Here is a 70,488-nt window from a genome sequence, read left to right on the forward strand (position 1 = left end):
TTTCTTTCAAGGCCATTCACAGAAACTCTTCTGCTGTGTTTTGAGGTGTATACTGTAGACCATGGCAGGATAAATCTTACACTTTTGGGTATGTAAGCCACTACATAGCTCAAGGCCTCTCACTCTAGAAGGGGCCTTGTGTCTGCTTCAATAGCAACCAATCACACCAAGTCCTGCTGGAGCTGTGCACTCTTCTGGTTTGTGTTCCCAGCATCTGATGTCTTCTTATCGCAATCCTGGTTTTACTAATGAAAATCCTAACAAGTAGGTTGTTGCCTTTGTTCTGGTCTATACTGCACACTACTATACTTCCATCTTCAGTGCAATATGCACACAGTTAGTATGATATGGAGTATCATGGCTCTTGACAATCAAAAGACCAATGTATAACCCTGACTTATCATTAACTGGATATTTGAAGACATTAAATGGCTATTGAATCTTAAATGTCTCTAAAGGGCTGGAGAGATGGCAGAGCAGTTGAGAGCACTGACTGCTCTTTCAGAAGCCCTGAATTCAATTCCCAGCAACCAGATGGTAGCTCACATCTAAGGAATGGACTGTACTGGTTCTTTACAGCTGAGTGATTTAACAGAAAATGTTTTCTTAAGGTACTGGAGACTGGTAATCAAAGACGGGGTGTCAGGAGTTGGTTTCTTCTGAGACCAGGGATGGATAACTGTGCTTCTACCTGTTCTGTGTCCTAATTTCCTACACTTTTAAGGACATCAGTAGTGTTAACTTTAAGGAAGAGCAAATCCAACGGCTTCATTTAAGCTTAATTACCTCCTTAAAGCCTGACTCTCCAGCTGAGCAGTGGTGATGCATGCCTTTAGTCCCAGCACTCAGGAGGCAATGGCAAGTGGATCTATGTAGCAGGATACTTACTCTGCTACATTGTATTTGTGGTGATTAGGCAGAAGAGGATGTGGAGCTGGGAGAAGAGAGGAAGGGGAGGGGGAGAAAAAGAGGAAGGGGAGGAGAGGAGGCTATCAGGCATGGAGAACCATGGATAGTTCGAAAGACGTCTTGGGGCAGCAACTTCTATCAAAAGGTTAGATATTGGGTAACAACTCTAATTGTGTGGACATCTTGTTAATTGAGCATTTCTAAGTATATAAATCCTTTAGATAATCATTAGGCTTTAAGAGTCTCATTTCTACCAGCTACTGTGAGGATGGCAGATACTGTCTGGGGTTCAGCCGAGCTTTGTGGATGCATTGAGGTAGATTGGCAGAGCTATCCCTGACGCTGGAGTCTTGTGGGTGCCAGGGTCTGTGCATCTAGCTAGCCAGAACCCCCGGTCAGAGCAGAGGAGGAACAGCAGGAACATGGTGGCTGCCCAGGAACAAGGGGGACCCAGCACAGTTTTCTACATATCACCCCTACAAATCTCAGTTCAAGGCCAGCCTGGTCCTCATGCCAAGTTCCAGGACAGCAAGGATTATAGAGAAACCCTGTAGGAGATGGGGGTGGGGAACCTTACATTCCACATTCAGACACATTCTTAAGTGACTGATCAAGGACTTGAATATATAAATTGTAAATGACATGATTTGGCCTATAAAAAGTACAGGTGTTCTTTCATGGTGACATAAGTACTTACATTAGGCGTCATGTAAGTACTGAGAAGTTAAAAACCAAAAGATAAGTCTTTATCGCTTGCATATAAACTTAACCTGTTTGGGAAGAATGGTTTCTAGCAAGGCTTATTTGTAGCATCTTTGTCTTCACTGGAAAGGTTCAAGTTGAAAAGGTGATAGCCAAACCCAGGTATCAGGGAAGTTTAATTCAGAAACAAAGCCAACACTCATTACTTAACAACAACTGTCTTTCTTTTCTTTTCTTGGAGACAGGGTGTTATTAGGTAGCCTGGCTGGCCCCAAACACTCTTTTAGACCAGACTGGCCTCAAACTTGAAGCACCTGCCTCTGCCTCCTGAGTGCTGGGACTAATAGTGCGTAGACCACACCCAGCTGGACAACATTCCCTGGAATAGCTGCTGACACCTCTAAGAGATGGTTATGCTCGTTACTTCTCCATGGAACAGATGATCCAGGTGTGGACTCCGGTCATGGGATAACAGTCACCTGCCCCCTGGAAACTCATGTCTCTGCATTCCATTCTTACTCAAGAGAGGCCAGTTTCTGGCCTGTGAGTCTGCATTTTAACAAGCACTTATCTCTCCACCCACTGCAGTCTGTGGCCTCTGCCCCTACAGTGGTGTGCTAGGCACTCATTCTTCACAGAAGCAAAGCCATGCTTGTCCAAGTTGTTAGACTGACCACATCTTTTATTTCATACATTGTGTAATCTGGTACATAAAAATACCAGATCATAGTCATGATAAATATTCTCATTTCCATTTGGTCTACCACTGAAAACCAGCCAAATCACTTAGCTATTAAAAAAATAAAAAGGTGGGGACTGAACCAACAGTTTTCTTCTTCAGCCATCAAAGTAGCACCTGCTGTAGGAATGAGATGCAGACCTGACGGTAACTTTCCTTTTCAAAGAAACTGAGCTTCTACTCTCAAGTATAAAGATGACTTGAACGCCTATGCTGGGTACACAAGCTAAAACAACAAGAGCATTACGGGAGTGACACTCTTTCCTGTAGAATTTGGCCCCAGATGCCTGAGTAAGCAGACACTGTCGAGGCAGCAACACTACTCCAAGAGTGCCATTCCTACAGATGTGCATTTGTGTGCCTCTCTGATGGTTCTGGATGCCTGTTCTCCACTGGCTCTGCCTACTCTGGCCCTTTAGACTCATTGTAGCTTTGTGGCAGGCTGGGTTGGCTGAGCCCCAGGGTAACTTCTCATGAAGAATGATGTCCTCAGGGTACGAAGTCCACGATGTACTAGAGGTTCCTCTGGGAGCTTCCTCTTCAGCAAGCCAATCCTGCATCTAGTGATGCACTCTGGCTACCTCTTCTTCATGTGTGATCTCATGTGTGCAGCAATTGAGCCAGCTATTTCTGCCTTCTTCTTGTTTTGTCCAAAATAATCAAGAAATTCTCCATCTGGTCCAATCAAGTACATTATTATTGTATGATCCACCTGTAAAGCAGAGGGGGAGAGGAATGTGTGAACAAAGATTACAATCTTATTTTACTGAGTAGAAAAATGTTGCAGGATAAGAGAAGTTAGCATCAGTATGTAAGTAACCACAGCAGTACCCAGGCACCAATGCATGGTCTACCAACTGGGCCTGTACCAACTCCAGTGCAGACACAGCCGTGTTCTAGAAATGGCTGCTGCTGTGGTTCAGCTTGGGATTCTTTAGGGTCCATTCCTCACATACCCACAGTACAGTCTCTGAGAGAATTCACCTTCTAAGTAGCCTATGCTATAGAACAGCAATACTATTCTGAAACACTTTCCACTTCTGACTGGGAGTCTCTCATCTGACCCCTTCTCCACTCATACAGAGTTGTCACACAGGAGTCGAAGCAATGGTCAGTCAGTGCCTAGGTACCCACCCTCATGTTTAAGAAGCTGCCTAAACTCTGCTTGCCACACTTTATGAGAAGCCAGAAAACCAACCACTAGCTGACAAATATGATACAAACCCTAATAGTGATTTAATCAGACATTTGTGACTCCAACAAAAACTGTAAGATGTTTTTCTGCCCCAGTAATTTGCATTTGCTATTCTGAGCTTATGCTCTGAAGCAAACTGCTTGGACACTCCCCATCAGCCACAAATGCTATTCTCTAGGAGTCTCTTCAACCCATCACCAATTTTTCCCATTAACTTCCTCTTAACATGTTTCAGTTCCAATGTAAGTTCAGACTAGTCACCACTTTTTGGATATTCATTTCTATAATTTTTTTTTTTCCCCCAGACAGGGTTTCTCTGTGCAGCCCTGGCTGTCCTGTAACTCAGTGTAGACCAGGCTGGCCTCAAACTAAGAAATCCGCCTGCCTCTGCCTCCCAAGTGCTGGGAGTGTGTGCCACCACTGCCTGGCCATTTCTGTAATATTTTAAGAGTAGATCTGCCATCCTAAGTCGTTGGAATTTGTTGGAGGCTTGTTTGGCAAGACAGAAAGATAGGTATGCCATCACACATACCAAAGAGGAAACACCCCTGAGTATACCCCAACCCACATTATATGGCTATGAGACTGTTACCTTTTATACACACATTCATAAGGAGAGAGCAAATGGAAAGAGCCACCCCCTGACATCAGGAAAGAATGCCCAAGAGCTTGACAGCTGGTGACTTCATGTGGAGAATTTACTGCAGGAGCCAGGCAGGGCCTGGAATTCCTCCTCATGCTTAACAGAATCAGAATTAAAACTCTGGCTTTCTCCTCAAGCCTTTCTCTGTAGTGTACACCTTCTTTCCTTCACTGCTTCCTTTCTTAGAGAATTTTTTGATGATTTCATACACACACAATATAGGTCCCCTTTCCCTTTTGTCACTTTTCTCTTTCAAGAATAGAACTGGAGTATGGTGGACTTACTTCTGAGGGATCTTAATATAAATTACCAACTAGTATACAGTAAAAGACATTCTCTGCCTTTGTCAAACTTCTGTGTTCACTTTTCAATATTCACATGGCTATCATTGGGACAATCAACACTGTTCTAATAGAGAATTCTACAAATTCTAGTAGTTTGTAGTATAGAAAAACAAACCAGCAATCACACATCCTTTTCCCTTAGTGTGTGGTATGTGCACATGCACACATAGAGGACAGAAGGTGATGTTGGGTGTCCGCTTTTGTCAGTCTCTTCCTGTTTTCCTTGAGACAAGTTCTCTCAGTAAAGCTGGAGCTAGACTGGTAGCCTCAGCAACCCTCCTCCAGCAGTACCAATAATTGGAGTTTCAGGAGCACATGACTCTACCTGGCTTTTCATGTGGCTGTTGGGAATTTGAACTCCGTGCAACAGGCACTGTTACCCACTGAGCCGTCTCTAAGCCCCTCACTTGTCATTTCATCCTGAGACAGGAGTCCTCTATAAAGTACAAACAGGCTGGATAGGGGAAGTTATATACACTGCTAAATGCCTGATCTAGCATTTAGATTGATCATCTGTCTAATTTCAAAGTACTCATCCTTTTCTTGTCACCATGTTACCACTATTTCCAGTTCAACTACAGGGTGGCAATTCATGTTTCTTAAATAAACCTTTTAGCTGCCTAAAAAGGTATTGCATGCATACTAATCTTCTGGACTCCCAGAATCCCTTGGTCACTGTCACTGGTCCCTGTTGGGCCAAGGACATGAGGTCTGATCTTCATTCAACCTGCACCCTTCAGGTGGGCGTGATAAACAGGCCCCAGGCCCTAGAGAGATTTACATACTAATAAGGTACCTGAAGGCCAGAAGGTGGAGCCAATTAAGCATTCCTCCCCAGCCCCTCCCCCCTCTTCTCCTATTTAACTCAGGTCCGCCCTGGGTTTTATGGGGGTGCATCCAGATCCATCCACCATCCGCCATGTCAATAAACCCGTTTTGGAAACGGTTCCCCAGCCAGTTTTTACCTACAGGTCCCTACTGTATTCTCAGAGAAATTCTTTGTATTTACTATGTATTATACCCAGCATTAGCTACTACTGTCACACAGCTGACACTTTATGACAGTTCCTTGTCAGGCACACAAAACAACTCTGTTCTACATCAGGACAGATAAAGTAACTCTTCAAAAAGGGCTGCTTGGGTTTCAGTCCTTAGTTTTTTACCAGCACTGCTGTAAGATTCACCTGCAAGCTAATTTCCATGTAAAAACAGTGCCAGCCAAAGTGGTTAATTTCACAAACACTGTCTTCCAAAGAGGACTTATCAGATTCATTCTCATTAACAATGTACAGAGACAAGACACCTGTTGTTTCAAGTTCATTCCAACCACACACTTCCCATTTTTCCTAGACTGACAACAGTATTTTTAAACTTGCCAATCACAGTTAAACTTAACAGGTTTAAAAAGGGATATATCATTAAATAACCCACACTTTTGTTATGTATTTGATGGTCTTCATTTAGATGTAAAATCTATTTCTACTCTCCCAAACTATTTTCTAGCTAACATTTATTTGCTCTTATGCGCATAATAACTATGTGTATAACAACATGCAAATTTAGCTTTACATGTTAACTTTAGATGCTCAATTTTATATAATGTCTAAAGATGCTACTTTTATCACTTTTGTCTAAGATTATAGTAATATCATCCCACTATACCTCAAAGTTAATCTTTAAGCTCTGCCCTCTTACTAGTCCTTAAATCCTAACAAATATTTCCATCTATCCATGGCCTCAAGACATAAGGAGTCACTAAAGAAAAACTCTAAGAAGTCGTAGAGTATCTCCCCGTTGGCTGATTTAGCAAATGTACAGCAATGAAGTCAGAGCAGTCTTAGGGCAGCAGAACACTATGTCAGAGAATGGGGTCTAGGATGCCTCCTAGGTCAAGGAAGCCTCCATAAGATTTGTATATCTGTACTTTAATCTTTAAGACAAAAACATCAACTATATTTCAGATTAACTGCATCACAAGTACAAATTTCAAGGCCTAGCATGTGCTTGGTCTGCTAATGTACTCACTGGCTCCAGCCTGTGCACCATGGTGACTTACTGATAACAAGGAAATGGCAACTGTTCCTATACCAAGGGCAACCGATTGTGGCAGACTATGCAATAAAGGGTTAAACTAGGAAATTGTGAACGGTACTGTGGGATCACATGGGCTAGCAGCCTTGCCCCATTCCTGTAGTAAGAGGAGCTTTGTTTCAGTAAAATACTTGTGATTTGAATGGAATGTTTTACTTTTATTTTTAAGACAAGGGTCTCAGCTATGTGGCATTAGCTGGTCTGAAACTTGCTATGTATACCAGGGTGACCTCAAAATCACAGTGTGCACCATGCCTGACTAAACTAAAATGTTACAGATAAAACCAGCCATTTGGTTATCTGCAAAATTTCTTTTTTACTTCAGAACAGGACTGTTAGAGAATTTAACAAAAACGTGTTATGGTAGGATGATTAGACCCTCCTGCTCCCTCTGGCACTCCTGAAAGGCCCACGTCCCTGCAGGTCTCCTCTTTTGGCACTTTGTACACTTTTCTACTTCTCACACTTGGAGATGCAGGAAGACAAAGCTACAGGAGAGCTTCACCACTTCTCTCAAACAGGGCTTCAGGAGAAAGTTTTCATTCTTCCATGAATCCCAGGTTTTCCCAACGCTATGAGGCATCAGGTCTGGAAAATATTATACTGTGTTGTACCTGAGACATTGTGGTTGGGAGCCAGTTTTTATTTTGGCCAGAGGGTACACAAGGGTACACAAGAGGCTACAAAGCCCAAAGGGCTAGAGAGTGACTGAAGCCTAGTGTCCCAGTGCTTGCATTGTAAAAGTACAAGCATGCGAATGACCTGAATCCAGGTAAAAGGCAAGTATGGGCACACATGCCTGTATGTACAGTACAGGGAAGCAGAGACAACAGGCAGATGCTGGGAGCTCCTTTATTAGCCATGCTAGCCAACACATACACACATGCAGGAGAAAGAAAAACGTACAAACTACAGCAGGCAGTGGAGAAAACAAACACTCCGCATACTGCTCTAGGGACAGGCCACAGGGAGCTGGCAAATCAATGTCTTAACGCCCTTCTCATCTCCCCCATACCAACCTGCTTTATAGCTACAAGAAAGTCTTTTATGATTAATCATTTCACTTAACTAACATTACAGAAAACCCATAAAACAAAAAAATGACAACAACAACAACAAAACTACAATGATACTATTGTACAGTGGTTTTCAACCTTCCTAATGTTGAGACCCTCTAATACAGTTCCTCATGTTGTACTGACCACAACCATAAAACTAACTTTACTTTTATGAATCATAATGTAAATATTTGCAGTTTTCAATCATCTTAGGTGACCACTGTGAAAGGGTTAGTCAACCTTCAAAGGGGTAGCAACCCACAGGCTAAGAATTGCTCCTGTAAGCACCCTGTCAACTCTGAATGTGCTAAGAAACAAACACTTGGGTTGACAAGAGTCAGCCCTGTGCACACCACGAAACCACCAATCAGAAACGGGCCCAGTTCTCAGGACCTCCCAGACAACGACGACTAACAAGTAAATAGATCCTTAATGAAAGAATCACAAGGGTAAACTGGGCAGGCAGTCCATCTCTCACTGTTGAACCCCATATTGAACCGAACTGAGTCCAAAGCCAGTAAAGCTTGCAGACAGTCTGTTGTTTCCTCTCTTGCTTTTCAATGAAATAAATATGATTCCCTATGGCTTACAACTTACAAGTGTGAAAAGAAGCACTTTTTCCCCTTTCATCAAAGACACAGGGAGAAACAACAGGATGCTCATAAACTAAACTGAAGTAGAGTGGACACCGTGGAACTGTATGTATAACTAGGGGAAAAAGTCAGATAGAGTCTAAGAATAAATATAAATTAAACAATAAGCAGTCATCTATATGTGCCCACTAGATTTTCAAATTATCCAAAAATTTCAAGGAATTTACAATAGCCTCAGTTTTCTTTTTTCTTTTTTAAAAGAGATTTCTGTCTCATGTGTTTGAGTCCTTGCCTACGTGTCTGTACGTGTAACACATTTGTGCCTGGTGCCTGTAGAGTCCAGAAGAGGACACTGGATTCCCTGGAACTAGAGTTACAGTTGACTGGGAGCCACAAGGTGGGTGCTGGGAATGGAACCCGAATTCTCTGGAAGAGCAGCAAGTGCCCTTAATCATGGAGCCATCTCTTTGGCCTTTCAGGTCCTCCTTTATGTCAGAGGCCAGACAGGCATGTAAAATGTGCGAGAACTGGGATCCTGGGCCAGGCTGGGCGTTCAAAGCTGAGCATTTACTTACTATGTAGTCCTCATCCTCATCCTTAGGGCCAGGGCTGTAGTACACCCTGTATGCTCTGGCCACTCCATCAATCTCTTCTTTTGTGCCAGTCAAACCAACCAATTTGGGAGAAAATTCTAAATACAAAAAAAAAAAAAAAAAAAAAAAAAAGACAGTGAGACTAAGACAAGAGATATAACAGACTTTACTCAAAACCAAAACAACAACAAAAAAGCATGCACAAATGAAAAGTCCTAATGTCACTCACTATAAAGTAGCTTTGAGGCCACTTTGTTTCTGAGTCTCCAAACACTTTTCTGCATGCCCATGACATATGACAGATCTTCTTGTGACTATTATAAGGATCTGAAGAAAATGTAGTCTAGTTATTTAAATTATGTTTTAAGCTGATTTAGTTACAGGTTTTTCACTTTTTCTTTCATGTGGAAAGAAAGTTAATCCAAGAGGTTGTACAATGACTTAGTGGAGTGAGAGGTTTAGGAACACTCAGCCTGAAATGGGGTATCTCCATGTTCCCCTCCCCTCAAGGCACAGGGATCTACATAGAAGAGGACATGGAAAGACTACAGGAGACAGGGAGGGTATGGGTGACTCCTGAAGACAGCAGAACTGATGTACACATGAACTCAGACTGTGACAGCATGCACAGGGCCTGTTGGAATCTGAGCATTGAGAAGGCGGAAGTGCACACAGCATCCCACCTAGCCAAGAAGCTGTCTGCAGTTGATATAGGCTGGGAAAGGGAAGAGCAGCTCTCTCCTGTGACGTGTTCATAAGAATAGCAGCCACACTCCAGAGTGGGCCACATGCCTAGGAATTGGTAGCCAACACAAAATGTACTCCACTCTCTTTTTGAGCTTTTGTTTCATTGTTTTAGTATTTTCTGTTTTCTTAGTATTTTGTTTGACCTTCTGTTGTTTTTAAAATGCATTCTGTTTTGTTCTGGAGGTGGAAGAACACGAAGCTGGATAAGTAGGGAACACTTAGGAGGAGTTGGTGGGGGAAACATGATTAAAACATACTGTATGAAAAAACATATTTTTTCCCTCTGAGATTTTTGAGACAGGGTCTATGTAGCCCTGGCTATCTTAAAACTGTATAGACCAGGCTGGCCTAGAACTCATAGCTTCCCAGTGCTGAGATTAAAGGTGTGTACATCATACATGGTTAAAAAAATTAACAACAACAAAAACAACAACCAAACAACAAAAACAACAAAAGATGGCTCAAAGGATGCCTGTAAGAAAATTCATGCTATGATTTAAAAAAAAAAAAAAAAAAAAAAAAAAAAAAAAAAAAAAAAAAAAAGCTTCGTGACTATGGGTCTATCAGTCATAGAATGTTATGTTTTTTAGACTTTTGACATAATCTTGGAAGTCTCTTAAAATGACTGAATTATGAAGAGAATGCTTCACACTTTTAATCCCAACAGCCTGGAGGCAGAGGCAGGTATGTGTCTATGAGTTCAAGGTAGCCTAGTCTACAGTGAGTTCCAGGACAGCCAATAGTACAGTTAAACCCAGCTTTAATAAATAAGTAAATAAACAAACAAAAACAACATAAAGTGTGAGGTCAAAATTTGGTAAAATCCATCTTTAATCTCCCACTGCATACACTCTTGAAGTATGTTACTCCATTCTAACAAAAAGGAGAGTAAGACACAGAGTGAGAAGCAACACACCCTTACTCCCCACTTATCTTAGGTAATACACGAAACTCAAGTTCTAATCATTCCTGTTATAAAAGTAAAGACTGGAGCACCAAGAATGGGGAAACCTGCTTCTTGTTCATCAACAAATCAAAGCTATAACTGAGCTTCACTGTTTGCTCTGCCTGCCAACAACTGACAATACCCCCCATCTCTCTTAGGCAGCACTGTTAAGTCTCAAATGGTTTGCTACTGCAAACTGTTAAGAGGTGAGCATGTTTAAATTATCAGTAAAACACACCTTTCACATACGTCGCGATGGCTTCTTTTGTGTCCCTTTCTGGGTCAATGGTGATGAAAAGTGGAGTTAAATTTGGCAGGGATGGAATACTATCTGAAAGAAAGGTCCAATTAGTCACTAGACACCATACGGGAAAAGACAGAGATCCAGCAATACCTGGAGAAGTGGTTCTACAGCAAAGTGTCAGGGTGACACAGAGGACAGATTAGATTATCTGGAATGGAGGAGGAGGGGTTTCTGTGTGAAGGAGCCAGACAGATGCCCTATCACATGCTTTGATAGGTAGATGCTGTTACTCCAGATCACCTCTCATAGTCATCTTACTTGTAATGCAATCCAGTCTCTGTAGTTCTCCCTACCATACTGAGGGCAAGGTACAGTATCAGTAAAGACTGGATATAGCAAAACAACTTACAGAGGTATGCTTCCTTCAGATTCCTTTTAATTGATACTAATTAAATATCACTGACCACTCCAGATTTCCTAATCTAACCAGTGTCACTGGGAAAACACAATGAGAACGCTTCAGTAAAAGGAGACAGAAGCACCTAACACTTGGCATCCTAGGAAGGGCCCTAGAATCAAAACAAGCTGAATATGGAAACTTTACACCCTTATAGTGCAAAAAATCACAACACACTGCAGAATGTGAAGCCAGGACTAGTGAATTGATAGTGCAGATCGTGATTGGTCTCTTACCTATTTCTTCCACGACCTCAATCATTTTTTCTAGTTCTTCTGGACAGATATCAGGGCAATGAGTGAAGCCAAAATAAATCAATACCCATTGACCCAGGTAGTCCTTGTTGGTTTTGTGCTCTCCGTTGTGAGTTGTGAGGGAAAATGGTCCCCCTAGTAAAGGTTTCCCAATGCTTCGATGCCGTTGTTTCTCCAGCTCTAAGAGATGCACCAACAAAACAAGTCATTGTAACCAGTCACTGAAATATTTGACACAGTTATCATAATATGTATGGTATGTATGTATGGGGGTGGGGTGGGAATAAAATACACAAGAAATTTCAGAAAAATAAGCATAAAATAAGAAATTTGAAAGCTATCACAGTAACAAAGTAGTAAAAAGTGTTCACCCAGAACAATCCAGTCCTAAGCTGTTTAGTGTGGGGGTGAGAGAGCCTTGAGGCTAAGTGTGCCAGAGGCAGCTTCATGAGGAAAGGCAGTAGTGATGAGACCTTAGTTTTATAAATATTAAACAAACAAACAAACAATCACACACAGAAAGAGTGTTACTAACAGAAAGGAAGCCAGAATTGTGGACAGGAGAGAAAAACAGGAATGCTCTCTGTAGTGCTAAGACAATCGAAAAAGGCTACTGAAACCAACATCAAAATCTTCTGGTTTCACTTCTGATGCTGTGATAAAATATTCAACTTAGATGAGAAAGGGTTTATTTTATCGTACAGTTCCGGGTAACAGCCTATCTGTGAGGAAGTCACAGTGGGAGGAGCCTGCAGCACCAGTCCCATCACACTTGCAGTGTAGAGGAGAAATAACCTATGCATGCATAGTCTTAGCAAGCTTTCTCTGCTCTTTTAAAGTACAGGACCCAAACCAGGAAGTAGGGCTGCCTGCCACTTTCAAGCTAGGTCTTCCCACATCAATTAGGGCAATCAAGAGAATCCCAAGGGCTGGAGAGATGGCTCAGTGGTTAAGAGCACTGACTCCTCTTCCAGAGGTCCTGAGTTCAATTCCCAGCAACCACATGGAGGCTCACAATCATCTGTAATGGGTTCTGATGCCCTCTTCTGGTGTGTCTGAAGAGAGCAATGGTGTACTCAACATACATTAAATAAATAAATAAATCTTAAAAAAAAAAAAAAAAAGAGAGAGAGAGAGAATCCCCAAGGTCATGTATATCCATAGGCCAGCCTGATTAGACTCCTCTCACTGAGACTCTTCCCAGACGACTCTAGGTTGTGTCAAGTTAACAATCAAAACAAAGCAACAAACAAAACGACTATCATAAGCTCCTGAGAGATACTTTGAGTATTAAAAGAAAGAGAACAGATCACAATCCCTGAACACATAGCAAGTGAATAAATCCAGAGTGATGAGAACGGAACACACAAGCACACATGATAAAATATAAAATTCATATGAAAAGGCTGAGATGTCTTACATGACCCAACATCACCGATAATGGAACAAGAAAAATCATGATACACCCAACTATGTGCAGTATCATTTCTGTGACAACCCTGTCAAAGGCTGCACGGCCTCTCAACAAAATCCTGAGAGATCAGAATGATACAGGCTGAGAAACTATTTACTAAATAACTGGCTTGTGGTTTTCAAAGATGTCAAGGTCAGCCAAATCAGCTGAAGCTTGAGAAACTTACAATCTGCAGAAGCTGAAGAGACAACCAGGAATCAGGAATGGGTCTGAACTGATGCTTTTATTATAAAGCAATATAGTATCAACCTCAACTGAACCTGAGACTGCCTTAGAACAATGGTTCCAATAAGGGTTAATTTTCTAAATGTTGATGGTTCTGATTATGTTGAAGGAACTACACAATGCATTGGGCACCATGTCAGCAAATAATCAAATAATTTTGGAACACTTTAGGTTGGTCTCAGAAAATTTTTAACTAAAACAAATTTATTATATGTGAACTTCAAAGCAAAAGCAGCTTACATTTATAATAATTTGTCATGACCTTCTTAACTTTTCAACATTTAAAAACTCATTTCCCTGGGTACAGTTTGGGAATAAACTGAACGCCTGTTAAAATATGAAAATCAGAAGCTGGAGAGATGACTTGGCAGTTAAGAACACTTTGTTCTTGCATAGTGCCTGGGTATTCCTGATACCAATGGCAGCTCACAAACACTTATAACTCCAATTTCAGAAAATCTAAATGCTCTCTTTTGACCTCCACATAATTACGACCTACACAGGCACTCAGATAATTCACATACATGCACACAGACAACACACACACATAAAATAAATAACTCTAAACAAACATGAAAATTGTGTCAATTAAAATCTCTGCTCTGCTAAAAGGTGATCTCTATCAATAGAGAATTTATATTACTAAATAGAGAATTTTTATTACTAAAGTAATAAATAAATAATAAAGTAAATAAAGCAATAAGGCCTGTGTATTCTCATTCCCATATTTTAACATTTCTCTTTATTTAATGGCATCAAGAGACTCTGAATAACTGATTCAAACAATATTTACCATAATCTTTTGAAACAAGTCTTAAAGTCCTTAGAATATCCACTAAAATATAAAATTTTTAAAGTGCCTTCAACATTTCGAGATGGTATTTCACAGCAGTTCCCAGCTTCCCCCATCACAGGCAGCCTGGTCTTGTCCAATGCTGCCACCCCAACTTGTCTGCAGTACCTAACCACACTACTCTACATGCCTAGCTCGTAGAAAGTCTTCTCAGATCTCATGATCAAGACTTCTTCAGGCCTTCACAGACCCCTGCACTGCCCTCTGGCCTGGAAAAACAGCATCTAGTGAAATCCTTGAATTATTTTAAAACTAAAAGTTTAAGAACAGGGTTGGCCAATAGCCCAAGTAGATAGACGTGCTTGATACCCAAGAAGAAGCCTGATTACCCAAGCTCAATCCCAGGAACCCACCATGGAAGCATACACTAGCACTTTCTCTGGCCTCTGCCATGGCATGCACACATCTGCACAAAGCGCACACTAATTAAAAAAAAAAAAAAAAAAAGCCAAAGGATAACCACTTACTTTCTATCTTTTCTTTCTTGAAGTACTTCATTCCAGCCAATAAAGATCCTCCAATGGCAAAAGTGAGTGCTAAAGACTTCCAAGAAACAGGCTACTGGGGCAGAGATTAAAACAATAAAACAAGTAAGACGCCAACACTTAACCAGGCTGTATTTATTACCTTCGTTTTCATAGCAAGTACATGCACACAAACCACGGTTACATACACTGAATGCTTCAGGTGACTCTGGGATAAATCATGTAAGTTTTGGTGAATACAGTTATATCTACTACAAAAGCACTCGGTTCCAAGAAAAAGTTACCCAAGTTAATTTACAGAAGCAATTAAGGGCTGGAGATGAGGCTCACCTAGTTGGTAGAGTGCTTGATTGGCATGTACCAAGCCCATAAAAGTGGGTGTGGTGGTACACACCTGTATTCTCAGCAACTTGGATCGGGGATCAAGCTCAGTCATTCTTGGCTACATATCGAGTTCTAGGCCAACCTAAGATATAAGACACCCGGTCTCAACAAACCAAAAGAGTAATTGATGACCGGCTTATGCCAACACTGAGGATAAAAATAAAATAAATCTGGAAAGGTTACCTAACTGGCTTCCAAAATGACAGCAAATCAAAAGAAACCTAAAAGTGGGGCTTCCTAAAAACTAACATTGAGTTATTTCTCCGTACTCTTTAAAGTCCAGAACTTTTTTTTTTTTTTTCTGGAACAAAAGCCCGAGAGGTGTAACCGCGCGGAGGGGGAGTAGGTTCTCAAGTTCTGTAAAGGCTGGAACCAGGAAACAGTTCTGTCAAGGTTGGAACTATCGCTGACCAGGAAGCAAGGGATTCCATGGCCCTTTCATGCCAGAGAGTTTCCGAGGCGTGACTCTGCAGGATGCAGAGATGGAAGGCTGCAGAGAGCGCCGAGCCTCGAAGGCTCCATGCGGACACTCACCCCAGGCTTCGGGCGGTGAGACCCGGCTTGACCGCCCCTGGGCTCCGGTCCCGCCCCCGGCGGTGGCGGCCCAGCGCTGAAGGCTCGGCTCCCCAGGCAGCAGCACCTCTCCTCTGGTCTCAGCGTCTCCGCCACATCCCTGAGCCCTCGGCCGCGAGGGAGCAGACGCCAGAGCTGGCGATACTGCGACCGCAAAACCGCTGCTCGTACAAGAGCCGCCATGAGTTTAGGAGACCGCGCCTCCTTTGGGCCGCCTCTCCATTTCCGCTCGAGCTTCCGCTTCCGTCGGAAGCCGAGCGCGGCCGCTCTTTCCTCTAGGCTCGGTGGTGACGCTGTTTGCCCTCAGGTTGTGGAGGAGTCCTGGGTCTTGCCGCTGCTCGGTAGGTGGTTCTTAGGGATAGAGAAAGGTGGGGCCGGTTGTGGGCGGCGAGCCTTGGCAGATGGTTCCTTGGGATCCTGGGCTGTGCCTGGCGGCGACTGGAAAACACAAACATCGCAGGACCAGAACGGTGGCACTAGTGGCCCTGAGTCTTCTAGCCGGCTTCGCTTGTGCCAGCTGCCAGAGACTGGGGATCCCCCTCCTACTGCCCAGTCTAAAAACCGGCCAGGTGGAGCTGCGAGGTCTCGGACCCCAAAGTAGAAGTCATCCCGTAACTTTTGAAATAATCACAATAATCTATGACTTAGAAAAAATAATAAGACTTTTGAGTGTCTAGGGTAGTAAGATGACTTAAGACCCAAGTGCTGGCGCTTCTAACTGCAGTATAAACCGCCTGGTAGCAAGGCACTGCAAAGGTGTGTGCTGCGTCATACCTACCCATCCTTCATTTAGTCTCCAGTGGCTCATTTCTTTATAAGGTCTCCCTCCCACCCACCGGTCACAGATTTTAAAGTTTGTTGAAGGTTTCCTCATCTGGGACTGGTTAGTTGGCTACGGCCACACTTCATTTTTTGATCCTTGAGAAACTTTAACTCGTAATTGTTTTGTTTGCTTATTATTATTTGCTGTGCATGAGCTGGGCAAAAGATCACCGGCTCCTTGGTTTCTCACCTTTGCCCCTCTCTCCCCACGCCACCCTGTGGTGGTGTGTAAGACAACTTCTGCCCTTTAATTAAATCACTTAAAAAACAGAAACTCCAGGGGAATCCCAGCATTGCTTCAGTGATTGTTGCATTAGAGAATGAGACTGTCTTTCTCTGTGCTTGGCTTTTCTGACCTATTGTGCTGCTCTCTAACACCATAAGTAGTGTATTTTAATGGCACTTGTTTCTTCTCGGGTTAATCAGGAATCTTATGAAATTTATACTCAAAGCTTTATTGTTAACCAAATAAAGCATTGTTGAAGTTTATGAAAAGATTTTAACACAAATTTAAAAAGATGGACTAATAGGGAGATGCTTAGGAGGAGAGCACATACCCAAAAGCATGGGCCTTTATAAAAAGCACTGTTTTTATAACAGTGTGTGTGTGTGTGTGTACAATATGTATGTATATAATTTGGATGGCTTCTGAAGGCACTTCTCAAAAGAATGTCAAACAACTTTTCCTTTTAATCTCCTTTTTCTGGGTAATAGATTATAGGCTGGCTCCTGGTGTATGCTGGATAGGATTACACAAGGGCCTTGGGACATATTTAGTGCAAATAAAGTTTATAGTCTTATTTGTAAAATTTCAAGAAAACTGTAGTTTTACATCTGGGAAAGGAACAGGACCATACTCCAAGGTGACATGTACTTAGGCCTTAAGTATAGTTCATTGCTATTTTAACATTCTTATTTGAAATCTACATAAAGGGAATTATTGTTTCTTTGTAGGCAACCTTCACAGCAAACATTATTAATATCGGGGAAAATCTTGATTCTCAGGTAGCAAGAGATACCAACCAAACTCTGGGGTTTCCTTTTCCTTCCCATGTCTCCTACCTTCCTACCTCATTTCCCCTCTAAGACTGATTCCTTCCTTTATCTTAAGAGTTGATGGTGGTGGAAGATCTGTTTTCTATAACTATTTGCTGAACACGAATGTATACCCTGCCTATCCAGCCATCAACTGTCTCAAACTGTCTCATCTAAATAGGATGTGTTGCAGAATATTTGATCACATCATGAACCCCAAGATTGTGTTATTTACTGAAAAATGCTGTTTCTAGTTGTGGCTCAGTCCTTAGCACACACCTTTAATCCCAAACTGTAAAGGTAAACTTAGCTTGTAGAAGGAAGCATCCATGTTTGAAAGTGATGTCTAATTGAGTGGCAGACAAAGTGATGAATGAGAGAAAGATTTGACAGAGTAGGATATGTACAACTCTCAAGAGGAGAGGAAAGGAAGAGGATGCTACTTAAGGGAGCAGCACAGAGAAAGAAAGAGGAAGAAGGCAGTTTTACCAGGACAGTCGTACAGAGACGGGTTGCAGAAAGAGAGACCAAGCCAGAGAATGAGAAGGAACCAGAAGATTAGAATAGATTGCTAGAGTTGGTTTGAGACCAAGCAGAGCAATTCAGGTGAGTCTGGGAGAAAGAGAGAGAAGCCAGACTGGATCATTTAGCTCAGAGAGGAGTTTGAGCCAGAATCAGCCAGCCAGAGAAGAGAAAGAACTAGGAAGGGGTGAGCTTATTTAGGATTAAGTCTCAGAGGCTGAAAACTTTCTAGGCCTAGATTGTATGGAGGCTAGAAGCTTCCAGGATTAGGCCTGGGTTAGCAGTAAGCCTCCAAGACAACAATTACTACAGGAGAGTAAAAGTTACTTTTACAGAAGTGAGAGAATCTGAGTTTGGAGATGGCAGGATCATCATTCTATAGGAATGTAGAAGGAGAGGGTGTAGTCACTTACCACATCAAACCACATAAACAGTGAAGCATACAGCAGGTTGTTAATGCTTGCTCTTAAGATTAGCACCAAAGTAACCAGGCCTCTTTATTATGTAGAAACTAAGGCCTCTGAAGTTAGTGAATGTTAAGGCCTCTGATGTTAGTGAAAGTTGTGGTGTGTACTTAGAGAATTGAGGACACATATCCCAGTTGTCAGATGTATATTCTCAGCACTTTATTGGTGGCACAGGTTCTTTTTGTGCTGTTGAACAGACTATCAGGAGCCTTTAGCCTTTGTAAGTAGGACTGTCCTCATCTTAACTTTTGGATATAGGATTTAAAGAAGTAGATACCTAATTGTATACTGAGAGTGTGGGAAAATACAAAGAACAACTCTAAGAAGAATTATATGTTTTTTTTTTTTTTAAAAAAAAAAAAAAAAAAAACATAAAGTGCTTTAAATTGTCTGTGTACACAAGAGTGCAGGTACCCAAGGAGGCCAGAGGTGATGGATCCCCTGGAGTTGTGAGCCACCTGGGATGGGTGATGGGAACTGAACTCAGATCCTTTGCAAGAACACTCTTAAGTTTTGAGTCATTGGTCCAGCCTATGGATCCTTTTTTTTTTTTTAAGATTTATTTTGTGTGTGTGTGTGTGTGTGTGTGTGTGTGTGTGTGTGTGTGTTGCCCTCAGATGCCAGAAGAGGGCTTTGGGTCCCTTGAAGGTGGAATTACAGGTAGTTGTGGGCCACCCACTATGTGTGCTGGGGTGAAACTCCATGTTTCATTAGAGAGCAGCAAACACACTTAACTGCTAAGCCATCTCCCCAGCCCCAAAGAAAGATTTTAATAGTTGAGTAGATTAAAAAAAAAAAGTCAATAGTGTAAAGCTTTAACCATTGAGTATGTATTCTACCAACAGCACTTAAAAGAAAAAACAGTGAAACCAAGCAGAACAGAAAGTCAGGCTCAAGCCACTGATAGGTCTTTAAGTGAGGCTTTGCTTTGCTTTTAAGAAGGTAAGGAATTTTCTCTCTTGTCTGCATAGAGCTTTCAGGTCTTCTCATGCTTTGTAGGTACAAGAGATCTTATCATGGGGTGCTCTTGAAGCAGTGCTATATCAGGGGCTGTCCTCTCATAGCTGCCAGGTAAGATGGCAGCCCCAGTGGTGCCTCGTCCAGCAGGGCGGTGAACTGGGACCGGGGGACCACCTGAAAGAGAGAATGTGGGATAGGGGTATGCAAAGAACGACAGCTTGTCTAGAGTCTGATCAAGCTGTAATTTTATTTTATTTTTCACATGGGGGTTATATACACATAGAAGCAGGATATGGGGAAGGGGATGATGTAGGGTCTTCTTTGTTTCTGGGGAGCGCAGGTGTTCTCAGGGGGAGTACAGATGTCTTCCAGAACAGGATATTGGCTGGGTAAAAAGTTCACAGAAGAAGCAGGGCAGAACAGGTCACTATGATCCTGTCCATAAGATCTATTGGTCATTTATTCTTACCTAAGTTAGTACTTTCCCACCAAAGCTACCTGTCCATAAGACCAATGATTATTTGTTCTTATTTTAGGCTTGTACTTTCCCACCCAAGCTACCTATCTACAAGATCTATAGCTATCTGTTCTAAGGTTAGCACTTTGCCACAGAGACCAAGACTCTGTGTCAGTAGGCATGTATGGCTGACTTAGGCCTGTGGCTGACTTAGGCCTTTAATGTATAAGTAAGGTTGCTCCCAACACAGTAGGGCAGGAGCGGGAGCATAGCCTCAAGCTGCTGCACACAGCAGTCACAGGCACACATTGCAGAGTCCTCTGCTTGGGTGCTGAAAGGAGTTTTAGGATGAATCAGAATGACACATTTGGAGTTTATGACGAGAGTTAATCAGAAAGAGATGCTTAGGGGAAAGAGAGCCATGAGGGCATGGGTGTGGCTTCTTGAGAGAGTAGGTAGAAGAGGTCTTAGATTTCTATTCAGCCATTTGAATTGACGTCTATCAATACTCAGTTCCCCTCTTGAAGAAGACCCAGCAAAAGTTTTTGTCCCCGCTTCTGTCTCCACAAGTCTCTGGCTTGGGCAAAATCTCTGTTCTGTACTCAACTGTAGGGTACATGGTCAAACCCACATGACAGATTAAAGTTGGGGCTGATGTTGTACTCAACCCATCTATTAGATTTCCATTAACCTGAGATTTTACTATTAGCTCTACTCTCATTTTCTTTGTCTACTAAATTGTCTTACAACTTTTTCATATTTTTTAAAAAAGATTTATTTATTTTTATGTATATGAGTACACTGTCACTGTCTTCAGACACACCAGAGAAGGGCATCAGATCTCATTACAGATGGTTGTGAGCCACCATGTGGTTGCTGGGAATCGAACTCAGGACCTCTGGAAGAGCAGTCAGTGCTCTTAACCGCTGAGCCATCTCACCAGCCCACTTTTTCATATTTTTAAAACAAAATCTCAATTATTTAATTTTACCAATGAAGACTCAAGAGTCAGGTGCTGAGGTGAAAACCTGCTAGCTCAGAGAGGCAGAGAAAGCACCTAGGCAACCTTCATCCTCAGCCAGTTGTCCCACCAGGAATGCCCACTCTTCAGCTTCCTTGAAACTGAATGTCTCTCCCTTCTACTTCCAATGTATCTCTGTATCCGTCCTCCTGACTCCGTCTTACTCTCTATGTTTTTTTCCTTGATAATCCTATGTTCACTTCCTGTCAACTGGTTGCTGGCTCTGCCTCTTGACCTATGGTTGACGTAATTTAGTACTGATTATGGTATTCACATAGAAAGCTCTTGAATGGTAAGGCTGAGTCACACCACAACTAAAAGCAATTTTTTTCCAGTAAATAACACAATCTTGGGGTTTACAGTATGTTCAAATATCTTACAACACTTTATCTATTGGATCAAATACTAAATTTTAATTGTAATCAAATATTGAGTGAATTGCTAGTAATACCTTTAAGCCTGATTTTGTAGAGCCCTTGCAAAGGTAGCATGATGCACAGTATAAGTCTGGAACTTTTATTATTAACAGAAGCCACCAAGGTATCAGGTCATTTTCTTCAGGCTCTTCTCTTAAGAGAGATAGGGCACACATAGTACTGTTTGATGCTTATTCTATCATTAGTTGATAGGCTAACTGAATTCTGTGCTGGATGTGAGTTTAGGCTAGCTTAAGTGGGACAGGCTAAACTGGAAGTTTTGTGAGCTTCCTGGCACATGCTTGCTTCATCGTAGGACCAGACTCCTGTGCCCAATCATGAGCGTGCCTCACAGTCCTCTTATTAACACTAACATTGTGAAATACTTTCTCTGGGGGGTGGGGGAAAGGGAGAGAGAATGTGTATAGTATTTTATGGAGATGGGTATTTTAGAAAAGTCTCTGTCAATTGGTTGCTTGTTCTTCCTTTCCCCACCAGAGATTGATTTGAGTTCCTGTCCTCAGTCTATTAGGGCTGTCTTCTCCAAGCTCCTTTGTATCTAATTCTCTGAACTATAAAGTTCAGTTCAGCCTGGAACTAACCTGGAGTAATTTCTCTGCAAATTTAGTTGTCTTTGCCCAGCCTTACCCATTGTGATCCTAACCATCTGTCCCTGAATGTACCCTAGTCTGTCCTTCTAGACTAACTTTCCCATAACAGACCAGAGTGAGGTGGAGCAGAGACCCTCCTAAGGCTAAGAGAGAGATTCTCAGACCTTCACACATTCCTTGTTACCTAGTAAAAGTGTTCTTGATCTTGTTAGTGCTGTGTGGACTATACCTGTCCCTTATCCCCCATTCCCTTCTTCTCATTCTGTCACACCTGCAGGTGCAGGGTGATACTATGATGTCTCTAGAGATGAACTGGGCATCCATCTGTGTCTTATACAGGAGAAATCTGTGAAGACATAAGAGATTTTTGCAAATGCCTTCATCCTTGTCACTGGAGTCTGAGCTTTCTGTTGGTTTCAGATCTACTGGTAAAACCAGGAAGCAGACATTGGTAGGCAGAACTGGATCTATATGAGGGGTGAGGGGATGTGAGTTAGGCGTTGGGGTGTTATGCCTGATTCTATAGAGCCCCTGCAAAGGCAGCATGGATGCAGGGAGTTCCACTGAGAGAATGTATAGTTCCCCCGTGCTGGCAGTCTTGTCTTCCAAAGTTAGATAACCCAAGACTTGTTGAGAATTGAGCACCTTCAGAGACTCTGCTGTTCTGCTGTCGGCTCATGTTAGTGGGAGAGGCTGCTCTTAGCAATGGCTAACTTTTAGTACTCAGAGTAGCTGATGAGAGAAGGTGCGTCTGTAGAAGATAGAGGAGGGATTCAGAAAGTAAGATCCCTGCTCTGCCTACATTATACGTTAAGGCTTTCATTGTTTAAAGCCCCACACTACTTACAGTTCGCTCTCTGCATCATGCTGCTGTTGAACATGTTCTCCCTCAGCTTCCTGTTGTGCCACCATGCCTGCCTGATACAGCAAACTCTCAGAGTGGGGGAGGGGCTGGGGGAGTGGGTTACAGTGAATGACTAAGGTAGCTGTAGCAGGGACCAGTGGGCGCGGGCATTCGGTAGTTTCTAGGACTCTTTCAGCATTCACATTTGCTTCCTTCTATGTTAGAGTCATCTCTGCTAATTTACCCAGAAACTCGGGTTGTGTTATAGGATTGATGAAAAAGTTATAGCCCACCATGCAAATTAGAGTCTGTGACTAATAGTGGGCTAGCGCCTCAGGAAATGTCTTAAACAAAAGCTGGGGAGTACAGCATAGTTAAAGGTAAAAGACCACACAGACTACAGTTACATCCATCTTGGATGAGGGTCAGGGTAACCTGGCAACCTCTGTTTCAGCAAAACATAGTAATTTTAGTAACATTACAGCATGACAGTTTATTTTGATTTATAGTTTTATTGGTTATTTAAGTTTATCTTTAGTTTTTACAAACATTAATTATTTTGGTTAGTACATTTGGACCATGGTCAGGGTCACAGAAAGTCCCAGTTGTGTTGCCAAGAAAGAAGTGCCTGTTGAGGGGGACTGGACTGAGGAATGCCTAACCAGAAAATGGAGTCGGGACAAGACAGTTTTACCGTAGTCACTTCCCTTGTAGCTTTCAGCAGTAGCTTCAACAGCCATGCTCAAGCTCCTGGCAAGTGTTGCTAAGCTGAAGTTTATTGGCCCAGCTTGGGCTGTATACCTACCCCTAGGTGGTCGGCCAGAAAAGGGATGTCACAAACCATGAACTCACAAGGGAAATCGGCCTGAAAGAAAATGGGGTGTGGTTACACAGTCAGCGGGAAATGACCATGTAGAGAGCAATAACATTTGCTTTCTGGAGCAAAGATCACTGGGACTAAACCTTCTCTAAGACATCACCAAAGGATCCGAGTTTATCTAAACAGGCTCATGTGTCACAGCCTGGAGGGTATTCTTGGGACATTTTGTCTTGAGCTTTGGGGAGGATGCTCACTAGAGATCTTGCTGTCTAGCCTTTTGCTTTAATCCCATTCGATGGACTTGGAATCTCAAATATCGGAAACTAATTAGATCAAGTATTTTCAGCTGACTTTGATGAAGTCTGTTTTTCTTGTAATTTTATCTTGAGTTCTCCACCTTCCCAGTAAGAGTATCTTTTGCTCACAGGAAGGTTAGGAAAATGCTGTCCCGTCACACATATTTAGACACGGTGTCTGGTAGGGTTTTCAAGTGGAGACTGTGGAAGAAGAGAACAAATTTAAACACTCTTTAAAAACATTAAGGAAAATCATTATGTACAAGATACATGTGTGCCACAGTGCATATGTAGCAGTCAGAGGACAGCTTGCAGGGCTGGAGTTCACTGTGTCCACCATGTGGGTCTTAGAAATTTGAACTCGGGTCATCAGGTTCGGCAGGCAGCAACCTTTACTCACTGAGCCATCCAGTGACAACAGTGTCAGAGTGGAGAGCCCCCATTCTCATGTCTAGCTGGAGTCTGGCCCCGTGCTGAATATGGAGTTGGAGCCTCTCTGTTAGGAGTATGTTTAGACTGGGATTGCACATTTCTTTAGAGATTTAAATAGGAACTTGGCTAGACAGAGCAGGTGGTTGGTGACCAGGAGTTGGAAGGATTTTAGATCAATTCAGATAGAACTACAGAGGTTTATTTTTCATAATAAGAATAGTTGATAATTTAACACCTTGGCCTTTTATGTTTGTCATAATCCTTAGTATTCTTGGTTCTGTTAGTGTTACAAATTCTGTTTATAAATAACCTAATGAGATACTTTCTAGAGTTTAAATGGAGATTATGTGTGGGATGAAAAGATTTTGTTTTCTGTTCTGGCTCACAATCTGGGGACCGGTTCTAAGATCAGGAGAACTGGTTCAAATTAGAATTCAGCTGCTCGTAGAAAGGACAGTGGGTACAATGATATCATAGCATTTGTATTTTTCATTTATATATGTCTGTGTGAGTACATACCCATCTGAGAGCTGTAGGAAGCCAAAAGAGGCTATCAGGTCTCTGTGTTTGTAGATGGAATTACAGGTGGTGTGAGCTTTCTGACATGGGTGCTGGGAATTCAGGTGTCCTGGAGGAAGTTCTTTCAACTGCTGGGTGTCTCTCCAGCCCCTACACTGGGCTTTTTTAAATTTAAAATTTGTTCTTCTTTATATTAGTTATTTTTATTTTTCTATTGTGATTTAAAAAAAAACAAAAACAAAATGACCAAAAAATAACTTAAGGTAGAGTTTATTTTACCTTATAGTTCAGATAGGAATCTTTTATATCCAGATGAGGTAGCACATACCTTTGAGAAGCAGAAGCAGGTAAATTTCTGTGAGTTCTAGGCCAACCTGATCTACACAGGGAGTACTAGGATAGCCAGGGCTACATAGAGAGAGGCCCTGTCTCCAACAATAGGCCCCCATCCCCGTTCTGTAAGTCTGCTGTATCAGGAAGGCTTGATAGCACGACAGGAAGCCGAGGAAGAACATGTTCAACAGTAGTATGAAGCAGAGAGTGAACTGAAAGTAGCTCAGGCCTTTAAACTACAAAAGCCCTCCCTCAGTGTCTTACTTAAGCCAACAAGGCTGTGCCTACCCATAAGTGCCGCTGACAGGGAGCGGGACACCAAATTCCTGAACCTCTGGGGACATTAGTCATTAAACTACCTTCATATTATAGCTGTCTTCCCTCAGACACTAAAAGGGAAAGACTTCTTTCCGCAGGCTGCTCATCAACAAAGAGAAAAGCCTTGGCCTGCCTAAGCATCCTAGAGCAGGGTCTGCTGTGGGAAGTGGAGTGGCCCAGTGAGTGTGACGGTGCCGTGGGATGGGTGTGGTTTTGTGTAAATGAAATAGTTATTCTAGCTAGCTCATATAAAAGACAGAAAAACCTGGTGATTATTTACCAGCTGTGCACCTAGACTGGGCAGGCTCTAAGCTATTCTAACCTATATCCAAACTATAGGCTCTGTGTTACTTGCAGTTCCAGTCTCACTGGGCTGGCTCTATTCCGTGTCTGTCCTCAGGGAGAATTTCTTTTGGCCACATGTGCTGGTCCCTCCTGCCTCATGGCAACCTTCTTCCTCCATCTTCCTTCTTTCCCTCATGGTCTCTCCTGAGATCCCTCACTCAATTCTCTGGTCCTGCATTTCTCTCTCTACTGCCCAGTCACAGGCTCTATCCTTTTATTAATTAATAGCTTTAAAGTGGGGAGCAAGGTTTACACAGTAAAGGCTGGTGCATGTAAGGATGCACTTGTCTGGACGGCAGCCAGCTCTTGGGGTTTGTAATTTGGCATTTGTATACATAGCAACAGACAAATCCCCATCAGTTTTGACTTGGGAGAGGATTTATATCACTCATGTTTAAAACAGGTGTTAAGTAAGAAATGTTTCCGGATTTGAATTTGGCCATTGTGGTTGGAATTTCTGATGGTCAGTATGTTAGCGCCTTTTTATAAATGGTTAGTCTTCTGAGTGAGAGAGTTTTTTTTTTTTTTTTTTTTTTTTTTTTTTTTGAGTTGAAACATTTCAGAGCTAAGACATTAAACTACAGAGCCTACACACTTGTCTGTCTGTCTTGCTGTCTAGTGGATTAACCTGTTCTGTCATTTTCTTCTGTCCATTGGAAGGCTGCAGTATTTTAACGTGGGTGTCTTTTCCCTCTCCCTAGCTTACTTAGAAGCCTGTGTGGAGGCTATGGCTGATGAGCTGGATCCCAGTGCCCCGGCTGATGCTTCAGAGCCACTGTTTTCCTTTGGAGTTATAGCAGACATTCAATACGCTGATTTAGAAGATGGATACAATTATCAAAGAAGCAGGCGGAGGTACTACCGACACAGTCTTATTCACTTACAGGGTGCCATTGAAGACTGGAATAAAGAAAGCAGCATACCCTGTTGTGTCCTGCAGCTCGGAGACATCATTGATGGCTTCAATGCACAGTATAAAGTATCAGAAAAATCTCTAGAACTTGTCATGAACACATTCCAAATGCTTAAAGCTCCAGTTCACCACACATGGGGAAACCATGAATTCTATAACTTCAGCAGAGACTACTTAGCAAACTCTAAACTTAACAGCAAGTTTCTAGAAGACCAGATTGTACAGCATCCCGAGACCACACCATCAGAGAACTATTATGCTTATCACTTTGTACCATTCCCTAAATTCCGCTTCATTTTACTTGATTCTTATGACCTGAGTGTCTTGGGCATAGACCAATCTTCTCCCAAATATGAGCAGTGTATGAAGATGCTGAGGGAGCACAACCCGAATGTGGAGTTGAATAGTCCCCAAGGTGAATTATTGCTTTGAGCTGAGAATCTAATACTTTGTCTTTAAATTCTTCAGCTACCTTTTATTCAGCAGGAAGATGGATGATTAAGGTAAAAGTTTATTGTCATTGTTCAGGGTCAGGATTCTTATACCTTGAAGTCACATAAATTGGTTACAAGTAATTCAAACTTCAGACATTTAGCAGATATTGAGTGTCCATTCTGGAATGAGCATTTAGTAATTCTTTTTTTTTTTTTTAATGGAAAGAACCATAGCAGTAGGTGCGTATGGCGGTTAAGAATAAATATATTTCTTAGCTTTCCACCACTGGTCACTACCTAAAATAATCAACTTACATGGAGTAAAGGTCTGTCTTGGCTTATGGTTTGTAGGCATTTAGTTCATAGTCCCTTGGCCTGGTTGCATTGGGGACTGTGGTAAAGCAGCATGAGGTGACAGGGAATACTTACTAGAGCAAGCTGCCTACACATTAGAGCCTGGAAGCAAAGGGGGAGAAGAGGGGTTGAGCTTTTAGTCTCCCCATCGAGGGCATCCTTCCATGGCTTGACTTCCCTCACTGTTCTCACCTCTAAAAGATGCTGTCACCTCCTAGTAACTCCACAGCTGGTGACCAGGTCTTCAACACATGAGCCTTAGTGACATTTCATACCCATACTATAGCAGTAAATGAAACAAAAGCCAGATTCTCTCCTCGGTGATAGCTGCACTGAGAAAATGGAGTGTGGCGTTACAGCAAAGAGCTAGGGGTGCTGTTTTAGATCAGGTGAGCAGACCAAAGTGCTCCAAGGACCCAAGAATTCAAGCCGTTGTCCAGATGACAGGAGCTACACTTAGAAAGAGTTGGGTAGGGAGCTGGCAGGCACAGGAAACAGATGCAAAGGCTCCAAGTGTCACAGCACAGGATTGACTGGGGTGAAGGTAACAGGGACAAGAATATGTAGTAGGGCTCGGAGGACAGAAAGGAGGTTGTGTTTGGAGCATAGTGGAAAGTGAGTGAAACACGCAGGAAGCCAAGACTAGAATTGACATTGCTATATCTGTACACTGCTCTACATTCTTAAGATGCAGATCCCTAAAGAAAGTGTCTCCTTGCATTAGCTAAACTTGAGTGCCCAAATGAGGGGGAGGACGACGTGCTACAGGTCTAACTTGATGAATTCATTCAGGACTCTCTGAGCCCCAGTATGTCCAGTTTAATGGAGGATTCAGCCAAGAACAGCTGAACTGGTTGAACGAAGTTCTTACATTCTCTGACACAAACCAGGAGAAGGTGGTGATTGTGAGTAAGTATATAAATTGTCCTTTGGTTACACGGGCATTTTAACAATTGGGAAGTTAATCCATGAAAGAATAATAATATTTGTGTTTTGATACCTTCTTTCTGTAAAACAGATACTTATACTTTTTATGAGATTATAAAATAACTGTTAGTGTATGAATGTTGGCCTGAATATATTTTTGTGTACTGTGTGCTTGCAGTACCCCGAGGTGGCCAGAAGAGGGTATCAGATGTCCTCTGTAATTCCAGACAATTGTGAGTTAACATGTAGGTGCTGGGAATTGAATCCAGAACCTCTGGAAGAGCAGCCAGTGCTCTTAACTGCTGAGCCATCTCTCCAGCCCTACTTACTAGTTTTCATTGAAACCTAAATGTCAACATTTAAAAATGAGTAAGGAAAGAATTATAAAATAACAAAAACATCTTGCTGTCTCCTAGTGTCTCTAAGTTTCCCTTTTAGGTTTCAAAGTGGACTTTTCCCAACTGGAATCAAATTATGTACAAATTATGGCTCCACTAAGTCTTAGCCTTAGCAGCTCTGGCTGGCAGTGAAATTACCACGGTTGGGTCACTGCTGCCCGTCTGAAGCAGAGCTGGTATGAAATGTGACAGTCACACTTGCAGTTCTCTGCCAGTCCCACAGTACCACAGGAACTAGTTTTCATTCAGAATCGGTTTTGAGACACACTGCCATTAGAGATAGCAGGCAGTTTGAAGGTGTGCCTGCTCCCTCATGATGTTGGGATCCCATCTGCCTCTGGGTTTTAGGAACATTGTGAACACTGGCAAACAAAACCTGTGAACTGCACTTTTCTCACACACATGAAATTATGAATGAAAATCCTTGATTGAACAGAGGTGTGTCTGCTGCCATTTGACTGCCCATTTAGCTGCTCTTGGCCTTGTAACAGCTCATGCCAGAGAAGGGGAAGGAGGGAAAGATACGCACAAGTGCTTGGGCGCATGTCCTGCTTTAGGGGTCTTTTCCCAGTCCCTTTCTCACTTGCTTATAAAGGAGTGGGAATTAAGTGGAACGTGTTTAGATGTAAGGGTGCAGACGAACTGGAGCAGAGCAGAGCTAAATGATTGGAAAGGAGCAAGATGTGCGAGCTGTGATACTCGCCTTGGCCTGATGCGCAGTCTTAGGCTGGCAAATGTGTTGGCACTGCAAATCAAAGTCCTGTTTCTGTGCCTAGTATCTTCTCGGGCCCAAGGTCAACCTTCCCTGCTTTAATCAATTTTCTCAGCTACAAGTTGGATCTGTCAGCTTTGATCTCTAGAAGTTCTTTCAAGTCTCCTGAGCTGTGTTTGTTCAGTGATATTTTTCTATAACTACCCCTGGGCAGCTTCTAAGCTGTTCTTTAGCTACATCTTTCTTTATATATAACATTCCTATTTACACAAATCAGTGAGACTGGATCCTGGTGTAGAATCTGGCTGACTCCTGGACCTTTACAGAGTCCCTGCACAGGATGTCTTTAGGATTGTATAGGCCTTAGAGATCATTTTCCTATACAAATATATCTTCCACCTTATATTTAAACCATCTACCCATTTGTCTTTCTGTGTATCAAAGATATGGCTGTAGGTTGCCTGCTCTATAGCTCAGGCTGGTCTTGAACTCATGACCCTCCTCCTGCAGCTTCCTAAGTGCTGAGGTTACAGAGCACGTTGTCACCTCGGTCTTCATGTGCTTAGGTTTGGTTTTCCTGAATACTCGCTTTTGGTCTTTTTTCTTGATGGAAAGAGATTTAATTGGCTCCTAATTTTTTCCTTAACAGGCCATCTTCCCATTTACCCAGCGGCCTCTGACAGCGTGTGCCTGGCTTGGAACTACACAGATGCTCTGTCAATCATATGGTCTCACAAGTGTGTGGTGTGTTTCCTTGCCGGTCACACACATGATGGTGGCTACTCTGAGGATCCTTTTGGTGTGCACCACGTCAACCTTGAAGGAGTTATTGAAACAGCTCCGGACAGCCAGGCCTTTGGCACAGTTCATGTCTACCCAGACAAAATGCTGCTGAAAGGGAGAGGCAGAGTTCCAGACAGAATTATGCATTACAAAAGGGAACAAGCATCGTGTTTTTAGTTCAGTATCCTGTCTGCTTTGTAGAAAGAGAATGAATGACATGGTTTTACGTTTTACTACATTCCATAAAAAGTTAAATTCTCAGTCGTACTGAGAATTATTCTGAGAGTATTCTGTTTGTGTATAAGATGTGTCTGTGCCCTGAGTATGCGTGAGGGAAGGTAAAACTCAGCAATGTTATTTTTGGATAATATATCCAGGTACTGAAAGCTAGTACTAAATGTATTAAAATAAACCAGGAAGGAGACTCATGTGGGCATATAGTCCTGAGAAGGGACTGTGTTTGACCTCATTTGAATTCCCTTCCCTTCCCTTCCCTTCCCTTCCCTTCCCTTCCCTTCCCTTCCCTTCCCTTCCCCCCTCCTTTCCTTCCTTCCCTCTCTCCTTCCCTCCCTCCCTTCCTTCCTTTTCTCCCTTCCTTTCTTCTTCCTTTCTGTTTTCTTTTTCCTTTTGTAGAAGGAGAATTACTCTTGTGTTAACTCTACAGCTTAGCATATGAAAGCCAAAAGCCAAGGCAAGTAGTATGTCCGGCTTACCTGCTGTATGAGTGGACTTAGTTACTTGTTTCAGAGCACTTATACTTAGATATAGGTGACATTCCCATTCTGTGAAAAACATCTAAGAAGTCATTTCAGGTGCTGAAATCATTCAGTCTTGACTCCAAGAACCTCAAGACCCCCATGGGAAGAGCAGCATAGCTGGCCAGTAAGATCACCAAGCCAGGCTGCCAGCAAAGAAAATGAACTGACAGTGTACATGCACATCTTATTTGTACTGAAATAAAGCTTGAAACACTGAAGGGAAAGAAAGTTTAGCCTGGCATGTTGGCCACCCTGAACTATGTAGACCCTGCCTTCAAAAAATAAAAATAAAAGTTATTTTATTCCATTGGTAAGGATCCAAGGCAAACATACACTGAAAGTTAGTGTCTTCCATGCTTCTGAGAGGGTGCAAAGGGTACTGTGAATATTTACAGCCATACTAGTCTTGATCCAGGGAATTAACATACTGAATATATGTTCTGAATATATATAATATAAATATTATATATATATGTATATATATATATACATATATATATATATACATATATATGTATATATATATATGACTCATTTACACACAGAAATCAAGCATGATTCAGAGGATAGGGAGGTCCCATGTCAAATTAGCAAATGGATTGGATTCATTATGACTTAGTTCTAAAGACATAGAAGCTGTAAAGATCATGTAGGCTAAAGGGACACTGGAAAACTCAAATCTTGACATGTATTTTATTGACCCAAACTGCATTGTAATTGCTTTAATATCAATTTCATTTTGTCCTTGATAATCTGACTTCAGTAGCCACTGTTTTCAAAAATAAGTGTCCCTTTAGTATTTACACAGTACTGTTGTCTTTTATGATATAAAACAATATCTGACTCATTTTCATTCTTGTGGTTGGATGAATTCTGTTCAAAAGAAGCATTTCTTAAATCTCCTGAAATGACATCTTGCCTTAGTTACTTTTCTATTGCTATAACAAAACACCATGACCAAGGCAACTTAGAAAAGAAAATATTTAATTTGGGATTTATGGTTCTGGAATGGTAGTTCTCAACTTTTCTAATGCCTCTACCCTTTAATAGAGTTCCTCATGTTGTGGTGACACCCAACTATAAAATTGTTTCTGTTACTACTTCCTAACTGTCATTTTGCTACTGTTATAAATCTTAATGTAAATATCTGATATGCAGATGGCCTTAGGTGGCCCCTGAGGAAGGGTCATTTGACCCCCAAAGGGTTGTGACCCACAGGTGGAGAACCTGCTGTTCCAGAAGATTAGAGTCCATGATGGCAGAACAAAGGTACGGTCTGTCGCAGGAATAGCTTAGCGTTCACACTGTGCATGATCCGAAGTGAGAGGCAGAAAGAGACACTGGGAATGGCCTGAATCTTGCAACCTCAAATCTCATTCCCAGTGACTACTTCCTCCAGCAAAGCCACACATTCTAACCTAACCAAACAGCACTGGCAAGTGGGGACCAAGTATTCAGACATGGGCCTGTTGGGGGGCATTCTCATGCAAACCACCACTCATCTGGTTACAGAGTTTGATTCCAGCCTAGATAAGCTCCCCTTGTAGATATCTGACACATAATGTGAGCTACTTAAATAATACTCAAGCAATCTCACCTTCAAAAGTAAAATCAATATATTTTATCTAGCTCAATTTATCTCAAAATATTTTTTCAACATACAGTATAAAACATGTTCTATGATTGTGTCTCTTAAGGTTTATTGTGTTTTGCACATCCATCTGAACACTATAAACTCTTGCAAATACTTCACCTGTTGACTGTTGTGAGATATTTAAAAACTATTCTTATTGTGGTCCTGTCAGCCACCTAATAATCAAGATAGAGAGATAGAGTCCAAACAATTTATTTAATCAGCTTCAGCATAATTACTGGGTGATTACTCCTAAACTATTTTTCAATGCTAGACTGGCTATTTCCCAGCTGTGCTCCCCAAGTTACTTGTCAATAGTCCTATGCTCCTGGTTTATCACATCAAATAGAGACCTGCTCTCTCTTCTCTTTATCTCTCCTTCAGCCCTATGACAAGCCCTGCCTACCTCTATTCTCCCCAGTAATTGGCTGTCAGCCACTTTTATTTAACCAGTCACAAAAGATTGGCAAGCAAAGTTTATATAACATCATTTGGTGTGCACAAAAAGAGACGTGCAACCAGATCTCGGGAGCCAGTATTTGGCAATTGAATACATAGCAGAACCAGACCAACCCCAACAGTCCATACCAAAATTTGCAGCTGAAAATTCATATATAAACATATACACAACACACCATTCCATGCACACTTAACTTTTCCTGGCAGTTGACTCCCTACTTCTAAAAGTAGAAAAGTCAAAAATTTACTTCTTTGGTCACCCTGCCCACAAGTCAAGTGCTCAATAACAACCTGTGTCTGCCCTGTTGGACTGTGTCAGCCTACAGAGCTCTCCTCCCCTGTGGTCACTTAAACATTCATTGTAAGGATGTATACATTTTCATCTTAGTTTTCACTGAGAATAAATTATGATTAATACTCCCTATTCTCACTTAACTCCAAAGTTGTCCTTTTTGTTTTGTTTTTTCAAGATAGGGTTTTCTGTGTAGTCCTGGCTGTCCTGGAACTCACTCTGTAGACCAGGCTGACCTCGAACTCAGAAATCCACCTGCCTCTGCCTCCCAAGCACTGGGATTAAAGGCGTGCGCCACCACTGCCCGGTCAAAGTTGTGTTTTCTATACTTTCTTTAATTTCTTTTTTTTCTACTTTCATCTGTCCTGGAATTTTCTGGGTTCAATGCAGCGGAACCAGTTAAATATATTGAGATTAGTTTGGGATTGCCATCTTCTTGAACCTCCCTCCATGTCAGCATGCTAGCCAGCCTCAGCCCCTCACTCCACTCTCTTTGGAGCTCTCGAGCTTCATCTTCGCAGAGTGCCTTTGCATTAGTGTGGTTGCGGTAGCTGAAGAGATCTGACATCCTACTTTAGTTCTTATCCATCCTAGTCAATCTTCCATCACATTGTGGGTGGCCTTGGTACATTCTCAAAACTTTAAATCATCTCTACTGTCCACTCAGATTTCTTGAAATAAACTGGAAAACTGTCCCGTTATCCCAATGTGTGTAAGATGTTGAAACTACTGATTTAAACATTATTGGGTTCATTTAAATGACTGTCTTGCAGTGAGTTGGCCAGGAGGACCGCATCTCCTTGTTCATGTATATGTAGACCCACGACAGGAGTGGGAAAAGGGTGATCACAACGGCAATAGCCAAGTGCATTCTTCCACCACCTGGATTCCTATAAAAATAAAATATTATACATTGAAGTCTAAGAAAATAAATTACTTTGGAAATATGCATAAAGTTTGTATTGGTGAAACATTACATCTTAATAGTTTATTGAAATTAATACTGATTTGTATAAAATCTGTATATACTTTATATATGTTGCATATGCCTTTTCCCATTCTATTTTAAGGAATACTGATTAATTAGATTGTACTAAAATTGATCTTTCCCTAATCATTTTTTTCTTGGACCCCTTGTAAGAAATATTTCTCTCCCTGAGACAGCATTTTGCTATGTGGTTTTTGTTGTCCTCATATTAGTTATCTAGCTCAGACTGGTTTTTAACTTGTAGAAATCCTCCTGCCTCACCCCTCTGAGTGTTGGGATAAGAAGATACAGCACCATACCCAACTTTTTCCAGGATCTTGAAGACACTGTTGCTTTCTCTAGAGATAGGAGGATCTAAAACACAAGACCTGCCTGGTAGAGAGTGAATTCAAGGCCAGACAGGGCAACTGAGACCTTGTCTCTGATAAAATGTAAAGAGATCTGGGGGATTTTATCTCACCGGTTGAACAAATACCTTACCAGGTACAAGGCCTCTATTTTGTCTCCAGCATCACAACTATGAATAAACTTTAAGAATCAACAAGTCCAAAATAGGAATTCCTGAAAACAACCTATTGCATTGATGCATTGATGATAAACTCTTCAAGTCAATTGAATGTTTCAATGAACTTGTTGATTTAATCTAGGATTTTAAGTATATTGAACAAAGTTTTGTCTTAGGACTTGATTTGTTAACTGGGCTGTGTGTTCTTGTTTACCCCTAAGGTTTCTTTTTGTACCACCGTGGATCTTATTCTTAGACATGTGTTTTTTTTTTTTTTCTTTTAGGTCTTACTAGGATTTATTAATGTGATAATTTTAGAGAATCCATATTTGACCTTATTGGTTCTCTTATTTTTGCATGTCAAATTTTCATTTAATTGGCTTTTGCTTTAATGTTTATTTTTTCATTTTTTTTGATGTTCTCCTAAGCTTGAAGCCTAGCTCATTCGTCCCAGCCTCCTCACCTCTCACATCAAATATATACTACAGCTCAGAATTTGTGTCTAAGCATGGTTTTTAAGCTACATTTCATAAATGTTAGTGTTACACTGATTCGGTTCCAGATGGTTCTGAACTCTGTAGTGTTTTCTTTTTTAGCTCACATATACTTGAAAGCAGTGTCCTAATTTCCACCTGTACAGTAACTGCCAAATTATATTGTTGTTAATGGTTTATATGTTTTAACTATACCATGTTTGGAAAATATTCTTTGTAGGATATAAGTTCTTTGAAATATGTAGGGAGTATTTTATAGCGGAAACTATAGTGTTTTTGAAATAGTGTGTATGTGAAAAGAAAGAGGATTCTATCAGAGGTGTGTGTGTGTGTGTGTGTGTGTGTGTGTGTGTAGGTCAGAGGTTAACATTGACTGTATTATCAGTCTAAGGTTGCTCTAAGATTTATTTTTATTTTATGTGTATGTGTATTAGTTTACATGTATGTAAGAGTACCACATGTGTACCTGGTGTCCTATAGTTTTAGCCATAAAATACTCCCCCATATTTTTCAAAGAACTTATGTCCTACAAAGTATATTCTTTGAACATAGTGTGGTTAACATGGAAACCAGTAACAACGATGGACATTTGGAAATTAGGACATTTACTTTCAAAAAAATTTGAGTCAAAAAATTATTTTATGCGTGTGAGTGTTTTGCCTACATATTTGTCTGTGTGCTTGGCACCTATGGAGGCCAGAAGAGGACATAAGATCCCCTGGGCCTGGAGCTAACAGATGGTTATGAGCCACTCTGTGGATGCTGGGAATTGAACTCCAGTCCTCTGGAAAAGCAGCCAGTGCTCCTAACCTCTGAGCCATCTCTCCAGCCCCTGATCCCTTGAGTTTTACTAATAAGTTGAACTTACTTGGATGAGCTGTGGCACAGTGCCATCCATGCTGTGACAATCACCAGGCCAGACAGCTCCCTGGAAAACACTGCATTTCACATTATGAAGTGGCTGCTGCTCCCCCACAGCACATTTCTTGGAGTGGTACAGCCCCACAAACAGACTGGGGTTTCATTTGTTGTTAGTTTCATGCTTTTAAGGGGATTCGGTGCTTTGCACCAACTCAAACAAATACAAAATCTAAACACACACCTTGAGAGCTGAGGGAGATGGCAGGGAGGATAGCTGTTTGTGGTGCTAGTCAGACTAATGGTGTTAAGGAAAATGTGCTTGTGGAGTTGTGTATCGGTATGTGTGCCTTTTGCATTAGCTGAAGAACAGGCATACTGTCACTGTCACTGGAGGATCCACTTCGAGTCCACCCTGATTCCTGGGCTTCAGGCTGGAGGTGACTCAACCCATTTAGTGTACATCCCCATCTGCAGATCCAGCTTGGCCATCTTTCCAGAGTGCATAGGTTAGAGTCCAGAACAAACCACACCTTGTCAGTAACACCTACCATACCTCTGGAGCATGGTGCTAGCAGATACCAGCAACAGGGTAGACAAAAACAGAAAAGGACTCTTAGTAAGCCTGGGAGCCAAACACAGGAAGGATAATAAACTAAGAGTAAAGGGTTCTGACCAAGGGAGGGGATGGCATGTGACACACTAAGCAAGGCTGGCAGAGACTGACCTGAGTGACTCAGGATGCTGTCCCCAGCTTATCAGACTGGAGCATTACTGTACTATGCTCTTGCTAGTCACAGGAAGGTCAAGGTTCTCCTGCCTGAAAGTAATGTGGAGTTGGTATGGCAGCTACAGAGCTGCTATAATGGAGTGCAGAAGGCAATGGCAGGTTTGAATCCACTCTTTCTTCACCTGATATTGGCTGTGTTACTGTCTCTGCTCCTCCTAGTACAGTTGGGGGAGTTATAACATTGTGCACTGGGAAGCTGTTCTTGCAAAGAATTACTCAGGTCTGCCCCACCCCTCCAAAGAGTAAAAGCCACTGCTCACCTGCCTTCTTCCTCATTTAGGATGCTCTGCTTTGCATGGAGCAAGAAGTGGTAAGCCAAGCCGCCAGCCCACAGCGTGCAAAACAGCATGTGTACTGTAGACATACTCTTCCAGATCAAGTTGCCTACAAATGGATGCCCCGAAGCTATTGATCAGGTCGGATCCAGAAGAGGGCGCTCTCTTATATTTGCTTTATAATTAATATAATACTTCATTTTCTATGGAGAGCCACCCTTCCCTCACTACTTGCTCCTGGCCTCTCCACTTTCTGTTGCTTAGCTTGGTGGAATAATACATGTAAGCTTATGCAAAGAGGCATAAAACATGTGCTTGCTTGTAAGATTAGCTTGCACCAAATAGGGGAACACATAAAAGCATGCCACGCATTGCTGTAAGAACTAAGCACAGGGAGATTGGAAGGAGCAACATAAACTAATGAAAAATGTAGAGGTGTGTTACAGACGTGATAAGCACTTTCTCGACACAAGTAGCAGTTTGCATACATACATTTTGACTGCATTTCAAAGAAGAAAGTAGTTAACAACAAGAGTGCTGTTTCTCTAAAAATATGTACAAACTAAATGAGCTGATCTGGAGTAGGAAGAAAACATTATGCAACAGGCAGTGATTTCCCCCAAGTCTGAGAAGACATGTTCACCACTGTGATTGCTGCTCATCTGATCTAACACTAGCTGGAGGTTTAAGATGTCAGTGCAGTGACCAAACCCTTCTCCCTTATGAACTAAATCTCATAAATAGCAATTGGTGCAAGAGGTCTTGAGTCAAAGTTGATAATGGCTAGTATGCCCAGAGCTGGGGAAGTCTTCCTAGGATGGGCTAGGACCTAGACCAGAGGTGAAAGGAGCTATTCATTATCAGAAGCAAGGTGAAACGCCTGGAATCCTGTTTTTCTCTCGGGAGTTGGTCAGGTAGACTCCCATCATTCTAAGAACTCCAATTTGCTGAACCTCCATGTAGAATCCACTATTCATACCTGTGACAAGAGGATTAAACCCAACAAGCAGGGCGAGTACTGCTGGGATCATGTACACCACCTGTCAGCAAAAAGGAAGTGAGGGTTAGGAAGGGTGCTCAAACATGGGAGTGTTAGCCCAGCCTCGACTGTCTTCATCCCCAGTGCTGAAACCAGGAGTACACTCAACAAGTGACACAATACAGACCATCTAGCAAATAAAAGTGTGATCAGTGCTCACCGTGCTGAGGGATTTTCCACTGTTTCAGTAAGTCACGGAGGATGTGGTCATTCTGCTAGTATGACCTTATCACTGTATCAGGCTGTGATTGTACCTCCCTCCATCGGCTCTTCCAGAAAATGCTTTTGACCCCCAAACTGTAACATCAATGCTGGCCTTCCAGTTTCTCCCAAGCAACTCCCATACCCAGGTGACCTTCCCTGCTTACATAAAAGAGCATCCTCTGAAAAAAACAGTCATGAATGGTCAGATAGCCCTGTGAGGCTGGACCCCCATGGACCCATGTGATTCAGTATTCCAGTTGTGCAAGTGAGGTCACAGATAGCATCCAAATGATGTGTGGGTCTGACAAGGCTGTTCATTTGGGAAAGAGAGTTAAAAAGACTGGCCCTGAAAAAGTCCCAATTCCCAAGATTCATTGTAACAGACACTGGCACTGTGTGTGTGTGTGTGTGTGTGTGTGTGTGTGTGTGTGTGTGTGTGAACCAGGAGGCAAGAAGGGAGAATAGGTTTATAAACCTTGGAGACTTTCAGAGAAAGGGGGCTATTTCACTATATCAGTTTCAGTATTTAGAGTAGAAACCTTCAGTCTCTTCAGAGATGACCAGCGCTGTTGTTTTCACCTCCAGCAGAGCATGCGCTTGGATCACAAAGTCTGTGTTAGCATTTCCTGCTCCATCCAAGCTGGTGACTGGAATGACAGCCAGTTGATACCTACAAGTCAGGTTGTCCCTGACAGATGGGCAGTCATGCTTCTTGAGGGCCTTTAGTGTGTAGAAATCACCTTGGTCTTGTGCTGAGTGGGGAGGTCGGCAGTGGGTCTCAGCATTCTGCCTTTCTGACAAGTCTCTGGATGGAACACTGCTACTCTTCCAAGGACACCCTTAAAGGGTCAGGGGTCAGTCCCATTCCTCATGGATAACTATATGACTCAGCTATTCAGGACTGAGACAGACAACCAGAGACAGGAGACCATAAACGAGCACACACCATACAATCCTCAGTTGTGCTCTGTGAGAAATGTTCTGCATAGATTTTTAAACTGTGCACTCAAATGCCTGAATGTCTGTCTCAACAGACTACACAGCCTTATTCTTATTCTACTGCTTTATACACACATACTCAAAGGATGAACAAATCAGTCCTTCGAGTCTCTCACAGCAATTGTGATGTAATAACGCTTATTAAAATGCTTCTCCCTGTCGGAAATCGGAGAAGATGAAAAAAGCTAGGGGCAGAGAGACGGAAAAGAATTGCTTCTAGTACACAAGTTAAAACAATGGTGGCGAACACCTTTAATCCCAGCACTTGGGAGGCAGAGGGAGGGGCATCTCTGAGTTCGAGGCCAGCCTGGTCTACAGAGTGAGTTCCAGGACAGCCACGGCTGCACAGAGAAATCTTGTCTCGAAAAACTAAAATGAAACAAAACAAAAGAGCAATGCTCAGCAAAAAATACGAGCGCGGAAACTTCACTTACAATGTTCTCTTCTGTTACTTTTGGGATTAATGTGATTAGTTTATTAATTTATGAGTGAACACATGTGCGTCTGTGTATATGCATGTGTGTATGATCTAAGCATTGGTGGTCAAAGGACATCTCTGTGGAGTCGGTTCTCCTTTTTTACTTTTATGTGGGTCACCAGGACCAAAATCAGGTCTTTAGGCTTCTGGGCAAGCAACTTTACCCACTGAGCCATCCTGTCAGTCCTTCACTGATTTTTTTTTTTTTTTTTTTAACAATGGAAAAACTAAAGGTATCATAGTATCCACTTAACAGAATTTAATTCAGTAGAGTCACTAACTACCCTGGACTTGTTCCTAATTTCTGTCCACTGCAAAACTGTTTTTTTTTTTTCAATCTCTTTAGCAGCTAGAAATAGCCATGTAGTCCAGGAATATAAGGTAAGGCGGTGTCTTCCAGGGTTCAAGTTAATGACATACAAGGCATTTAGCAAGGTTTGGTTACTTATGAATCACACTGAGACGCTAACAACAACACGGCATGCTGATGTGTGCAAACCAAATGCCACCTGTCCAAGGGGCTTCTTGGGAAACATTTTCTCCGTAACTTAAGGGATGGAAGCTCAGGAGGAAACCTATCTTGCTTCTGCTTTGACTCTTCATCCATTGGATATACTTCTCTGGAGATTGGAGAGGTCTGAAGCTGCAGCAGCTATTCCATAAACAGGAGAATGGCTGAGAAGAGAAAGCCCGAGCCCTTCATGTCACTGTTGATCATCAAGTGACCATCAGAGTTTTTTAGGTGATATGTTCTCTATCATTATAACCTGTTTCTATGAGGAAACTTTATAATCCACATCCCATGATTTGCCTCTGTGATGCAAGTAGCCTCCATGAACAAGGTACAGCAGGGACCGTGGAAAGGAGCTGGGTGAAGTCCTAGACTCCAAAGTTTAGAAAGCAACATAGTATTGTCCATTTGTGCATCCATTCCTTCTGCACTTCCCTTGGGAGGATCTATGAGGAAACTTTATATAAGGCTTCTAAGAAGAGGGAGAACATGTCCTTGTCCTCCTGGGCTGGCTGCACAGCACATCAACCAAACCAGTTGTTGTTACAATGAGAGTTCAAGAAGGATGGTCGGATCCTCTTGGAAAGAGGCAGAGTGATTGAGATGGCATCTGAGATGCTCCCGGGAGCCTGGGCAGACAGCAGCATGCTAGGGGCAAGGCACAGTAACCATCATTTCTGGACTAGATTTCAAAGACGATGCTGGAAATGTGGGACGGGCCACGCTATGGTGGGCCTAAAGACCAAATGGAGGGGCTCCAACTTAACTTGGGAAATAACAAAGGGTTTGAAAGCAGACAGTGATGTACAGGCAGCTAAGAGGCAGAGGAGAAAGGAGGCAGAGAGAAGAGTTATAAGGCTGTCTTCAGGGGAAGTCGGAGTGAGCGGGAATGAGGGAGGATGCCCATCAGAATGTTTGACCTGTTTTTCATTATCCACACATGAGCAAAGGCAGGATGCCCAGGCACTGTGCATGTAACTATGCCTAGGATGGATGTTGCTGAATTCTTTTTTTACTTTTGACAGTGGTGTTAAAGGTGACAGGTTTTGCGTGAAGATGCTTAGGTGGTTCTGCTGAGAACAGAAATTGCTGGGTCAGGAGGTGGAACAGGCTTAGGAAGGAAAGGTGTTCTCTGGGATGCCGGACACACCTCAAGGAGCAGCAAGGTGGTGCAGGTGGCTATTTGCTGTGATCGTTTGTCAAATCGCCATGAAGCTTCCCGTAGGGATGTGTGATTTTGAACCCAGGCTATGGAGCAAAGTGCCGAGGAGCTCATTTAATTTGGGGACCGGGGACTCTGGATAATAAGCAGTTTCAGAGTATGGTTCCACTGTACAAACATCCAAAGCAGACTAGAACTCAGCTCTGTATTCCCCGTGTGCTCACTCGTTGCTCTCTCTACACAGTGAGCACTGTCTCCAAACCCAAGAATGAGTTCCTCAGTGATACTGTAGAGTCTCCCTCCAAGACTGTCTATTGTCATCTGAGAACAAAAATCATGGATGGATAGAAGCAATACACATCCTTGTTACAGCTGTCAGAAAGGTTAGCATAATGTATGTCAAATGACTAGCATCTTGTAGGTCCTTAGCAAATGATAGGAACTCCTACTGTCATGTCTGGTGTAGTCATGGGAAATGGAAGTTGCTGGTATAAGCTCTCTCTGTGGAAAGACTTCCGTGTCTCCAGAAAGTTCAGAATTCACACCCCCATCAGTTATATGATCAGAGTGCCCCCCCCCAATGAAAACAATTAGGAAAATAAGCTCACAAGGGTGTTCATTTCTTGGTTTTAAGGCAAGTGCCCCAGGAGCAGAGGCATGGTTGTATCAAACGGAGGAACATTTTGAAAGTAGCTCATACTCACCACCCACAACTCTGCATCTGGATCGTTCACCTAGAATGTCAAAACATCAAGGTGTTAGCTCACATTAGACCCATGTATCCTATGTCTGGGCTGACCTTGTATTTACTATTCATTGCGAAGGACTAGGTGCTACGGTGGGCTCAGGGTACAGAACACCAGTGAGCTAGTCTAGCAGTCTGCCTATCAGGATGGCTGAAGGGACCCTGGGATGAACACAACAGGTAGATTTAACACCCAACCATGCATCTTTTGAAAATATTGGGATTTCCTAAGAACTACTCCGGTGTATTTTAAGACCCTAGGTATCAAGATAAGAGGGGAGTTATCCTGAGGATGACCAGGAAGAGGTCTAGGATGCTGTCTATTCTGGTTCCTCCTTCCTCCCAGGTGCTGAAATCCACTCAATCTCACGGGGGTGTGGGGGTGGGGGCTGAAGGTTCGAAAAGGTGTCAGAGCTGCGGTTCTGGGTCCCTTTCTAAGTGACCAGCTGCATGCACTTGCTGCTGGTCAGGCTCTCAGGGAGTTACCAAACCACACGAACTCATGTTCTGCTTGAGAGGACTCTGAGGGTCCTAATTCTGCTCCACCCTGAGAACCGGCTGCCCGGGCTTCGCGGTCCCTCTGCCAGCCCTCCACAGCCCGCCTGACCTGCACCACAGCAGCCAGGCCGAAGAAAGCTGCCATGAGCGTGTTGCAGGCCCGCCACAAGCCGGGAGCCCAAGGAGCCACTGCTGACGCCATAGCCTGGAAGCCGGAGGAGCAGGCCGGGCCCAGAGGGGCGTGGTCAGAGGGTGAGGCCGGGCTAGTGGGGCAGGACCCAGGAGGAGGGGTGGGGCGCAGCAGGTGGGGCGGGGCTAGGGGCAGGGCTCAGACAACGGGGGCGGGGATAAAAAGGCGTGGCAAGCCCTTCTTCCCTCCCTGCCCTCCTCAGTTCTAGAACGGTCTTGCGGTGCCGACTAGTGGATAGATGTGGCATTGGCCTTGCTGTGCATTCTTGTCCCTTATTCTTTCTCTCATTAAAAAAGCAAATGAGGGAAACGAAACAAACACAACAAAACAGCACAAACCAGAAATGCAAATAAAGAAGAGAAAGAAAAAAGGGGCGCTCGCGTATGTGTTCCGGTTATGTTTTATTTTTTGTTGTTTTTGTTTTGATTTTTTTGTTTGTTTGTTTGTTTTCTCGTTTTCTGAGACAGGGTCCAGTGGCTGTCCTGGAACTCATTATATAAAACAGACTGGCCTCAGACTCAAAGAATCTGAGTTCATTTACACATCCGTAGTCCTAAATCGTGCCGGGATTAGTATTTATGTACTTCTTTCCAAAGCTCCTGTGCTTCCCGAGCGAGAAAAACTTTGGGACATTTCTGAAGTGAGCGACACAACAGAGTTCCAGCAACAGCTCCCTTTACCTGCACGTGCTTTTATTGTATAAGACATTTACATATTATGTATATTATACATATTTATATTTCTCTCCCACCAGCAAAATCAACGTTTCCAACACTCATTTGTTATGCATTTCTTAGAAGGAAAGACTTGGAAGTATTGGCAGCCCTCTGCTCACTTGCTTCAGCTGGGTTTTGGTTTGTAAGCTAAGGTTGATAGCTCTTCTCTGGCCTCATTTACACGAGCATAAACCGAATCATTGTTATTCTAAATAATCTTTGTCACCTCAATTCCTGCATTCGGGTGCTTGACTGTTCCTCTTTCCTTTTAACAAAAAACAAACAAACAAACAAAAAAGTAAACTCAAGTTTTCCATTCAAGGTCAGGCTTTAGACGAGCATTTCTCAACCTGTGGGTCGCGACCCCTCGTAGCCAAAGGACCCTTTCGCGGAGTTCCCCAAGACCATCAGAAAACACAGAGATCTGCATTACAATTTATAGCAATAGCAAAATTGCAATTATGAAGTAGCAACAATAATAATTTTATGGTTGGAGGCCACCATGACACGAAAAACTGTATTAAAGGGTCACAGCATTCAGAAAATTAAGAAACTCTGGTTAAACTGAAGAAACCCCTTGTTTCAGGAATGTCACCTGCTGAGTGCCTGCCATAGCATTGGAGTGGAATTCCTTCCTCAGAAAAGGGAGCTTGGGGGCCTTGGAGAAGCAGGTAAACCATTATCTGAGGTGTGCAAGGGCAGCACCAACCACTCTGACTAATGTTGGGTGGGGCTCCCCTTCAGGTCTCCCCCGATAACCAGCCTTGAATGTCTGGGGACAAGCCGAGAACAACTTCAGTGCTTTGTCTCTATGTAGAAGGAATAAAGCAGAGAGTGTTTTGGGCTGGATTACCTCCCCACGCCTCTTCCTGCCACCATGCCCGCAACACCATTTTTTGAGCTAACAGTGTTTAAAGAGATGGTTAAGTTAAAATGAGGTCATGGGCTGGTAAGATGTATTATCCAGTAAAGCAGTTGCAACACAAGACTAGCAACCTCGGTTTGATCCCTTTGAAAAGACAGGGGAAATCTGACTACCCTCACCCTCATCCCCCACAACCTTGGTGTGCCCTCAAACACACACACAGGCACACACACACACACACACACACACACACACACACACACTGATGATGATAATAATAATTAACAAACTAATAGTAAAAGCGCATTTTTATTTGTGCACACAGTATTCTGCTTGCATGCCAGAGAGGGTGCCACATTTCGTTATAGTTGGTTGCGAGCTTCCATGTGGTTGCTGGGAATTGAACTCAAGACTTATGGAAGAGCAGTCAGTGCTCTCAACCTCTGAGCCATCTCTCCAACTAAAAGAACATTTTTTAAATGAGGCCACAAGGGTGAACTCTATTCCAACAGACTGGTGTTCCTATAGGAAGAGGTACCCAGGACACAGGTGGAGAGGAAGGACTCTGAGGCTACAGGAGAAGGCTCCATCTACAAGCAGAGGAGAGAGGAGCAGAAGAAACTGCCACTGCTGGGGGAAGAACAGGATATGGAGAGGATGGCTGGGGGAGTCTACACTGAGTCACATGGGCTTCTCCTGAAGTATCTGAAACCAGCGAGGGCCAAGATGCTCCAGCAAGCCTGTCGTGCTCCTGGAAAGCCAGTCTGGACTCTGGTTTGGAGTGTTTGCAAAATTTAGCTCCCATTGTGAACACCCGAAGGCAAATTAAAAATTGATTGCCAATGAGAGGCATCTGAACTAAAGAACGCTCCTCAGATGTCCCCACATGCCACTGGAAAGCAGAAGACATTTTAATGCCCCTTCTCTTTGCTGACGTCTTTACGCTGGTCATGGGTATGAAGCACGCTGGACCATTTTCTTCATCCATTTACTAAATATACAGGACTTCCCACGTGTCTGGCACTGTGCTGACTGCAGAAGTGACATGGACACAGAAGTGAGCCCCGTGTAGTCTGAGAACTAAACACAATTAGAGAAATAAGCAGGTGATCTCAGCGGGCAGGGAGGGTATGGGGACGGGTGGGGACGGCCGCTGTGGAAACGCACACAGCCAGGACTCGGACCTTTTCCAAGGGTCCTTAGAATTTTCCTGACTAAAATGTGAACGAGTACAAGTGGTGAAGACCACAAGGACCCCATGCTCAAGGCAAAGAAGAGCATGTGTAAGGAGGCCCTGGTCCCTAAGGCCACCAGGCCACCCATAGTGGTGGCAAATACACTGAAAACAGTTGTTGGAAGGTAGGAAAACAAGAGTAAGTGCCTGAAGTTGGGCTTTTCCAAGGCCACGGAGAAGCCTCCTATAGGGTTTTGAGACACATGGTAAAGCTTCTCAAGAAATACTGCTTTCCTTCCAAGACCTGGGGAGATCTTAGGGGTCATCTGTAGGCATGGTCTCATTTCTCCAAAGGCCAAAGAGCGGATCATCACTTTGTTCGCCTGTTAGCTATCTTTTTTTGTTGTTGTTGTTTTTGTTTGTTTGTTTTTTTGTTTTTCGAGACAGGGTTTTTCTGTGTAGCCCTGGCTGTCCTGGAACTCACTCTGTAGACCAGGCTGGCCTCAAACTCAGAAATCCGCCTGCCTCTGCCTCCCAAGTGCTGGGATTAAAGGCGTGCGCCACCACTGCCCGGCGCCTGTTAGCTATCTTGAAGACAAAAGGATTTTTCCACCCATAGCCTTGTCCTTTTGCACTAATAAGATAAAGGACGCGCGGGTGCTCAGAAGATTTAAAAACCGCTTCTCTCCTAATCTTGGCTTTGGGTTTTAAGGGTTAGGCTGTTGGAACTGTGAGTGTCCAGAAGGTGGCGGACTTCCTCTTTTATCCGATTCTTTTATCCGGTAGGGAAGAGGCAGGGCGTGGGGGTAGGGGTGGGGTGAGGGGGAGGAGAGCGGGGGGGGGGGGGGAGAAGGGAAGGATTGTACCTCCCCTTGGATCTCCCCGGGGAGGTCTGATGTAGACTTTCAGGGTGGGTATGAACTTGGAATCAGCCCGAGGTGAAGAAATACAAATAGAACTTTGTACCAGGAACCTTCACTTTTGAGCTGAGGCACCGCGAGGAAGGAGCTGAGCCTTGCTGTGTCATAGGCAGAGCTTAACCCCTTTTGCTTCCCTGAGGTTCCGCCCCGCCCCAGCAAACGGTAATGATAATTGCATAGGTCGCGAGTCTTTATGCAAGACCAAGGTAGCTTTTGGCATCTCAAGGTTTGCGTTTGTAAATCTAAAGTAGGAGACTTGAGCTTCTCAGGGGTCCCTCTCTTCCCGGATGACACAATCACTACACAGTTGTTCTTTTTGTTAGTTGTGTAAGGGTGCCTTAGCAAATTATCCTGAAAGCAGAGAAATGATAATTTCTCTATCAAAACAGAGAACCGATTATCTCATGGTTATTGAGTCTGGAAGTCCTGTTAGCAGAACCACACTCCCCTGAAAAGGCTTAGGGAAAACCTGTTTTTTTCTAGCTTTTTGGAGGCTCTTTCTGGCCAAGTCTCTCCTGTAGACTGTCTTGACTTAGCCTTCTCTGCATAGGTACCTGTCTGATCCCCCCAACCTCCAAGAAAGTCCTTTTCCCGAGATCAGGCGTTTAGAAAAAAAAAGTCTCCATTCCCTCAGAGGCTTGAAGAAATTTTCTGCTTGCTAAAAAGGGAGTCATTCTTATCTCTGGCTAGAGGAGCTTGTTGTGGCCCTTCCATTAACCTGACTAGGCCTCTAGGCTCCCTCAGTCCCTGTTCACAGCCCCCTTTCTCCTTTTCTGGTTAACCCTGGAAATCTTTCCCAGTCTCTTCTTGTTTTCCCAGGAGACAGCCTTGGCAGTTTGAAATAAACCTTTTCCCTTTCACCCACAGAGTCTCCATTTTGGCTTCTTTACTGCACCCATTTTTATTCAATATCTTCTCTGTCTTAATTTTTTAATTAAGATAGTGTGTATGCATGCGTGTGCGTGAGTGTGTGTGTGTGTGTGTGTGTGTGTGAGAGAGAGAGAGAGAGAGAGAGAGAGAGAGAGAGAGAGAGAGAGAGAGAGATCCATGTGGAAGTCAGAGTACTGCTTGCCAGAGTCACTTCTCTCCTTCCACCCTGCAGGACTTTAAACTTTGGTCACATCGGGCTGGGCAGCCAGCACCTTTACTCTCTGAGACACCTTGCTGTCTTCTCCTTTCTGTCTCACAGCGAGACTAACCTTGGGATTTAAGACCCGCCTGCATGATTCAGACTGATCTGAATTTTCTGATTCTGAAGTTAATTACATTTTCAATGAATTTTCTTTTTCAAGTAAGGTCATGTGGTCATGTACACAGACTTCTAGGGTTAGGGTACAAATGTATTTTTGGGGTGCTATCATTCAGCAGGTTAACTGTAGAAACCTCAGTCTTTTTCTTCTGCTCCCCTCCCTGGGCAGCCCACGAATGATTCTGGTAGACTTTTTGCATCATCCCATCTTACTGCTATTTCTTGAATAGGCTGCCCATGTGGTCGCCCAGGCCTCCTGGCTGTTTTCCTCACATCTGCCCTATTGTGGACTGAGTTACCCTCCTTGTCCTTATGTTGACTTTATAGAAACAGAGCTTTTAAGGAGATAGTTAAGTGAAATCACTAGGGTGGGACCTTCACCTGATAGAACTGGTGTTCTGTTTTTTTTTTTTTTTTTTTTTAATATTGTATGTACTTACATTTCAAATGCTATCCACTTTCCCAGTTTCCCCTCTGGAACCCCCCCTATCCCATTCCCCCTCCCCCTGCTTCTATGAGGGTGCTCCCCCACCCACCCACCCAATCCCATCCTGGCATTTCCCTACACTGAGGAATCGGAATCAAGCCTTCACAAGACCAAGGGCCTCTCCTCCTATTGATGCCCGACAAGGCCATCTTTTGCTACTTATGCGGCTTGAGCCATGGATCCCTCCATGTGTACTCTTTGGTTGGTGGTTTTGGGAGCTCTGGGAGGTCTGGTTGGTTGATATTGTTCTTCCTATGGGCTTGCAAATACCTTCATCTCCTTTGAGGACTGATGCTCTTATTCAATATACATCTCTACACATCCTTCTCCCTTTCTGGGGTACCCAGGGAAAGCCTCAGGAGGAGCTGTGCACAGGAGGCTGTATAAACCAGGACGGAAGCAACCCGATGGTGTTGTGAACTCATAACTTCCAGCACTGCAAAAGCCTGTTGTTTAAACTGCCCATCCCTTGTAGTCATGCCTGTGAGGGCAGCCAAGCCAAGACCCTTGCTCTGCAAGGCACAAATCTCAAACTTCTACCTAAAACCATCTTTTTCTCCTTCCCTGACTTCCTCCTGTGCTGTGCCCCTCCTCCATCTCCTACTCCCCCATCCCCTACCCCCTACCTCCTACCCCCCACCCCCAGCGCCCCCCAGCTCCTATCCTCCCCCTGCCCCCCCTCCCCCAGAATAGGAAACTCCAAGGTCAAAGACCAATAGTTTGAACAGTCTGTTAAGACTCTGCAAAGCTGGGGCCAGCAGGCTGAGCTTGCTCCCCACCGAGCTTCCTTCCCCATAGCTTCACATGTGGTTATGTCCTGTGGAACCCTTTGGTTACACAGCCTCTTATTATGAAACTCTCTCTCCTGCAGATATGGGTTCCACATCGGTTCCCTCTCTTTTGCCTATTTACCTCTCATTCCTGTGTGTACTCAGTCCTGGAGCAACCCTGCCACACCCTCAGCAGCTGCCTTTGGCTCTGGTAGTATGATCACACTGGCAATTAAACAATGAGTTGCTTGGTGTCTGTGTGGCTCACCAGACTGCAAGCCCCATGAGGACGATGTCTGCATCTATTATTTTTTTTCTTCTTGTTGCTTTCCCAGACCTGGCACATAGCTGGCACTAAGCCATTGTGACAGGAAAGTGCTACAGACTTAAGGAACCATCCTGATGAACACCTACCATCCTCTAGATCTTTTTACAGTGTATATGAATTCAAAGTGATTCTTGACACTCACCAAGAGTTACCTAGGAAAAAAAATTTTTTTTTAATGACAAAGAGCAGAAGGCTTGGTTATATATAAGTCACCAAGACCAAAGCAAAATCTTGGAGCAAACCAATAGGCATCCTATTAAGAGACAGCAGTGGCCAAGACCTGCCTCATGTTCTACTTGCAGTTACTGTACAGCAGCCTTTAGATGTTTCAGTCCCGGTTGGTGGATGTGCTAGCTTTAGTTTTTATTGTTTTTTATTTGCATTTGGATATGCATATATCTGGGTGTGTGTGTGCATGCACACACGGATAAACTTGTAAGTGTCAGTTCTCGGATTCCACCACGTGGGTCCTGGGATTGGACTCCGGTCCTCAGACTTGGAGGCAAGTGCTTTTATCTGCTGAGCTATCTTGCCGGCCTCCTGCTAGTCTTAGATGATGAAAGAATTTTTAACAGGATTATTTTTTCAATCCAGATACCAGTCCTTATTATGTGTGTGTTTGGGAATGCCAAAGCACGCGTGTCAGAGGTCAGAGGACATTTCTCAGGGATTGGTTCTCTCCTTCCACAGTGAGTTCTGGGGATCACACTCAGGTGTCAGGTTTGTGCGGCAAGTACTTTTTGCATCTGCGCTGTCTCGTAGACCCTCAACAACACCCTTGCTAATGAATAACAATTTTCTTTATTAAATAATTGTTGCAGTCAAGGGGAGACCAGTCATACTGTGACGTGCTCACATAATGGATTACTGATAGAAACGTAAGGGAAGGAACTCCTTAGCCTCCTTGATAGACAGCCATGCAGAGAGAGGCGGGAAACTCAGAAGGGAGGCTACTTATGAGAAAGTCTTCACTAGGTAAAGCCTTTTCCGGTGAAGCACATCCCATCAATAGTTCCCCTGGGATGGGTGGGGATGGACTGGGAGAGGTCATGAAAGAGCTTGTGGCCAGTGACAACAGTGGCTCTGTATCTTGAGGGAGGGGTCGTTATCCATGTGCCTGTACCTGTCAACACTGTACTGATTGTACACGTCAGAGCTGCTAATGTCTCTGTTTGCAAACTGTGTCACCAAAAATAAACCCGTGAGCAAATACTGGATGGGGGGGTTCTCATGAGACCCATGCTCAAGTGTTTAGGGGTGAGCTGTACAGTGACCTAAACATATGATGGGTTGATGTTGATAGATGGAAGGATGGATGGACAGCTGTGGGACAAAGGAGGCAGAGTAAGTTGTCCCTATAAACTAGAGGTTGTGGACGGATAGTGGTTCCCTGCACAGTGCTTGTGTTTGTACAGCTTCATAATAAAATTTTGAAAAACAAAAAACAAAACAAACAGAAACACAGAAAGCTAAAAAAAGTTTTTTAAAGGAAAGAGAGAGAGAGAGAGAGAGAGAGAGAGAGAGAGAGAGAGAGAGAGAGAGAAAGAGAGAGAGAAGACAGAAACAGAGGGAGAGGAGTAGGGTCTGCTTAGATGTCAATATCCTTAGCTTTCTGTTTAATACTTGCTCTTATTTCTGAACTCTTAAGGCTGACTGGAGGGTCTTCACTGGATTCCGAATTCCTCTCCTCAATGTGGCCACATTGAATAAGTCTTCCCTTCTGCATTCCACTTTTAATTTGGCTTTTTAAATTGGTTTATTGAGGCTGGGTTGCCAGACCTGATGAGGTTGTGATCCTGAGTCTGATAACATCAGGGATAAAGCCGGTGAGAGAGAAATGCTAGTCTTTTGTTTTAAGCTGGGTTGCACTCTTTCTAGGAGGACAGCTGTTAATCCTACTCATAGAGAATAAGACCACTACCATGTTTTAAAGCCAAATTTGAAGCAAGCTCTAATTAAATACTGGCCAGGTTGATGGACTCTCTGGCCAGGTCCATCTATGGGTTTCCAGAAAAGAACCATGAATCATTACTACAGGGCTTATAAAGGTAAAAGCCATCACTCACTGCATTTCCCAACAAGTCCAATCAGGGGCAAGCATACATCCTGACATATTTCCTGCCCACTTACCTCTCTCCCACATGTGATCAAGCACATCCGTTGTAGTTGGGTCAAGCAAACTTGTTTAGGGGAGTTAAAACCACGTGGCTTTTATCTCCCATAAACAACAGCCTCTAGCACTTCAGGAAGTATCTGTCCATAGGCAAGGGACTTACAGGGTAGAGGCACTTCTGTTTCATAGATCTCTTAGACAAGGAAATTAAAACATAAGACGTGACTTTGGCTTACAAGCTGATATTTCCCACTTGATAGTAGCTGTAAGCTTACAGCCTCAGTGCCTGGTCAGTGATGTAGCTCCATGGCCAGGGTGTGATGGTTTGATGGGAGATGGCACCTCAAACATCTACAATCTAAGCTTTCCTCCAACACTCACAGGTATGTGGTCCTGGCACATCCCCAAACTACTTCTTACAACAGTTAAGATGGAAATAGTGGTGTTTGGCCAGCAGAGTTGTATGGCAGTTATATGGCTCAACTGGTTCAAGTACAACTGTGTTTTCTCAGATCCAGAGTTTGCCTCAGGCTCCTGTTGCTCTAATTATCAATTGTTGTAGTAATTATTTAAAATGGCCACTGGTCAAACCGCCTATCTAAGCTTCGGTGGCTCTGCCTAGCTCAGCTGCCATGTTCTGCGGTGCAGCTAGAAATGGCCAGCTGGAAACACCAGCCCTGCCACCCACGGAACACCAGCGTGAGAGATAGCTCTGCCAATCTTCCACGTTATCTCTACAAGGCTGGGCAGTGCCCAGACCATCCTCCATCCACGCAGGCCCAGTAGAAAAATGAGACTCTAATGCTTAAAGATTAATCAAAGGCTTTATATATTTAGTAATGCTCGATAACAATATGCCCATACAAAGACAGTTGTTTCCCAATTAGCTAACCTAAACAAAAGTTGTTACCCACAACTGCTCTCCATAATGCATGGCTCTCCATCGCTCCTACCTCTCTGCTCTCCCTTGCTCCTCCTCTTTCTTTTCTCTTCCTCTCCTTACTCCTCCCACCTTAGCTCCTCCTACAATCAATGGCATTGGACACAGTTATACAGGCCCTCCTCTATCCTCAGCTTCTGCAGTGGTTGACTGAACCAAGTGTATTTAAAATATTCGGAAAAAAATTGCTTCTATATTGATCGTACACAGACTTCTTTATTTCCTAAATAACACAGTGTACAGTGTACTGTACATTGTACCAGATCAGTGATCAAAAACATTTTAAGGCACACAGGAGGATGTGCATACACCCATGTAAATACTATGCCTTTTATTGCTTTTATTTATTAATTATTTGTGTATGTGTGCACACACATGCATGCGTGGAGGTGTGCTCACCCACGCTATCTGCATGTGGAGGCTCACAGGCTGATGGAGTGTCTCTCACTGGGAACTCACCGGCCAGCTACTCTAGCTGGAAGGTCAAGTTCCTGACTCCTCTTGTCTGCTCAGCACTGGGGTTACAGACGTGTATAATCATGCCTGGATTTTCCATAGGTGCTGGGAATGGAGCTCAGGCCTCATGCTTGAACAGCAGTTTGTTCCTGAAGTCATCTCTCCAATCTCTTAAAACACATTTATCTTAAATTTTTATTATTTTTTTCTGTGATGTTTTATGTAAGAAACGTACACATCTAAGGATCTGGGTATCTATGATGGGACCCAGAGTGATCCCTCATAGATACAGATTGGGACACCATGTGTGTGCTTTTCTCAATCACAGGGACTGGCTCTCTCTTGAGTCTCTCCCACATTGCTTTGCTAAATTCTCCTTCGGTTTGCACCTCCCACTGGTTCCCACCTCCTACTGGTCCCTACCTCCCACTGGTTCCCACCCCTCACTGGTTCCTACCTCTCATTGGTTCCCACCTCCCATTGGTTCTTGCCTCCCACTGGGCCACCCTAGTGCATCTTCTGCCTTCTCTCCACCCTCCTTGCACATTATTTTAATGTATCCAAAGTCATATTCTCAAGTATTGTCCTCCCCCCAAGTCCTCTTTAGTCTGTAACTGGCACCATCAGCATCACCAGATGCCCAGCCCAAATGTCATCTTTGACCCATTTTTTCTCTTCTGAAGCTAATACATTTTGTTGCTTCAAAAATCTGTTCATGCTTGGGTACCTGTTTTCTCTCAGGATTGGTAGCCCAACCAGAACTGCCAGCCCTTCTTACCTGGGCTACAGTGTTTTCCAACGAATTAGTCTCCTAGCTTCCACTCCTGTGAGAATTATAACTCCCCCCTACAGTGGTCACAGTTGTTCAAAATAACTAAACAAGCAAACAAACAAAGTAATGGGGCCAACAAAAAACAAAAAAGTTTACTGAACAAAAAAGTTCAGTAGGTAAAAAAGCATGTGCTCCCAAGCTGGACAACCTGAGTCTGATCCCTAGGACCGTCACAGTTGAAGGAGAGACCTGACTCCCAGAAGTTGTTCTTTGATCTCACATGGACACCATGCCATCCCCTCCCTAAATAAACAAGTAAATAAATAAAAACCAAAACCAACTCACAACTCTCTTCATCTCAAAGCTCTTTAATCTTTTCATAATGAAACCCCATCCCTTTAGCCACACCTGGTGATGCAGGCAGTGATCCCAGGCCCCTGGGAGACGGAGGAAGATGGATCTCATGTTCAAGACAGACCCCAGTTCAAGGCTAGTCTGAGTAATTTAGTGAGACCTTCTGTCAATTTTTTAAAAAGTGTCCCTTCTAGAACAAAAAAAGGCTTTTCTTTCTGTGTTGCAGTTCAGCGCCTAGCATGCACAGGACCCTAGGTTCATTCCTCAGTGCTTGTTAGAGAAGAAAACTAACCTCAAATCTTGAGGATTTCTGTAGGGCCCAAGACTTCTAATGTTTGGGGGGTATTTGTTTTGTTTTGTTGTTTTTGATATGGACTAAACCTGTAACTGTGGCTGACTTGAAACTCAATATGTATAGTAGACTGGCCTCAACTCACAGAGAGCCACCTGCCTCCGCTCCCCGAGTCAGCAGGATTAAAGCTTACAGGTGTGTGCCTTCAGACCCAGCCAGAACTTCTCCTGCCCGTAAACTATCATTTATTTATTTGTTTGTTCATTACTTTGTTTGGATGGGGCCGAGAATCAAGTTAAGGGCTTGCAACATGCTAAGCATATACTTTAGCCCTGACTTTCTTTAGATATGTGTTTAGAAGAGTCTCACTTTCTTGGGTTTCTGATCAAATTGTGCCTCAAAGGAAGGACATTCCCTGATTACCTGCAGTCATACTCTGTCTCCTGACTTTGTCGTATTTTTCTTTCTAGAGCCTCCCCCCCCCCCCTTGATGTGTATTCAGTTTTGTAAAGGTTTGGAGGGAGAATGAATGAGAGAAAAGACACTTGGCTCTGCCCAGTTCTGTGTAGAGCCTGGAAAATGGCCCCAACAAACTGATGACAGGGACCATGCTCACAGTCCTTTGTGAAGAACATGGGCCGTGCTTGGGGACAGGCACTAGAGTCTTGACTCAAGGCTGGCTCCTGAATGAAAGAACAATCCTTGGGCAGTTTACTCACAGGTTGCTTTGGCTTTGGAAGCTGGTGTGTCTCATGGTCTGGGAATGACTGCCCCTGATTTCTGCCCCTCAATAGTTCTGTTCTCTTAACAAAATCCTCTTCATTTGTGCCTGGTCCCCTGTTGCTGCCTGGGATGTGTTTCTTCTTAAAGACCCGAAGGTACCACTAGTTGTGCCTGGCACAGCTTCTGCTTGTTTCTAGAAAGCACTGAACAAAGTTCAGAAAAGGCTTTTGAAAGACATTTGTCAGATCTGTCCACTGGGCGTGCTCTGAAGCCAGCTCTGCTGAGATACTGGTCCCTCTTGTTGCTGCAGACAAACAGATGCAGCCCTGTCCACCACTAGCAGGAAGTGAGGCTTTTCATCTCCGGCGAACACTTGCTTTATGCTCCTTTAAAAAAATCGAATTACATTCAGTGTAAGTGCGTATTTTTTTTAAGACATGGTGGTCAATAAAAGGAAACAGGATTTCCTTATCAGAGAGATATTGCACTTTTCACAGAAATACAGCATCAAGTGTTCACTCGGCTGATAATAGAATGACTACATTTGGTACAATTTAAATATCTGATAGGAAGAAGGCAGGTAGACAATAAACTAATTGATCCTGGGGAAATGCAAATGTGGAAGTGTATGTGGTGAGGGTTGGGGGTGGTGGTGGGGAGAGGAGGAAAGAGGGAGAAGTGGGGGGGGCAAATAGATCTACACAGGGAGAGGGAAAGGAGAAGGGGCAAAAAACAGGAGAGACGCAGGAAGAGGGGCAGAAAAAGAGAAAAGAAGAGGGAAGAGGAGAAGAGGAGGAAGAAGAGAGTGAAAAGGAGGTAGGGAAGGGGAGGGAAGAGAGGGAGAGGGGTAGATAGGTAAAGGGAGGAGAAGGGAGGAAAGAGAAAGTGACACAGAGAAAGTAGAACATGATAAAAGGAGAGGGAGAGAGAAAGAAAAGGAGAGGAAGTGAGAGGGGAATGTGTGTGGGGAGGGACAGGAGGAAAGGAGAGAGAAAGGGAGAGGGAGAAAGAATAAAAAAAAAGGAGTGAGAGGGGGAGTAAGGGAGGGGGAGAGAAAGGGAGAGATAGACAGACGCAGACAGACAGACAGAGAAGTGAAGGAGAACCCAAGCAACACCCCACACCTGAGCAAGAGTGACCCTGAGATTTAAGCCCATAACATATTTAATCTCTGCAGTTTGCTTCTGCGTCCAGTCGGTGAGCTGAGGCCGGGTAAGGCTTGCCCCTTCCTTCTTTTTCTTTTCTTTCTGTAGCTTCCAGCCTTTCCCATCAGAGACTATTTTATCATAGGCCTGGTCCAACCCACAAGGAGCAGACTGGGGTGTGTAGAGAGAGTCTGATCCTCTACTACTTAGAGCTGGACTCTGACAGCTGAGGGGACACCAGATCACAGAGTTCCCCTAGCAGCAGACAGTGAAGAAGCCCCACCTCCTTTCCTCTGCCCAAATTACCAAATCCGATGGTGGGGTGGTTAGGTAGGAACACCACAGAGAGATGGACACAAGTCTTAGAAAACCAGACCCAGGTCTTGTCTACCCAGAGGAGCCTAGGGATGACTCTGACACTGAATGGAGGTGGGGGGGTGGGGGGTGGAAGGAGGAAGGGAGGGAGGGGGAGAGAGAATCAATTTTTGATTGCAGATGGAACAATTTTGATCCCCTAAGATTTTCAGCGATTACCTTTTGCTACCCAGTTTTAATTGTTAACCAGTTTTAATTGGGAGCAAGTTTTAATTGGGTACCTCAATTAGGTCACTCACAACCCAAGGAGTTCTGAGACAGCAGCCAGGCAGCAAACATCTAAAGGGTGAGTGTTCTGTGCCAGGTGCCCTGCCCCAGATCAACAGTGAGCTTGGTTGGATGCTCCCATCTGAAGGCTGCATCTCACTGGGAAAGGAGCTTTAGTTGGAGTGGTGACATACCACAGCCACCCTACCCCGGCAAGGCTGCTGGAACACTGCTCTCTGAGTTTTTAATACTGGTATTTACTTATCTTCATGTATGCCTGTGTATAGGATAGTATTGGGGGACTGTGACCTGTGGGTGCAGAGGTAATGTCGTCTCCTCAGTTCTACACTCTGCTCTACTTTTGCAATGGAACCTTAATTATGCTAACGATCAAAAGGGGAAACACTATTAAAATAAAAATGATATGCACCATAGTGAGATGCTGGAGACTGGATGTTGCTAGGAGCACTTAGCAGGGTGATCCAGGCCCCTGTGAGACTGCAGGGAGCACCTGCAGAAAAGGCACCTGATGTGTGTGCGTGTGTGTGTGTGTGTGTGTGTGTGTGTGTGCCTAGAGACCTACCTACTCTGTCAACCCTCACTCGGAAGTCTGTAGGGTGTGAGCAGGTCAGGAAAGCGAGGTGCAGAGCCTGCAAGTTGCTGAACTTGCCCCAGATCCAGCTGGGAAGAGCACTTCTGAAGTTCATTCCTCCACCTTAGTGGAGAGCTGGTTACCGGAAACACGAGGCCCTTTGCTCTGAGGCTCCAGAAGCCGAACATTAAGAAACCGTTGCAAATACAGTAATTGCTCAGAATGAACATTAATGTCCTATTAGGAAGCGCCACTGAGCAGGCTGCAACCTCTAATTCAGCAGCTGAGCACCGTGCTAATGCGATTTGTGCTCCTTCTCCCTCACTGCCTGGGGCCCAGGCCAGAACTGTCTTAGGTCCCTGCCCCCATCTTGGCAGAAGCTCAAAAATCCCGAGTTCCCTCTTTAGGCAGTTTAGGAAGAACAGTCATGGTGCCACCATCGCTTTGGACTTAGGTTTGAGGAGGGTGGTGGTGGCTTTGAGAGGTTAATGGCATCTCGAGTGTCTTTGGGACTGTTGGTATTTGTCTAAGAAGTTGAGATTCACTATGAACAAGGGGTAAGAGAGTTGGAGGATGAGCACGCTGTCTTATTAGCACAGCTTTCCGTTGCTGTATTAAAGCGCTGGCTAAAGCACCTCGGGGAGGAAAGGGTTATATGTGGCTTACACATTCTGATCACAAGTCTATCGGTGAGGAAAGCCACCCAAGGCGGGAACTCAAGCCTGGGAGGAACCTGGAGGCTGGAACTGAAGCAGTGGTCATGAAGAAATGCTGCTTACTGGCTTGCTTCCCACAGCTTTACCAGCCTGCTTTTTTATACAACCCAAGACCACCTGCCCAGGGATGACGTCACTCAAAGTGGGCTGGACCTTCTCCCATTAATCATTAATCAAGACTATGCCCCCACAGACTTGCCTACATATGATCTGATGGAGGCACTGTCTCCACTGAGGTTTCTTTTCCCAGATAACTCCAGCTTGTGTCAAGTCGACAAAAAGCTAACCTGGATGGCCACACAGAATGTACTCTTGGTTAGCTGTTTCCTCCTGGGGATACACTGATGACTAAGACAGCTCTGGTCCCCTAATCACAGAGCTCGTATTTTAGTGAGACAGACACTGAACAAGCAGTTACACAGTACAGATTTAACTATGATAGTCACCAGTGCCACAAATAATATAGGGTTCCTGATGTTACTGAAGTTTTTCAAGTTTTTAGCTTGAAAGCTGGTCCCTGAAAATTCTAATAAGCAAGGTTTGGTCGCCCATTCTCAATACAACAACTAAAGAGAAAATAGTAAAAAGTGGAAAAGGGAGATTTTTTCAGTGTGGTCACACTGGGAAGAGAAACCAGTAGAGATGCAGTGACCCTTGCCCCAAAACCTGTCTTAGGATGCTGACCTGGGGTCTAGGTTTTAATATTGGAGCAAGAATGTGTTAATAGCAATCCTGGTCAAGGTATGGTCCCACCCATTGCTGACTTAGCCTTTTCTTGGCTCCAGTCTTTCCTGAGGGTGGTCTGACAAGATGCCAGGACTGTGTGGCTCCTTTTCTCAGAAGAGATGTCCCTTTTCTGGTTGGCACCAGGTCTTCAGCTTTTTCCCCTCCAGCATAAAATTCCTGGAGAAATGGCAGCATGTGGGGGCTTATTGCTTCAATAGTCTGATAGCTACAGGGAAGGCACCAGTGTCTCTCTTTAGGGTATCTTCTTTCTTCTCCAGGCTAAGAGGATAAAGGGAATACGGGGTATGATTTTTCTAGTCTGGGAGTCTAGAAAAGCTTTCTAAGGGACACAAGTGAACATTGAGCAGGGATGAGCATCCAGGAGGAGAAGGGACCTGGAAAGCTGAAGGGAAGATTGGAACTGTTGGAGGACATGGGAGGCTTTTTTGCACAAGATCAGGCTGGGTAGGGCCATTTTCCTGCCTTACAACCAGAAGTGCCCAAGGCCAGGAGTCAGAAGATTCCCAGGAAGATTGGGGTTCAGATCTATCTTTCTGTCCTTAGCTTTGCCTCAATGGACAGGATACTAGATGACACTGAAAATCCCTGTTTTGCCTGCTTGACTCTCAACACCTCTGTTTCAGCTCTTTAACATTCTACGATGTAAAATAAACTGCAGATATGCCTTCTCTTCCCAGCCTCTTTTAACTTGGCAGAGGAAGCAAGATGACGGAGGGGGTGTTACCATTTGAAAGTATCCCCACAAGACACCCACAGTGTGTAGTGTGGCTGTAAGGCCTGTCACTTTCAGAAGCTGATCCGTGGCAAATATCGCTGCCCCAGTAAGTGCAAGAGAAAGTATAACCGAGCGCCAGTGCTCAGAAACAAAATACTACTGGGACTGTGTGAATGAGACACCTGTAACTTACCTGACTCCCGTTTAGCTAAGGATTCTGTGAAGGAACAACGACTAAGCCCAAGACTGGTAGCAGCTGAAGCATCCAGTTCATCTCAGGATTTCAATGGCTGGTTGTAAAGGAAAGCTGTAGTTGTGATATGATTTCTAGGCTCTGGATTGGGACTAGTTGGGCAGAGGGTGAAGTGAAGCCAAGTTAGATTACTAGATTCAGGTGTAATGTTTAGGGAGACCCATCCCATGACCAATGGATCATCTTTAATCACTCTTCTACCCTATGACCAAGTGAGTTCTGTTATTGCAGACCTTGTAGGGCAGGTCTGTACACTCTGATGGGGGCTTTTTTTTAACCCGTATATCTTGATCCTGCAGTTTGGTAGGTTACCGTAGGTGTCTTGGAACTCCAATATTGTGACCACTCAAATCTTTTCAATCAGCATGAAGACTAAGACTTGGTGACAGAGGGAAGGGGTTATGTTGAAGCATCAGGGTTGGAGATGGGGTATTTACAGTTCTGTTCTTCAAAGATTCCTCTTCAGGGATACAGAAGCTGTTTGTCCTCTTGTATCACAGCTGGCTCTCAGGAGTCAGCCTTGAATTGTCTCAAGTGCTTAGCCTGAGGTCATGCTCTCCATAAGGGAGATATCTGTACAGCCCTCATCAGTACTGATGAAGTACTTTATTTCAACCACACTGTGGCACCCCTTCTCTTCACCTAACAGTCCCACACCACACACTTTGCTTATGTCTGCCTCCCTGGGATGCTAACCTGCCACAGTGGCCTTTAGCAATTCCTCCAGACATTTAATCTTGGACTCCCAGACTTACAGAAAAAAAGAAAGAAAGAAAGAAAGAAAGAAAGAAAGAAAGAAAGAAAGGAGAGAAAGAAGAGAGAGAGAGAGAAAGAAAGAAAGAAAGAAAGAAAGAAAGAAAGAATATTAAAGCCCCCATGCCTTAGGTTGTGAGAATTGCAAGAATGTGACATGGTGACATGGTGATATAGAAAGACATTAATTTGTGGATCTCCAGGACCCATGTGTCTTAGTTAAGGTCACTGTTGTGATGAAACACCACAACCAAAGCAACTCTGGGAGGAAAGGCTTTATTTGGCTTATGCTTCCATGCCACTGTTCATCTTTGAAGGAAGTCAGTACAGGAACTCAAACAGGGCAGGACCCTGAAGGCAGGAGCTGATGCAGAGGCCACGGTATGTGTGTGTGTGTGTGTGTGTGTGTGTGTGTGTGTGTGTGTTGCTTACTGGCTTGCTCCTCATGGCTTGCTTAGCCTGCTTTGTTATAACACCCAGAACTACCAGCCTAGGGTTGGCTGCACATACAATAGGCTAAGCCCTATCCCCCCTCCATCAATCACTAATTAAGAAAATACCTTATTGACTTGCCTACAGCATGATCTTATGGAGACATTTTCTCAAATGAGGGTCCCTCCTCTATGATGACTCTAACTTGTGTAAATTTGGCATAAAACTCACCATGTAAATGCTGAGTGGTTTGTCTGTTAATCCAACTTCACAAGGTAGAGACTGGGGAATCCCTAGAGCAGACTGGTCAGGGAGACTACCTATGTAGGCTTTGGTTTGGATTGAGCATCCTGTCTCACTGAATAAAGTAGAAGAGTGATTAGAGATGATTCATTTTATCAACCTCTGGTATCTACATACATGTACACCCAATACACATGCATGTCCACACATGTACAACAATGCATATATGCACATGCACACCCCCCCCACACACACTGAATAAAGAAAAAAAAGACATCTACATGTGTTGTCTACTCTCTCCAGTGTTCCTGGCCTCAGAAGGGAGGATGATGAGGTCCCTGCACTGAGCATCGTCAACTTTCAGGTGTAATAGGAGTGAAAACAGACTTTCCTAAACACCCTGGAGAACACACTCATGTTCTGTTTGGGATATAGAACTCCATGATGAGGGAGAGAGAGGCTGGCTTTCTTGAGTCTGATGGGTGTTTAGAAGTCTTACTTTTGAGTGGGCATTTGCTCTCTATTTCTCTTTCCTCAGCCCAGGTGGAGGAGGTGGCCATGAGAGCCTGTGGAGATCAAGAGTAACAGGAAACCCTTCCTAGTTAAGACTTCACTCCCTGAAGGTTTGCCTCTGAGCCTGATTGGAGGATTTGATTGGCAGCCAGGCTGGCAGGGGAGAGAGTTAGACTTGTTGACAAATGGGATGCCAGACAAACATCAGGGCCTGAGGCCACCCCCAATTCCCCTAGCCCCATTATCTTCCTCCCTCTGTGGATTCTTGTGTGAACACATCAGCAGCCTTCATGCATGACTGAGGTTGAATTTTTCTTATCTTCGCTAATAGGAGTGACTTCCCAGATTCTTGAATTTCTGCACTTGAATGTCTAACTAGTTCACACCTTCCTTTGACTGCAAAGGAAAAGGGAAAATGGGGGGGGGGGGCGGGGCTGGACATAGGACAGTTTTATATTTGTCCTTTAGTAGAGAAGGACTGTAGTGTATCTACTCTAGTGGGACTCCTGGAACACAGTAGGTGCTCAATAATTGTTCTCTCTTATTCATTCCTATCCTTGCCTCTGATCCACTGAGGTGGTATGTGTATGTTTTGTCTTTATAGACTTAGAGATACAAAGTGATAGATGTTAGAGAACATTCCGGTTTGATGAAGCCCCATGATGCTGGTGATATGCATAAGCTGCAGTCACTCTCAGACCAGGTTTCTCAGAACTGATGACATTTGTGGTTGGGTAACTTGTTTTGTTCTGTGTGTTGCAGGTTGGTTAAACAGCATCTCTTATCATCCAATGCTGGTAGAGACCTCCAACTCATGATAGTCAAAACTGTCTTCAGATGTGACCATGTCCCCAAGGAGTGAAGGAATCAATGTCAGCTCCAGTTTAGAGGCTCTGATGTCAGTGGTTCAGACGAGGACAGAAAGTATTCCTCCATCTTCCTCAGGAGGACACAACGCAGAACTATCCTCCACTCCTACATCTCCCTCCTCCAAAAAAAAAAAAAAAAAAAAAAAAAAAAAAAAAAAAAAAAACCTCTCAATATATCACTATCATCCTGACACATATCCACTTTCCTCCATCCTGATCTTAGTAGGACTGAGAGCAACTGTTTCTTTCCTGGAGAAGCTGGGCATCTGACTTCTGCTTGACAGGGATCAGAAGGAATCCTTAGTTTAAGAGACCACCCAGGTGAGGTGTATCTGGTCCCCTCACAACCCTTTCAGGTGCTCTCAGCTGCAGGGAACAGAAGTATGTTCAGCCAGAGGAAAAACTCTTCTTTCTGGCAATGTTCAGGGAGGCAGTTGCCTAGTAACAGCACAGGCCCACAGCAGCTCCAGGGAGTGCAAATTGTGGACAAAGAGCAGAGGAAACAAAGAGTTGTGCCCTGCTCTTTGTGGGCTTTGTATGAAGTGTTTGCACTCATGATCTCCTGGCCCCATTCTTGCCCCTGGTCATCCTGGTCTTCGTGCCCCTCACAGAACGTCAGCCTGAACTCTGGATTGCAACCCTGAAAAGGGACCCAGGGGAGGGTTTATTCTGGGTCCCCTTTCCAGCATATGCTCCCTGCAGATGGATTTAATTTACTTATCCACTTTCCCAACTACTCATCTAGCACATAAATCTTGTGCCTTGGCTCTGTATTTTTAGGACACTCTGTGTGTGTGTGTGTTTGTAAAAATGCCAGGAGGACTGACTGAGACACAATCCAATACTCCGTGTAATAGTGAAGATTTAATTTTATTACTTTATATTTTAAAAGAGATTTATTTTATTTTTAATTATGTGTATGTATGTGAGTAGCGTGTGGGTGTGTGAATGTGAGTGCAGGTGCCCATGAAGGCCAGAAACCTTTGATCAGTCTGATGCTGGAGTTACTGGTACTTGTGTGCCACCTGACATGGGAGCAAGGAGTACCCTCAGGCCCTCAGTTTGCATTCTTGAGCAATCTCTCTAGCCCTTCCATCACTGCCACCTCCTGTGAGGATTTGGAAACACAGACTTTGACTCCAAAGAGGCTTTTAGCTTGGCTGTGAAAACCACATCAGGAAAGCTAGTGACTTCTTTCAGAAAGTGCATAGGAAATTACCAGGCCCCCTTCCATGTGGGCTGGGACACAGAAGGCAGTGCTTCTATCATGTGTCCACATGTGGGATCCATTTAGCATCCCGAATTGTCCCATTTCCATGTGAGAAGTGCGTATTTCCACTGCTGAAGACAAAGAGAACATGGATGAATTCAGGATTCGCTCACCTCTGTATCCTCTCCTCATTGGCTGGCGGCAAATGTCCTCTGGCCCAGACCTAGTTGTAGGTCCCAGTATCAGGGTTTGGAGTCAGCACTGCACTTAAGCTTGGGGCTGATGGGCTCACTCAGGCAGTCTGGGTGGTGTATCTCACACTTGCAGGGTGCCCTCTTGGTGTGAGTCTTCTTTTTAAAAAAAAAAGTTACAGAGGCTCTGCTTCAGGACATAGGGTAGCACTCTATTTTCAGGCCCTCTTTGTCCCCAGCAAATGTACCAATTTTTCTGTCTGAGAATGTGTGGGTTTTCTTCCCTGTGTGGCTGGCCAGGTTGGGGCTGCCTGGGCAACTGGCGGCACACACTTGGCACTTAATTCTCCCATGAGCAAAAAGCTACCCATTAAGGAAGCCAGCCCCTGCTGAGACAATTTCCTTCCACCCAGAAAGCAAACAATGATATTCAGGCAACTTGCATCCAATACAACCTTGTTTTTTTGAGAATCCAACACATCCTTATTTGTTGTTGTTTTTTAATCCAATACAGCCTTATTTGTTGTTAAATGAGTCCCAAGCCAGGATGCTGTCATCATTCAGGCAGTGGTGAGAGGGAATCACTTTCTGGTAGGTGAATGCTTGCCTCCTGGTAGGGCGGGACAGTGGAGCATGAAGCAGATCCTTGTAAGGCTGTGACTGGAGGTGAAGCTTTCATCATTAATCAGCCAACAGACACATTTTGATGGAGTCACACAGATAATCTTGCAGAAAGCATGGCAGAGAGGTATATTTGCAGAGGAGGGATGCTGAAGATGGGAGTGTTTTCTAGTCTAGAGAGTGAGCATGAGTTGGCAGGGATGGGTTGGGAGGGGAGGGGTCATCTTGAATCTCCTGCTACTGCCTTGCAAAAGCAAAGACTTGTAAAGGAACTCCAGCATCTAGGGTGGGGTCTCTGCAACCTGGATCAATGGTGGTTTGTCCCAGTTGGATGGTCTCAAAGAGAAATTACAAGAATGGAGAGAGGAAATGGGCAGAGAGGCCACCAAATATAGGGGTGCTGGAGACACCATGCTCACTGCTACAAATGGCTCCCTGTTGGCTTCTCTCCTGCAGATGAAAGACATCGCTGAGGTCTCTCCTGACATCAATTGCTTCCACGTTTCAGTAAAAAGCATAGGTTCCTGTTTCTGAGGAGTCTGAATCTAAACTTTGCTGTGTGCCTTGGCTGAATTACTTATCTTTCTGAGTGTCAGTTTCCCTATTAGGTGGAGGTGATAGTTAACCCAACTTGTTAGGTCTCAAACCCAGGACAAATGGCTGAGGTGCCTATTTAATATATCAAAGTAGACCCCTCAGTCCCTAACCGTTACAGGACCCTCCTGGCCGGCAAACCTTGTTTCCTACCTTAAACTTCTCCAGGCCAGGGGCTGGGCTGCCCTTTTCCCACATGCTCTTCCCTTTATAGTCTAGCCATTTTGGTTACTCATCTTCTTTTTGGGCCTCCTGGATGCTGCACCTGGCTCTCCTCTGTCCTCTCTGTCCCCTCTGTCTCCTCTCTCCCTTCTCACTTTCTCTCCTCATTCTGTTCCCATGGCCCAACTCAAGTCTGGTTATGTCCACTCTGGACTCTCCCAGATGTTCTTGCCTCTGGCTATGCTCTCCCTTTTGTCTACAACAAACTTTTCCCTCCACCATTTCTCTATGTTTAAGACTGACAGGAATCCAGATAATGACAGGTCAGTGATGGGCAGGGACAATTCCTTGACTAGAACTGCTTAGTTATGCATGGCTCCATTTAAGTGTCAGCACTGGACCACTGAACCTCTTTGTTGACTTTTCTTCCCAATGTACATCAAATCAACCATTTCCCCTTGTTTATTGGTACTTGGTTTTTTAATTGGCATATTGAGGAGGAGTGAATGAAGCTATCTTCTTAAGACTGCCATAGACCAGACTTGTACCCTAAAACCTTCAGTAACAGACTCTACCCACTAGATGCCAGCAATAGCCTTCCATGATGTGTGAGGGCTAGAAAAATCTCCAGACACTGCCAAATGTTTTCTACAGTAGTGGCAAAATCACCCTGGTTGATAACCAGTGCTGGGGATATTAGGTGGGGTGAGGGCTTAGGGTGGACAGTGCCCAGAAGCTTGGCAGTCTACTAACTACGTTCTGAAGTGTACACCCTGGAGCCTAATTGGGTTACCACAGTCCATGCACTGACGTGTTTCACCCATTGCGTTTCTGTTACAAGGGACAGAGCTGAGTGGCTGTGACAGAGATCATCTGCTTTATGAGGTCTGAAGGGGATATTTTCAAGGTCCTCTCTTTAGTTTTTAAAGGGGTCAGAAAGGATAGGCTGGGGTGAGAAGATACAGACCCATGAACAAGAAAAATATAGGTTTTCTCCACTTCCACTCTTAGTAGCTTCCTGTACGTGCTGTGGCCCAGCAGGCTTGGTGCCAGTGGAATTTTCCACTGCTGCCTGGCTCCTAGCCAAGTTGTGCCCAGCTCACTTGACCAGTCCTAGGCTTTACTTATCTCCAGGGTAAACAAATGCCCTACACAGAGTCCTGGGAAGAACCAGGCTCAGCAGTGTGGCAGAGAGTATAGAATATCTGAGTCTGACCTGCCAGTGGGGAGAGAGGAAGGGACATGGACCGGAAGGAAAAATGAATCATTCATTTATTCCGCAGTTACAGAGTAGCCACTGGGTTCTGTATGAAGAACAAAGGAAAGAAGATGCTGTCCTTGTCCTTTCAGATTTGTTAGGGTTTGGAGAGACGAGCAGGGATGGAATGAGTACCCTGGGGAAGTACAAGGGGATGAAAACATGCAGGCTGACCTACCTATCATTCTTGTTAGAAGTCAGAGAGGCTTTGAGATAGGACACTTTTTGCCCATGTGTGAGCACCAAGTCTATGATCCTCTCCTTGCTCTAGTTGGACAGCCTGGAAGCCTCACAGATCCATATTTATCGGCTCTCTATCATTCAAATTTGTCCCTTGGTTTTCATATCTCCTGTAGTTAAAACCCAAGTCCCCAAGGAAGGGCCTCAACCATCCCCATCTCTTTTCTACAAACCATGAGACATGCCAGGCTGTTGGCAGTGACCATGTAGCCCAGCAGAGCAGCTGCTTCTGGACATGGCTCATGCCAGGTCCTCAGCTTGGTCAGCATCCTTCTGTCTTCTGGGGGAACTCAATATAAACCCCACCACCATTTGCTTCAGCCTTCTCGAGTGCCCACTCACTGTGCTGGGGTGATCGTGGGTATAATGCATGGCTGTTCTGCAGGCAGCTGCCTTCAGCACTAGATTGTGAATTTCATAAAGAGAACATGGATGCGCACGGTCCACGAAGGGCCTAGAGGTGAGGGTGTGGTATGGCCAAGCTCCTATTATCCACACCTGTCCAGTGCTCAGTAGTTTCCATAGCAGCTTAAAACTACCTCATGAATCCCGCCACATGAGCTTCATGAGGCCAACAGAGAGAGTGCTGCTTATCAGAGAGGTGTTCTTGGGTGCTGAGAGAATGCCATTTGCTTTGTGGGAGTAAGGAAATGAAAATTCAGCCAAAGGACTTATGAGGAAAGGCAGAGGGAGGCTCAAAGACTCAGCGGGGACCTAAGAGCCAGTTCCTAGGTCCCAGACAAGGGAAGCAACTTGTCAGGGTCACTTCACATGGTGGATTGGTCCTGGGCCTCTCACTACTCAAGATTCTATTATGGGGGTCAGTACTGGATAAACTTGGTTTTGGGTAGGTGTACTCTGTTCAATGGATAGATCCCTGGAAATGTTCCTGGGTACCATGTCTGCTTTTATATATATGCTCTGTTTTCCCTACAGGTAAATATGCATCTCCTCCAGGGCCCAGCTCAGGTGAGGCATCTTCATGCTCCTGGCCATACTGGGAACAGAGTAATTTCCTCTTTGTCCTCTTCCTCTGAGTCTTCAGTGTAGTTGTACCCCCTTTCCACACATTTGGCTTCTAGCTCCCCATTCCTCTCAATATGAGCATCAGCGGTGTTCAGCCCCCTGTTAATTCCCAGTCTTCTGCTGAAATGTGTCCCTTGGGTTTATCCTCTGGGTCTGTCCGTGTAGCCAGCAGCAGCATGAGGGCTGCATGCTGCAAATCCCATCCTATCCTTGTCCAAACACTCCTGGAGACGCTTCAAACAGCTCTGTGCTGGCTATGACAGGGCTCTCAACTTCCCGTGACTTTAACCTACCGTAAAACTCTTTTCAAAGATTGAAGCTGAGGTTTCTAATGCTCTTATTTATGTAAAGGAAGCAAACATTTACATGAATCAATACTAAACCTGCATTTTTGGTCTATAATCACTTTTGAGAACCGCCTGACAGAATCCACTAAATTGATTTCACAATCTGCTAGTGAACCATCTGTTTGAAAAATATTGACTCAAGGAATCAAGATGAATTTCCTTGGAGTGATGGAGACAGTCCCTTCCACCTCCTATGCTCGCCTGTTTCCAGTGTTGTGAGCTCCTGTCATCTGTTCCTTTGGTTCTTCTGTGTAATGCCCACACTAGATCTCACAGTGGGAGATGGCTTACCTCGTCCCCTTTCCCTCTGCTTTACCTTCCTTCAAGCCTTAATTCACCTCCTTGATGTAAGTTACAGCACCGTGGTGTCTCCAGGATACCTTCTGTGCAGTGCTGGAGTCTGCTTAGGTGACTAACTAGTACAGAAAATTAGATTCATGGTATTCCTAGGCCTATCAGAGCCTCTAAAAACAGACTTTTGAAGTGGCGTGGTTTTACTTTATGATGCCAATTGACTCTCATGCACACAAACATTAGCACTGAAGACTTACTGGTCATAAAGGTAGATAGGTCTTGCAATGCTACCTCATGGAAACACTGCAAGTGTCTGCCTCAATGGAGGGGCTTCTTCACGGATATGAACATTATCTTGGTTGACAGAAGCCATCTAGGAAAGGCTATGGCAAGCAAGTGAGTTTCCTGGAGATGACCCACCATTTTGCATGGCTACAATGGGTGCACTCTGGGAAGGCATAGCCCCAGAGACTTCATCCCAGGATTGCTTCCTGCTGCTGCTATTACTTTCCTACCATTACTGCGTAGCCTAATAATTCCTGGGCATCAGCCCACCTTATTGGGCAAATTACCTGCTGATCAACATAAAAATGATCTTTCATAAATTAATGCTGTTTAGATGAATTAATGACTTAATATAATTCCTGATTTTATTAAAATAATTTTAGGAAGAAAGTTTAAGAAGATGGTCTTAGTTGTTTTGACAGAAAGATGTAATAAAGAATCAAAAATAGAATGTGCCTCCCCCTTATCATAGAATAGTAAGTAAAGGCTGCATAATAAGAAATAAAATGAGCTTTCATAAAAGAGACACTAAAAAGAGACATAGACTTGGGACAAATTTGTGATCAAGGAAAAGCATTCGTTCTAGGTCAGGTTCAAGAATGAAGCCACAGGTGTGCACTATGATAAAGTGAGACCGTGTGAAACTGTTGCTTTGAGCTTATGATGAGCTTATAGAACGGAACACAGCTTTAAACTTACTACCGACTTCCTTCTGTAACTCCCCTTTTATGTAACATTTTATCTATGAGGTAATTCTTTCTTACACAGAGAACTTTTTGTCTAAAACGTAATAAAAAGCTGAACACAGCAATAAAGTTTTGGTGTAGCCAAAGATGATGTATGCTTCATCTGGTGTGCATGTGTCTATGTCTTTCCTTTCCTTTCTCACTGGCTCATAGTTAACGAACTCCAAGCCTCTTGCCTAGCCAGTGATGGCCCTTGGGTCAGAGAGAAAGGAGCCATAGTAACTAAGCCTTTTTTTCCCTTAATCCCCTGCTGCCATCAGCAGGAATTAAATTTCCAGAAGCTAGTGGCTTTTGGCCCCAGAAGCAAAGAGTTAAAGCAAGTGTAAATTACCAAAAGTAAGCAGCTTTTGCCCCCCCCCCCCTTCCCATCAATGGTTTCATACCCCTGCACTGCCAGCCTCAGTACCTGGATACTCAGTCAGGGGATAATTAGTCTCTTCTCCTTAGCACATCTGCAGGTGAATTAGCTTTCCTTGGGGGCATGGATTGGAGTGATTGACAGGACAAGTTGGATTAACTCTTAAATAAAGAGTTAATATAAAGGAGGAAATAATGGTAATATTTTGGGTAGCTTAGAATGCCATGTGTCCATCCAAAACCAAATGTAGAACTGAGATACCAAGCGCTGCCTACCTTTCTTCTCCTCTGGCTCCCCCTCCTCCTCTTGCT

General features: G+C 43.8%; 3 protein-coding genes and 1 long non-coding RNA gene across 10 annotated transcripts; 1 reads left to right on the plus strand and 3 right to left on the minus strand.

Annotated features, from left to right (window-relative positions):
* Nucleotides 1-2,272: 2,272 nt before the first annotated feature.
* Nucleotides 2,273-15,745, minus strand: Sco1 (synthesis of cytochrome C oxidase 1). Its single transcript, XM_034504830.2, has 6 exons — nucleotides 15,471-15,745; nucleotides 14,535-14,625; nucleotides 11,498-11,695; nucleotides 10,799-10,891; nucleotides 8,850-8,965; nucleotides 2,273-3,062 (listed from the first exon to the last, which is right to left on the minus strand). The coding sequence occupies exons 1-6, from the start codon at nucleotides 15,690-15,692 to the stop codon at nucleotides 2,928-2,930; spliced, it is 855 nt and encodes a 284-aa protein (XP_034360721.1). The 5' UTR covers nucleotides 15,693-15,745; the 3' UTR covers nucleotides 2,273-2,927.
* On the plus strand, nucleotides 15,691-31,859 carry Adprm (ADP-ribose/CDP-alcohol diphosphatase, manganese dependent). The gene is made up of 4 exons (XM_034504831.2): nucleotides 15,691-15,850; nucleotides 26,429-27,055; nucleotides 28,221-28,337; nucleotides 30,115-31,859. The coding sequence occupies exons 1-4, from the start codon at nucleotides 15,691-15,693 to the stop codon at nucleotides 30,423-30,425; spliced, it is 1,215 nt and encodes a 404-aa protein (XP_034360722.2). The 3' UTR covers nucleotides 30,426-31,859.
* Nucleotides 23,165-43,191, minus strand: Tmem220 (transmembrane protein 220). Of its 7 annotated transcripts, XM_076936599.1 has the most exons (7): nucleotides 43,046-43,191; nucleotides 42,398-42,427; nucleotides 42,143-42,214; nucleotides 38,280-38,340; nucleotides 37,286-37,409; nucleotides 36,246-36,305; nucleotides 32,605-34,280 (listed from the first exon to the last, which is right to left on the minus strand). In XM_076936599.1, exons 1-7 carry the CDS (start codon nucleotides 43,136-43,138, stop codon nucleotides 34,145-34,147), a joined length of 576 nt encoding a protein of 191 aa, XP_076792714.1. In that variant the 5' UTR covers nucleotides 43,139-43,191; the 3' UTR covers nucleotides 32,605-34,144. The 7 variants fall into 7 exon arrangements, with proteins under 7 accessions (XP_034360728.1, XP_076792714.1, XP_076792712.1 ...); XM_076936597.1 differs by lacking the exon at nucleotides 42,143-42,214 and having other exon boundaries at nucleotides 37,286-37,430; XM_076936595.1 differs by lacking the exon at nucleotides 42,143-42,214 and having other exon boundaries at nucleotides 36,246-36,315; nucleotides 37,286-37,430.
* A 1,806-nt stretch (nucleotides 43,192-44,997) lies between these two features.
* Nucleotides 44,998-49,556, minus strand: LOC143442529 (uncharacterized). The gene is made up of 2 exons (XR_013110766.1): nucleotides 49,450-49,556; nucleotides 44,998-45,787 (listed from the first exon to the last, which is right to left on the minus strand). It is a non-coding gene; the product is annotated as an uncharacterized LOC143442529 (long non-coding RNA).
* Nucleotides 49,557-70,488: the final 20,932 nt, after the last annotated feature.

Source organism: Arvicanthis niloticus, chromosome 6, assembly GCF_011762505.2.
Source record: "Arvicanthis niloticus isolate mArvNil1 chromosome 6, mArvNil1.pat.X, whole genome shotgun sequence".
Lineage (NCBI taxonomy): Eukaryota > Metazoa > Chordata > Mammalia > Rodentia > Muridae > Arvicanthis > Arvicanthis niloticus.

Excerpts from the sequence above, each read along its gene's own strand:
- Adprm (XM_034504831.2), top strand. The coding sequence starts at position 15,691 with ATGAGTTTAGGAGACCGCGCCTCCTTTGGGCCGCCTCTCCATTTCCGC. Across the intron at positions 27,056-28,220 it reads GGAGTTGAATAGTCCCCAAG|GACTCTCTGAGCCCCAGTAT; the intron begins GTGAATTATTGC and ends GAATTCATTCAG. Across the intron at positions 28,338-30,114 it reads GGAGAAGGTGGTGATTGTGA|GCCATCTTCCCATTTACCCA; the intron begins GTAAGTATATAA and ends TTTCCTTAACAG.
- Sco1 (XM_034504830.2), bottom strand. The coding sequence starts at position 15,692 with ATGGCGGCTCTTGTACGAGCAGCGGTTTTGCGGTCGCAGTATCGCCAG. Across the intron at positions 14,626-15,470 it reads CTCACCGCCCGAAGCCTGGG|CCTGTTTCTTGGAAGTCTTT; the intron begins GTGAGTGTCCGC and ends CTGCCCCAGTAG. Across the intron at positions 3,063-8,849 it reads ATGAGGATGAGGACTACATA|GTGGATCATACAATAATAAT; the intron begins GTAAGTAAATGC and ends TCTGCTTTACAG.
- Tmem220 (XM_076936599.1), bottom strand. The coding sequence starts at position 43,138 with ATGGCGTCAGCAGTGGCTCCTTGGGCTCCCGGCTTGTGGCGGGCCTGC. Across the intron at positions 42,215-42,397 it reads CAGATGCAGAGTTGTGGGTG|ACACGGAAGTCTTTCCACAG; the intron begins GTGAGTATGAGC and ends AACTTTCTGGAG. Across the intron at positions 36,306-37,285 it reads CTAAATGAGGAAGAAGGCAG|GGAGCTGTCTGGCCTGGTGA; the intron begins GTGAGCAGTGGC and ends AGTGTTTTCCAG.